At 40.5% G+C, this 61,818-nt stretch overlaps 4 protein-coding genes and 1 long non-coding RNA gene across 6 annotated transcripts; 4 read left to right on the plus strand and 1 right to left on the minus strand.

The window, feature by feature from the left end:
* Nucleotides 1-10,760: 10,760 nt before the first annotated feature.
* On the plus strand, nt 10,761-13,262 carry LOC120725778 (E3 SUMO-protein ligase ZBED1-like). The gene is made up of 4 exons (XM_040018818.1): nt 10,761-11,318; nt 11,386-11,879; nt 12,056-12,308; nt 12,484-13,262. The coding sequence occupies exons 1-4, from the start codon at nt 10,761-10,763 to the stop codon at nt 12,898-12,900; spliced, it is 1,722 nt and encodes a 573-aa protein (XP_039874752.1). The 3' UTR covers nt 12,901-13,262.
* A 6,639-nt stretch (nt 13,263-19,901) lies between these two features.
* Nucleotides 19,902-27,545, plus strand: LOC120725776 (selection and upkeep of intraepithelial T-cells protein 8-like). 2 transcript variants are annotated; one of them, XR_005694208.1, is made up of 2 exons: nt 19,902-20,050; nt 23,234-27,494. XR_005694208.1 is itself a non-coding variant. In XM_040018816.1 (2 exons), the coding sequence occupies exons 1-2, from the start codon at nt 19,987-19,989 to the stop codon at nt 27,498-27,500; spliced, it is 438 nt and encodes a 145-aa protein (XP_039874750.1). In that variant the 5' UTR covers nt 19,910-19,986; the 3' UTR covers nt 27,501-27,545. The 2 variants fall into 2 exon arrangements, 1 of the variants encoding a protein (XP_039874750.1); XM_040018816.1 differs by having other exon boundaries at nt 19,910-20,050; nt 27,127-27,545.
* A 2,245-nt stretch (nt 27,546-29,790) lies between these two features.
* On the plus strand, nt 29,791-33,962 carry LOC120725779 (tripartite motif-containing protein 16-like). Its single transcript, XM_040018819.1, has one exon. It carries the CDS (start codon nt 31,095-31,097, stop codon nt 32,577-32,579), a length of 1,485 nt encoding a protein of 494 aa, XP_039874753.1. The 5' UTR covers nt 29,791-31,094; the 3' UTR covers nt 32,580-33,962.
* A 1,605-nt stretch (nt 33,963-35,567) lies between these two features.
* LOC120725780 lies at nt 35,568-44,275 on the plus strand. Its single transcript, XR_005694209.1, has 2 exons — nt 35,568-35,620; nt 35,696-44,275. It is a non-coding gene; the product is annotated as an uncharacterized LOC120725780 (long non-coding RNA).
* A 22-nt stretch (nt 44,276-44,297) lies between these two features.
* LOC120725777 lies at nt 44,298-59,938 on the minus strand. The gene is made up of 6 exons (XM_040018817.1): nt 57,341-59,938; nt 55,166-55,516; nt 50,843-51,193; nt 48,111-48,218; nt 44,538-44,616; nt 44,298-44,445 (listed from the first exon to the last, which is right to left on the minus strand). Exons 2-6 carry the CDS (start codon nt 55,431-55,433, stop codon nt 44,298-44,300), a joined length of 954 nt encoding a protein of 317 aa, XP_039874751.1. The 5' UTR covers nt 55,434-55,516; nt 57,341-59,938.
* Nucleotides 59,939-61,818: the final 1,880 nt, after the last annotated feature.

Below are 61,818 nucleotides of genomic sequence, written 5' to 3' on the forward strand. Positions count from 1 at the left end.
AAATGAATTTATGCACATCAACACTTTATAATACCCAGGCTGTCTTGTTTTTTTTGGGGGTGTTGTTTGTTGTTTTGTGTTTGTGGTTTTGGGTTTGGGTTTGAGGTATGGGGTTGGTGTGTGGTTGGGTTTTTGTTGTTTTGTTGGAAAAAAAAAAAAAAAAAAAAAATATAAAAAAAAAAAAAAAAACCCCCCCCACCCCCACCCCCCCAACACCCCCCCCCCCCCACCCCCAAACCCACCCCCCCCGCCCCCCCCCACGCCCCGGCCCACCCCCCCACAGTTTTGAAGGACAACCAAAAAGGACGAAACACCCCCCACCCAACCACCGCCCCCCCAAAACAACCCCCCCCCCCCCCACAAACACCCCCCCCACCCACAACCAACCACCACCCCCCCCCACCCAAAAATTGATGGCACCCCCACCCACCACACCCACCAGAACACCAACCCTCACCCAAAACCCCGCCAGGCCGACACCACCACAACAATTCCCCGACCCCCACCTTTGACCTAAACACCCAAAAAACGGAGAAGGGGGAACCGGGTGCCCCCACCCAGGAGGGCCTCCCAGGAGGGAGAGCAACAACACGGGGGCGACCCACCCCCCCACACGCCCCCCCACTATTCCTTTGACCATATAACAGAGGATTACTGGTTCAATTCATTAATGTTAACAAGCGTAGCATCATTGCTAATTAAAGCTATTCTCACAGATTAGCTACGATACATGCTGCTATTTTATATATGTCTGTACAATATTGCTGTTTGTCGTACATGATTAGGGTTGAATAGTCTGTTCTTTATCTTCTTGTTTTTTCCCCATTTTTTGTTTTGTTTTTTTGCTCTTTGAGCTGTCAGTGACTCATGCAATCCACAGTTTCAGTTTCTGCTCCTGTTTGATTTTTTAGTTCTTTTGTAATGTGAGGGTTTAAGTATGAAGCCGATACTGTGATGTTTGAAGTCCGTTGGCATTGTTTTGTTCGTTTGTGGGGGGGGGGGGGGGGGGCCCCCCCGCCACCCCCCCCCCCCCACCCACCACCCCACCCTAAGTTGTGGTGTTAAACAAAAAAAAAGAGAAAAAACAAACAACCCCCAAAAAAGGGGGGGGGGGGAGGGGGGGGGGGGGGGGGAGGGGGGAGGGGGGGGGGGGGGCAAGGGGGGGGGGGGGGGGGGGGGGAGGTGGGGGGGGGTGGGGGGGGGTGGGGGGGGTGGGGGGGGGGGGGGGGGGGGGGGGCTTTTTTTTGGTTGGTGTGTTGTTTTTTTGTTTTTTTTTGGGTTGTTTGTTTTGTTTGTTATTGGGTTGTGTAGGTTTTATTTTTTTGGTGGGTTTTTGTTGGGGGGGGTGGGCATGACATCCAACATCATCTTGTCTTAGACTCTTCATGACTCTTCGTGACTTCTAAACGAAACAAAGTTGTTTTGTGCCAGATCAGATTTCATGCTAATGACTCACACATGCTCTAAATTCTGTTCTCACACATTGAGAGTTTCGATGTGTTTACAAATGTGTGTTCTCATCGATACTTGAGCAGCAGCTTTCTGTAGCCTTGAAGATGACTTACAGACAGGTCATAGAGTGCAGTGCTGATTACCAGGACTGTGTGGTACGTGTCTCTCATAGAGCACTCATACTCATACCCATTATAAGTCTGTGCCCACTGCACATACCCAAATTTCAATCATTAATCAAGTTATATGATCCCAGGAAAGACTGTAAAATGTCCTAATTATTTACAGCAAAATATAAATCTTTTACAGTCTGCAACAAAGCAGTTTTTGCCTTTATGGGTAGTTTTCCTCCTCATTATCAATTGTGTGGTGAGTTGATGAGCAATAACAACGAGTACTAATCAGTAAAGGTGTCTTTGCAACATACTTACAACTAGCAGCGTTAGAATCAAAACGTGAACTTTCCTTCAAAATTTTACTATTACTGCCATCATAAAGCAAACTGCAACTGCACCAAAGTGTTTGATTGGCAATTGTTTGATTTTTCAGCATAAAAATGAAGTAGAGCTCTAAATGTCCTACAGGAAAATATTTCTGATGCTACCTAAAAGAAATTACAGAAATACAGTTCAGGCTGTGTATGAACTTTGTTTTTCCATATACTGTACTTCCATATATGTTTCAATAAATCACTGCACCTATTTCCTCTTCTCAGGGCAACATGTAAAGAAATGAACGGTTGCTCAAGACTTTTGCACATTACTGTACATCATGGTAAACTTACAAACAGAAACTGCAGTGATGTTAAAATGTTGTTATGATTCTTGACATTGTAGACTCAGCTACATGCCTCTTCTTCAGCGTGCCATGTTTTAGTTTGTATTGGAAACTTTTATGTTCAAGGCATCTCACCTCAGAGAACAGAACAAATGAAAAAATATGTCAAATGTACCAGAGCATGAAATTCCACTTCAAATGTTTCACTGAGCTGATGCGGGTTGGTAAAGGTGTCTTTGCAACCTACTTGCAACCAGCAGCATTAGTGAATGAAAAAAAAAAGTAAATGTTCCTTTCTAAGTAACTATTATTATTATTATTCCCATCATAATGCTACTGCAACAGTAACAAATACTGAAAACGTTTAATCATGAAGATAAAAATGAAAAGATTTAAAATTTGTCTTAAACTATTTGTTTCAACAGACATTTTGAACTGTTACAGTGTTTGTGTTCTGATGTGGAAACTTTAGAAATATGTCCACTCTTAGTGGACATACTTAGAGTTAGTGTTGATGAAGCTGTGTGTAAATGGATGAAATGCTGTAGTTTGTCTCTGTGTTGAGGTGGATCAGTGATCCTGCAGAGTCCTGTCCTCCCTGTGATGGAGGGAGATGACGTCACTCTGCTCTGTAAAACAAAGACCACTCCCTCCAACCTCCCAGCTGCTTTCTATAAAGATGGCTCCCTCATCAGGAAGCAGCCTACAGGTCACATGACCATCCAGCATGTTTCCAGGTCTGATGAAGGCCTCTACAAGTGTGACATCAGCGGTCATGGAGAGTCTCCATCCAGCTGGATCACTGTCACAGGTGAGGAGCTTCACTCTGATTTCACCTTCATCTACACATGTACATAAACAGGTGGGATTTTCTCTCCAGGTAAACCTTAATCCACAACCCCACTCTCTTCCTCAGCCACATCCCTTGAATCCTTCTCCCTCCACCTTGTGTTCAAAGTGGTCCTCCACCTGGCAGTGTCCTGCATGTACTCTCCATCCTCCTTATGCTGTCTTTATATTGACACAGAACAACAGGTAACACTCTGTATTATTCACTGATCAGTCAATATGCTGATGATTAACTCCTCTCCATGTCTGAACTCTTCATAATTAACTAAAATATTTTATGTTTTTTTTTCCATTTTAACTGTTTTAAATGAAGCAAATGAACCAGTTGTCTCCAAAGTGATAAAGCCATCTACTCAGTCTGAGCAGGTACAAAGTCAGGCTCATGATGATGTCATTACCGCTGTCACCACACCACGTTTAAGCTGAACTGAATTGGTCTATGATTTGATTCTTTAACTCTGTATTTTTTCTGTTTATTGTCTTTTTGGATCTTTCAGGCTTACATGATAATCATCTAGTTTCTTTTTCCATCTACTTTCTCGTATTTGCTTCTGGTTTTACATTTCTGTATTTAAATATGCTCTCCAATTTGGTTGTTCTTTTTTAGATACCTTGTTATTACTGTAACATGACATGAAAATGAGCCATTCCTTGATTTGGAGCCCATGAACAGATATGTATGTTAGGAAGAGGGGACACATTTTCAGCAAAAATACAAAATATGTGACAATTATTTTCTGCTTTAATGTGTCCAGTTGATATTATCTCACATGATATGGAGATGTGGAATCCACTAATCATAATATGCTGCACTAATAGCACAACATAGACATCACATACACAACACAACCTCACTAAGGACAAGAAGGTTGATGGTTCAATAAGAATCAAGGTTGTGGCTTTAAATACTATTTTTGTAAGTGACAAAATGAGTAAGAAAGCAACATTTTCTATCCAGCTGCTACATTTGGAACATAAAAAAATATCCATGCTTGATGGTAAGTTAATGCTAACTACTATTAGCTAAAACAATACATTTTTATATGAAGCCTGAGTCACATGAGAGTGTAAACAGGACAATGGGAAAATCTTTTTCGGACAGGGAAAAACTGACTGCAAATTATCACACTCATGGTCCCCTGTCTTTAAAGTGACCATTGCATGGGGGCCCAGCCCTGGCGCAGGGTGCCGCCAGTGCATCGAGCCACCTGGGGGGCTCTTCAACTGGTGGGGGAGGTTGTTACATCTTGCAGGAGGTCTCCTCTCTTCAGGAACTCACTCTGCAGGAGGGGGAGATACAGGAGAGGTGGAGGAAGATCTCAGCCTGGGCGTCTATTGTCTTGTGTAGTCTGGAAGATGAGTGGATGATGGGGTGGGTGCAGTTTTCTCTGTGGTGGGGTTGGGTGGACTGTCCCGGGCTCTGTGGGGCCGGGCGGCGCTGCTATGATGGGCCCAGGTCCGGATGGACCGGGGCCCCCTTTCCCTGGCGGGTCGCGGAGTATGGGAGTGCCTACTGGGGTCAGCGGGGGAGCTGGCCCCAGGGAGGGGTCACTTGCCCCTCCCTTCCTTCCCTCCCCATCTCCAGCTGCCTCCCTCTTCCCGCTCCACCACAATCACCCACACATGCAGGGCCTTGGAGTAGGGGTATGTCACCAGGGTGCTGGCGAAGCATCCCCCCCTCTGTCCCCTTCTGGCTGCCTCTGCCTCAATTTTATCCCACAACTTAGACATTCACATTACTCACACTCTCATTACACATACATATAGGATCTTGGGGGTGGGCACGCTACACGGACTCCAAATTACCATCAGGGTGTACACCTCACCCCTGGTGTCATTGCCCACCTCTCAATTTTAAATACACGTAGACACTGAGGGTTATCAGGAGGGGCTATGCGCTTACCTGCTGCTCTCTGGCAGGTAGCTCCATGCCCTCCTGGGTTTTAAACGCACCTTAGAACACACATGCATCAACACTACATATGAGCAGGCGGAGGGAGGTTTGGAGCCTTCACCCCCCCCCCGTTCTCTGTGGCCTGCTGGAGCGGGGGGGGGGGGGGGGCTAGGAGGTGGAGTTGGCCGTCCGACTGGGGTTAGTGGGCCCTCCCTGCTGCTGCAGAGTCGGGGCGGTCTGCTTCTCCACACTGGGTTACTGTGGATAAATTTTGATTAATCAAGATTACATATCCTTCATTTTTATTCTATAATAATCGGATTTCATTTTGCATGAGCAAACAGACTCGGAAAAAGAAAGGGGAAATACATGCACTTAACATGTTTATTGAACAGCTTGAAAATTCATGTTAACAAAAAACTCTGTAAACATTTGATGAGAACCCCATTTCCATCTTCTGATGCTCATGTCAACGGTGTCATCCGTTCATGGCTCAAATTCTTAAAGGAGATACTTTCAAAAAGAGAAGTAATTTCAAGCTCGCTGCAGTCATTTCTTTTAGTTTTTTGTCATTGTAGTAGAAACTTAATAACAGATATAACCTATAACAGACCGAAATATAATGAGTTCAGATCTACTTTACTTTATCCAGCTAACTCGTTTATGCCTACATCTAAAGAATACTTTGCATCACATCACAGTTTTTCTCTATTTATCTTAAGCTTCAAAGATATTCTAGTGCTCAAATTACTTGTGGATGTGAGAGCTCAAAGTTCAGAATCGTTACTTCTCACGGCTAGCCATGGTGCTTCAGAGTAACCCAAGGTTGGTACACCTGTTATATATTTATGCTGCCAAACCCTGTTCAGTCTGAGGGCAACCTGTCAGCACAGCCACCTTAGAGATGTTGCCCGTGCAGCTGGTTTCCTTAAAAGTTTGACCTTTTCCACTAGCCTCCCAAATAGGCCCCTGTGCTCCTAACACAGACTACTCATCCTGAAGTGCATAGAAACAGAAGGTTGCGTAATAAAATTGAAACAGGAATATAAACAACCCTGAACTGTGTAAATGGAAAACAATGGATGGATGAAAACGTAAACAGAACCAGAGGAACCACAGCAAAAAAGAAAAAGAACAAACAGAAGTTGAGAAAAAGTCACTCCATTCATGGCCCCAACCAAATGAATCTGACGCTAAAAGAAACCTTAATAGAAACATGTATTTGTCTCCATGAGGAAATTGGGTTGAAGCAAAAATGAAACAGTCCCTTAAATACTTTCTAGGCTTGGTAAGGAAGTTCCCGACAATTTCCTGGTTATTTCTGATGGATTTTTTCTGTGCCTCAGAGGCATTTCCAAACCAACAAATAACAAGAAAAAGTCAGCACACTTTTAATAAAACCCCACTGGAACATGTGGAGCACTTTGGAGTTCACATTATCACATGAAATATATTCTCTGTTATGCCTTAGTGCTCAGGCAGTCAATCTAATTTCAGTCTGTGTTCAAAGCACAACTCCATTACTGTAAGTGGGCATGGCTGATTGCATTAGCAGTTATAACATCTTTTCCTCCCTATTTTCCAAGCTGTTTTTTAGTGGTGATCATAATGAACATGGAGTATATAAACACTTACTGTGTGTGTGTGTGTGTTTTTTTTAAAATAAAAATTGCCCACAGAGACAGGAACGGGAAAATGATGCTGTAGATGTCGCCAGTTAACAATGAGTTGTGTCGAGCTAGGCTAATTACATGCTAACTGATGTACAACTACTGATTACCTGTTCTGTACTGATTAGCAAGAGGAGGCTTATTCCACTAAACTCTGAATGACAGTAACGGCTAATGTGGAGTTTTGAACTTCAATTCAGAAACAGCTTAAAATGTATTATATTAGGCTAAAAACCTTGAGTTTATCTTTGGAGACACTGCTGGCCTCCATGAATGGAAAAACATACATTTTGTCCCATTTCAGCATTTAACTTTTCATCTCTAAGAATGATTGAGACATGCCGACAATGCAGACTATGACTGCAGTGTGAGCTCAAGTCAATGGGGACACAGTGTGATTAAAGCTGAGCATCGGGTCTGGGATGTGATTAGATGCCTCCAGCTGTATGTAGTGTCTCTCCTCTGATCAGCAAGACACACAAGAGTCACAGTTTATTTGACAGGTTTGAGAGAGGCTTGAAATATGCTGGTGTCATCAGGGGTTTATAGGTCTGACTCTGTAGTCCTTTATGTTTTCTGCAGAGCTTAAAACCAGCCACAACACAACCAAGAACAACAGTAGGACAAATCAAACAGGCTCTGCTTTTTTTTCGCCAGTGTTTCTCTTATTTGCAGCGACAGTGTTGCAGTTTACGATTGCATTTTTTCTGTCCTCTGATAATTCACAGCTCTCATGTGGGTCAAATGGTGTGTGGAAAAACATTGATTCAGACACCTCTTTTTATGTGAGCAGGCACAAGCAGACAGCCCGATTTAACAGATAAAGTTAATAACATGTTTTAATAATACCTGTAATCTCTGCCTGGAGTTTGAATCTTTTGCATAAAGCAGTTAAGCATAAAGTAAGATTCACAAATGTATACCATTTAATTTGAGTGCTTCCAAATGTGCTTTAATCGACACGATTGCAGCGTAATTTACACACACAGAAAACTTTTTTTTTTAAAACTAACTTCTTTTCTGATAAGTGTAAAGAATACTGTGTAGCCAGTACAGTACTATGAGATGTAGCCACACGTGACACAAGTGGTGGCAACTATAGCACAACGCAGGAAAGGGGTGAAGATATAAGGTGCTAGGGTCAGAAACTTTGAGAGCAGGTTGGAGGAAGCAGGAGGGCAGGCAGGTGGAGCAAGTAATCAGAGTGGCGGAGTGACCAACGGTGAAAAGGGAGGCGAGAAACTGCACAAAGTGAGTGAATGTTTCGAGAGGTACTATCACACAAGAAATTAGTATAATGAGAATGAATAACGAGATTTACACAACTTGACAGCCTGTCACTATGTAAGGTTAGCAGATGTTCTGTCGGAGGAGCAGCCGGAGGAAGCTGCTTTCTCAGTGATTTTAGCATAGATAATGATAAAATCTATCTTTTCTTTAGTGTATTAAATAAAGCTAGCACATCTCTTTTAACCAACCTTTCTTGTTATTTCTGTGGTTTTTTTAATGACTTTGAATGATGTACTTGCTTTTTCTTTAAAGTGGAGTAAAATCACCAGGATGCATTTGTGTGTTTTAAATATGACTCCTGACCATATCATCATTTTCTCCTGACAGTTTTATCCTGTATGCAAGTAGGTCAAAATAGTTACAGATCAGATGTGAATGAGTTTAAAACTCAAATCGAAAAGTATTTTTACCTTTGAAAATGCCTTCCATAAGTTTATTGATCTAGTGCTGGGCTCTGTGACTGACCCTTCTTGGTTTTACTGACCAGTAGCTGTTCTTCTGCAGGATGATTACGTCTCTAATGTGCAGTGCAGTTGCTCTAATCTGTACAGGGCTTTCATTAATGCACTCATGTAAGTTTGTTCATTTGTTATTATATAATAGACATGAGTGAATAGTTATAGATATCAGGAGTTGTGTTTGTTGTATATATTGTCTCTTAAGTTATTAATGTCAAGACTGGTTAGTTTATCATGGTAACCACCGTCAGTGCGATCAGTGTGTACATGTTAAAAAAATGCATGTTGTATGTTCATAGTATATTAATACTACATATGTGTTAGTGTTCAGGAAAATGACATAAAGTGTAGATAAAGTTTAGAATGTCTTTGGATTAAGGGTTGAAGTTGAAGAGGGCTTAAGATTCACTTTCTAAGGTGCTTTGATGCCCTCTTGTGATACATACAAAGCACCAAAGTCAAGGGGCATATTAATGTTGTGTAGTACTTCTCTGTTTTCTAATTTGTGCTGTCTTTATTTGCAGACCACACTCAGCCAGAACATAGATAAAGATTTAAAAAAGGACCTTAAATCGTTTTTACATTTGGCCCATGGTGGCTAAAAAAAAGTGTGCAAATGGTTGTTGTATTGAAATAGTGAACATTCATCTGCAGATATTTGATATCTTGGGTTTGTAGTTGAAGAATTATTTTCACTGAAGCTTTATCACAGCATGTATCCGAGGGTGACGCAGGTGGTGAGTAGGGTCTGACTCATATCTATAATTCTCTCTAAACAAGAAACGTGTTACAGTGTCTTCTTTAAACATTACAAGACATAATTAAACAGTTCTTTCTTAAAGGTCTGTCTGTGTAGTTGTAACTGTAATGTTAACTACAATGTATGACTACATAATGGACATCAATGCTTTACAATAGATTAAATGTCAACCCTAACCCCCAACCCTTCTATTTCTCAGTGTGATTTCCAAAGTGGCAGACAGAGTAGTTTGACTTTGCTGCTTTTGTGAACTACTTTGGAGGGTGGATTTTTTAAGTGCTTACAAAATAAATAATTATTATGGTTAAATTACATTAATGTACAGAAATATACTTTTACAGACTTTTTTGTGTCTTTGTTTTTGCTTTACTCTACATTGTTGTAACTAAAATTGTTAACCGTGTGATTGATTCCTACAAAATATGAATTCTCATTGCCCTCTCCAGTAGTATTCAAACCAGATGTTAGCTGAAAGCTGTTAATTCAGTATGAATTCAGATCACAAAATACTTAGTTAGCAGCCGTCCCTTAGTTATGCTGCAATAGCCCAAGGCTGCCGGAGAATGCACTGTTTCTTCTTTAATCATCGTTTTCACTCTCTATGTGTTTATACACCTCTCTGCATTTTTTTATGCTTTTTAGGGAAGACTATATGGTCAGAAAGGAGTCATAACAAAACATATCAGACATATACCTGTCAAAGTAAAAGAGGAAGTAACCAAAAGATGACTAATACAGAAACATGAGAAACGCAGGCAAAACAGAGAAAGCAGGAGGAAATGGGAACACAAAGCAACACAAAGCAACAAAGGATAACCAAAAGAAATAATATTAACACTAACAATTGGAGTATAATCCACTGTTTTCTTAATGTATTCAATAAGTTCTCCCTTTTGCAATCTGTAAGTATGTAGCAAACACAAACACCATTAGACATTACATGATCTATGATCATCTTATGATACTATAATTGATCCAAGAGTAGATGTTTGGTTCAGCTTTCTCTACTATCAAAAGCAAACATATCATTAAACATGTTTTAAACAAACATTAAGAGAAATAGCAAAACAAAATTATACAATGTGTGACTGTTCTTTGTACAAAGCACAGGTTATTTCATTACCTAATTCATAGTTTCTGGGCAAATTATGACAAAATTCTGTCTTCCTTCAGTGCAGTGGGGCAAGCCCCACTGCCTGATAACAACCTATGCTTCTGGTATCCTGCCTTTTGTTGTTGAGACTATCCAGTATGATCCCAGATCAAAGTTTCTGTCAGTATAAATTTCTCTCCCTCTCTGTATACACACACACACACACACACACACATACATATATATATATATATATATATATATATATATATATATATATATATATTAGGGGTGTCAAATTATCGCGTTAATTGCGATTAATTAATTACAATGCTATTTAGCGCGTTATGTTTTTTAATCTCGTTAATCTAATTTTTAATCTCTTGACGTCATTGATTTTGTATGAGAGTTGCTATGTTATAAAATCCGTTTTTATGTGCTGGGCTCCTTGTGCTTGACTTGTTGGGGGTGGAGTCACGTCGTGAGGTCAAGGTGAGAAGTGGTGATTAGTGTGGATATGGAGGCGCATCTGAGAGTTGTTGGCCCAATGAACGGGAAATTTGTATTTCATAAACGCCCCGACGGCACCATTGACAAAGGTAAAGTGGTCTGCCTAGAGTGTAAGAAGGAGTTTGCTTACCACCGAAGCAGCTCAAGTTTGGCCTATCACCTCAACGCAAAGCACCCAGCCGCGAGTGCAGCAACAGCTAGCAGTGAAGACGTTAGCAATATAGCAAGCCAGAGCAAAGCTTTTCACCAAACAAAACTAGAGAATACCCCTCGTATGAGCAAGTCTGCGACCGACAGGCTGACTAATGTTATTGCCAAGTGGATAGCGATGAACTGTAGGCCGATAAATATAGTAGAGGACGAAGGATTGACAGAGGTGTTGCAAATTGCGTCCAATGACCCGTCATACAAGCCGCCGTGCAGGACTACAGTAACGACCAAAATCAGCAAAATGTACGACGGCGAAAAGAAAAACAAACTTGAGATTTTGGCGGAGGATTCTCCCAACTGTGTTGCTATAACCGGAGATCACTGGACCTCAGCTGGCAACCACAGCTATTTTGGGGTGACTGGACACTTTATTGATAGTGAGTGGAACCTCAACTCATTTGCACTGACCGTCATGAGAACAGAGAACCAGGCACTTTGCTGATAAATGCGCCGAACAGTTCCTCAAGGTAGCAAATGACTGGGGTATTGAAAACAAGATATCCACCATTGGCACAGACAGCGCAGCAAACATGCTGGCTGCTATGAGAGCACTTCCATATGAGCACATCGCCTGCAATGCTCACATTCTCCAGAGGACCATCACGGTATGTCTCGATAGCAGTGGTTTTGTCGGTGTACTGGCAAAGTGCCGCAAGATTGTTGGTCATTTTAAACAAAGCCCTGCGAGTACCACAGAACTTAACCAACAACAAGTAGCACTCGGAAAGAAGAGCGATCAACTTATACAGGATGTACCCACCAGGTGGAACTCGACTCTCGCAATGGTCTCACGCCTCCTATGTAACCGAGAGGCTGTCCAGGCTACGTTGGACCAACAGAACCACAGGTTGGTCTTGCCAACCGAAGCTGAGTGGGCGAAACTGCAGAGGCTGGAGCTCCTGCTTGAACCATGCAAGTAAGTTCAAATAAACACCTTCCCATTTTAATTATATAAACTACTGTTACATGTGTAAAATCAAAATTAATGAACATAACAAGGAACTTTTAAGGACAATTAAATTGGGAATCAGTTACACTTTGATTTAAATGAATCCAGCTAGGTTTATTTAGCAAACCTCTCCACCTCTGCAGGTATGTGACAGAGCTGCTGGGTGGTGAGGCCTACGTCTCTTGCTCTGTAGTGCTGCCTGCTTTTCGCCATCTGTACCGTGTCATGGACATTACTGATGATGATCCTGCCTACGTGGTGAAGTTCAAGAATGCCTTCCAGAAGGATCTGGCAGCACGACGAGCTAATGGCAACGAGATATGGTTCGAGGTGGCCACAGCATTGGATCCACGGTTTAAGGATTTGAAATGTCTTCCAAGAGAAAAGAGGGAACAGGTAGGACAATAAGGTTAAGCTGGACTAATGAGTCCAATTCATTATCAAATCAAACTTTTATTTATTATATGGAACACAAAGTTCTTTACAAGATTAAATAAAATAAAAAAAAAAAGCACTTAGTTTTAATCACAATCATTCATTCATTCATTCATTCATTCATTCATTCATTCAGGTGTGGACCATTCTGGAGAATATGCTCCAGGCAGCAGAGCCCAGAAGAGCAGATAGTCTCCAGCCCTCCACAGAGGATGATGGACCAGCTCAGAAGAAGAGGAGGAGCGAACTCCTTCTGGGGTCTGACTCTGACTCAGAAGATGGAATTGAGTCTGGAGAGCTGCAGCGCTACAGAGCAGAACCCAGCATCAGTATTGATGACTGTCCCCTGCAGTGGTGGTATGCTCACTCAGGAGTCTATGAAAAGCTGTCAGTCCTAGCACAAAAGTACCTGGCCTCCCCAGCTACCTCTGTACCCTGTGAGAGACTCTTTAGCCTTGCAGGCCACATAGTGCAAAAGAAAAGGGCAGCCTTGCTTCCAGAAAATGTTACCAGGCTGGTGTGTCTTAGCGACTGGCTGAGGAAGAAGAAATGAGACACATGTGGTCAGCATAGCTGCTGTGTCATTTGTAGCCTACTAGAATAGATTGCTTGATGTTCAGCACTTTTTTTTGTGATGGAAGAATACTTTGATGTGCTAACTTGCAGCACTGCAATGTCAGTTTTATTTTTCATTATCTGAAGCAGAGGAATTTCAGTGCTGTATTGCTCAGAAAAGAGCAACTCTGATGTGCTAACTTGCAGCACTTAATTTATTTGATTTTATTTGTATTTATTTTTCCACTTATTTTACAAAAGAATACAACAGTATGTAAATGGTTGCATCTGTTTAACGTTTGTTAAACAATAAATGACTTTATAAAGTCACTTTCTTTGTTATATATCAGTCTTTTGGTCTGCCACAATAAGTTGAGGGCTTTCCTCAGCTATTTTTAGGTGAGATTAAAAAAGAGATTAATTAGATCAATTAATTAAAAATCATAATTAATTAATCTCTATTTTTTTTTAATCTCTTGACAGCACTAATATATATATATATATATATATATATATATATATATATATATATATATATATATATATATATATATATATATATCCATAGGTCCCTCATCCTAGGGGGGACCTATGGATATATATATATATATATATCCATAGGTCCCTCATCCTAGGGGGGACCTATTGTCTCATCATTCCAGGATGAGACAACAAACATCCAAGAATACATTGGGAAGATGGCCCCAACTGACCGAGTGCTCAGTGAATACCTCAGGCAGCCCTGCACGGTATGTACCACCGGCAGATAGAGGAGGTGGCTGATATCCAGAAATCCTACCAGTGGCTGGACAAAGCTGGACTGAAAGACAGCACAGAGGCACTAATCATGGCAGCACAAGAACAAGCTCTGAGCACAAGATCCATAGAGGCTGGGGTCTATCACACCAGGCAAGACCCCAGGTGCAGGCTGTGTAAAGATGCCCCAGAGACAATCCAGCACATAACAGCAGGGTGCAAGATGCTAGCAGGCAAGGCATACATGGAACGCCATAACCAAGTGGCCGGCATAGTGTACAGGAACATCTGTGCCGAGTATAACCTGGAAGTCCCGAGGTCAAAATGGGAGATGCCCCCAAGGGTGGTGGAGAATGACCGAGCTAAGATCCTGTGGGACTTCCAGATACAGACGGACAAAATGGTGGTGGCTAACCAACCGGACATAGTGGTGGTAGACAAACAGAAGAAGACGGCCGTAGTGATCAATGTAGCGGTTCCGAATGACAGCAACATCAGGAAGAAGGAACACGAGAAGCTGGAGAAATACCAAGGGCTCAGAGAAGAGCTCGAGAGGATGTGGAGGGTGAAGGTAACGGTGGTCCCCGTGGTAATCGGAGCACTAGGTGCGGTGACTCCCAAGCTAGGCGAGTGGCTCCAGCAGATCCCGGGAACAACATCGGAGATCTCTGTCCAGAAGAGCGCAGTCCTGGGAACAGCTAAGATACTGCGCAGGACCCTCAAGCTCCCAGGCCTCTGGTAGAGGACCCGAGCTTGAAGGATAAACCGCCCGCAGGGGTGTGCTGGGTGTTTTTATATATAATGGGAATGGTTGGTGATATCAAAGTCCTGTTTGTGGCACATTAGTATATGTGAGGGCGCAAACTCCCCAAGTTGGGTGGTGACCATGGTGGCCATTCAGAAATCGGCCATCTTGGATTCAACTTTTGTTTTTTCAATAGGAAGAGGGCCATGTTGGTAATGTCACAAGAAAAACAATGGTGTATAGATATAGATAAATATATGTAGAGAGAGAGAGAGAGAGATTTTATGTACTTTTTTTCTACACCATGACTCCACCAAAGATGTTTTATATCAGCACTTTTCACACTACAGATGACTTTGGACACTGTAAACAGCATGTCCTGAAAACACTGCTGTTCTCACTTCTCCTTCCACTTTAAGCAAGACTAGTTTCCAAACTCAGATAATAGTCATTAAATATTCTATTTATTTTCTTATGATTAACTTACACATGGCATTAATGTCTGTTTGATGTCTGTTAACTATATTTATGTCTGTTTTTGAATGCAATTTCAGTCCCCCGATTTAACAAAACAAAACAATTCTTTATTTGTTTGTCATCTTTTTGTTTGTCGAGGTACATAAAGTCCTACTGAAGAATAAAGTTGTTAAATGTATACATTTATTGATAAACATTTGAAGCATTAACAATGGTTAGGTGGTGTTCAAAACGAGTCTGACTGGACAGAAGTACACAAGAATTTGAATGTAGTTCTCATCCAAGTTCTTGTCGTTGACAAAACAATTTAATTGTGTAAGTTACAATTATATTGCAGAGAAAAAAGCGTCATCATTTCAGACTTTGGCAATAAATGGTGTTTAATATATAAAAGAAAGGCATAGCACACATTTTAAAACAATAATGTAAAATCAAAAGAAAATGAATCATAAACAACAACTGAAAAACAAAACTGGAGGATCATTGAAGAAAAATCAACAAGCTAAGCAGAGATCAGTTCAGCTTAGAGGTGATGCTCTCTGGTGGCATAATTATTGTTCAATCCCTGCTCAGTCTGGACACGTGGGGTTCTCACCATTTCATTTCCTGCAGCTACAGCAGGTAACAAAGACAAGATACAAAATGTATCAGCTGTTAACACATAAAGTATTCAGACAGAAAAGGTATTAATCATCAGTGTATTGATTGACCAGTAAATGATTCAGCGTTACCTGCAGCCCTTTGTTGATATAAAGACACTATTAGTAGGGTGCAGACGAAGAACAGACAGAACATCCCTCGGAACACACTGATCACTCTGAACCAAAGCTGGAGGGAGGAGGAGTCAGGGGGTGGAGTGGAGGAAAGGGGCACAGTTGTGATGTCGAGTTTCATTGTAAAAGTGGGTGGGCCTCTGGTAATAGCACCTGGGGCTGTTGTAATGGTGGCTGGGGTTTTGTTGGAGGTTGGTTGGTCTGTGGCATCGGTAGAAGTGATGGACCTAGTGCGGTTGGAGTTGTTGGCTGTGGTGATAGTGTTGGTTGGAGGGGCTCTGGTGGAGGTGGTGGAGGTGGTAGTGGGTGTAACTGTAGAGATATGCAAACCACTGGTGGGGTTGGTGGTAGTAGACAGTGTTGTAGGTTTACCTGCGGAGAGAATCTTACCTGTTCAGGTTATTATAGCTTCTTTTCCACTAGTACCTACTCATCCTCACTCAACTCTTCTCTACTCAGCTGCCATCATTTTCCATTACAACTGAGTATCACCTAATGTGTGTGATATCGATACAGCAACAAGGCTATGATGACATTTGTATGCGACACAGACACAATACTAAAAAATGGGTGATCATATACCTGCTGCTCGGTCAATGGCTTCTTGCAGACTCAGGTGGCATGCAGTCTGTTGATCTCACAGAGTGCATGTGACTCAGGTCACTTGGAAACCCAGCCAAGCAGGTACTAAAAAAACCACAGGGTACCAGAATCTAAAACCCTAAAATTCGAGTTGAGCAAGTCGAGCAGAACTGAATAGGTGCTAGTGGAATAGGGCAATTATTGGTTAAAAAAAGGAGTGATGCTCCTCACCTGTGACAGTGATCCAGCTGGATGGAGACTCTCCATGACCGCTGATGTCACACTTGTAGAGGCCTTCATCAGACCTGGAAACATGCTGGATGGTCATGTGACCTGTAGGCTGCTTCCTGATGAGGGAGCCATCTTTATAGAAAGCAGCTGGGAGGTTGGAGGGAGTGGTCTTTGTTTTACAGAGCAGAGTGACGTCATCTCCCTCCATCACAGGGAGGACAGGACTCTGCAGGATCACTGATCCACCTCAACACAGAGACAAACTATAGCATTTCATCCATTTACACACAGCTTCATCAACACTAACTCCACACACTCAGCTTACCAGTGACTGTCAGGTTAACCATGTTACTGATGGGACCCTCTCTGGACTCACACCAGTAAATGCCAGTGTGCCATGGAAAGATATAGCTGATTTTGCAGGAATTCCCAGTAGATTTCCCCCATTTAACTCCACATTGGGTCCTGGTTTCTTTGCTTGTGTTTCTCCTCAGAGTCCATACAGCAGAGCTGTCACCTTCTTCACAGCTCAGAGACACAAAGTCTCCTTCAAAGATTTGAGAGCTGCTGGGACTCACAGTCAGACGAGCTGTGAGGGCTTAAATAAAATATTTAGTCATATTCTTTTCCTCTACTTGTTAATGAAAACTAGACCAGCAAGATGTCTGTAAGAACTGCATGATCATCTACAAACGAAATGCTTTCTACATCCTCCTTAGTCATCACTCCTTAAGAAAGAAGTTACTCATAATTATTACTTACAGTCTTCAGGATTTCAAAAATATAACATTTGATAAAAGATGCTGACTGACCTTGGTTTGCTGTGCAGCCCAGCAGTGAGAGCAAAACTAAAAGAGAAATGAACTTTAATAACTGTGATCATCTCTCAGAATTCAGACACCAACACAGATCCAGCAGGTCGGACTCACCCAGCAGCATCTGTACAGATGTTCCCTCCATCCTGCAGCTGGCTGAAATGAGATCAGCAGCAGTTTGACAGAAATTAAAATAGTCCTACTTCCTCTTTCTGTATGTGTCAGAGGGTCCGTGTGCTTTTCTCTGTAGTGGCTACCAGGCAACACTTTTTTTCTTAAAAGTGCTCATGCACATAAAGCTTGGTGAATGGACTGGTTCTTATACAGCACTACTTTACCTGAGTCCTCAAAGTACTTTGCACAATTGTCTCATTCACCCAAGCACTTTTTTCTTAGTACTTCTGATCTAATGTTCACACTCCTCTGGATGTATCATTGTAACACAAATATTAAATTACATCATTTAACAGCTTCATTAAACTTTTGTTCTGTCAGTTTTATATCTTTTGTATTCTTTTCTTAAATTAGTTTTTTGATTTTTTTTAAAGTAATTCTGAAACGTGAGCTAAAGTTAAACTGAAACTGGACTTAGGAGAGTGAAGTGAAGCTAAATAACTCTGACTGCACTGTCATTGGGTTTTTGCCTCTGCTGGAAGCGACATCATATCCAGAGAAACAGGACTCCTCTTTATAATTTGACCTGTGTGTGAATTCCTTCAAGATCCCAACAGCAAGAACAAACAATTTTATATATATTCGTATGAGTGGGAATGGTTCCTTGCCCTGGGGTGTCCCAAGCTGGTGGTATAAACTATTCAGGAGTCTCCTGCATCATCCACTAGGACTTTCTACTCATGCTGTTGGAGACTGTTTGCCTCACACCCGTTTCACACCTGCAAGTCCAGGAGAACACACAGAAGTTGGAGAGGTCAACAAAGGGAATGTTTTTGTACTGTTTTATCTTTGGCGTTGTTGCTGCTATTTTTCTTGTCAAACCCCAAACTCAGGGTGCAGGGGACTGAACCACTCTGACAGCTCTGGGGAGAAGTTTACTGAGACAGCTGAACTGTGAGTCTTGTGCTGAATTTCTTTATGCTTTTGTGTTGAATGACAGACAAGCATCAAGCTGCAGAGGCTAAAGACATTTTAAAGTGGTACTCAAGAGAATCAGACAGTCGACAATTTGTGGCAGCATCTGTTCCAGGCTTTCTGGAAGTCTATTAACCAATGTCCAAAGAAGTTTTCTTTGAACATCGGCTACTTTTTCACTCTTTGTAGCTGACTATTTTCAGAGGAACATTTGTTGTTTGTTAAACCACTGACCTATGAATCATTCGAGCAATAAAAGGCACATAACTCCCCAGAAAAAAAGACAAAAAACAGGAGACCTGAACTTCCTTGGCCTTCTGACAATTTTTGTCCATGCACAGGCATGACAGCACACCCAGCATGGGCATATTACTGGTGTCTATTGGGAGCAGGCAGGAGTAAAGCAGGAGAGCTTTACAGAACTGTAGTTATGCAAGTGACCACATGGAGACACTATTGTAGTATGTTTAAATGTAAAACCATGTTTGTAGCATTTAGTGTGAGAAAGAAGACAACAGCTTGCTTCAAAAGATGTTGTTGATTAGACTTTGTAGAAATTCTGTTTTTTACTCGTAACCTACCTGATTACTGATACAGCATAAACAATGCTTTTTAAACTCTTCTTAATTGTGACTAAACTGTTTGTAATGCTCCTTTTCACAGTTAATATGAGTGCAAAACATTTCTCAGCATAAACTGTATCAACTGACCAAAACATTCTTTCGGTAACTTTTGAGTGATGACCCACAAAGTTGACTTCATGTTTAATCTGATGTTGTCATGTGAAGACGACTCTGGGTGGTCGTCAATGCTGACACATGTTAGAAAGAAATCTGGATCTCTTGCATTGAACTAATGTATTAATTGGTAATTTGCAAAATATAAACTGTATTTAGATGGTGGCAAAAATATCAAATTAATATTTAGAAGTTGTGTTGAATTCTAGGAAAAAACAGCTTTGAAAATGAAATGATATTAATGTGCAGATTTAGGTCCACTATATATTGCTTAAATTAAAAAATATATATATACCAAAAATGTAATTAAAAGAAAAATGCTTGATTTGTAAAACTGGTTTTACTTACTTGAATGAATAGACTCTCAGTAAATATGAGATTTATCTGCTAAGAAAGACTTAATGTCACTTAAAAAATATGTTTCTATGTTCTTTGTTTGGTCTTATTAATTTGATATGATAGCATGTGTGGCCATAACTTTCCATTAAAAAAATAAAATAAAAATGTGCATATATTTGAACTTTAAAACTACATTTTGAAACACTTCATTGATAAGCTATTAAAACCAGATTTACACACTAGTGCTGTGCCATACTTCAAATCCCGATATAGATTTGACACCAAGTAAATACGGGGCCAGTATTTCCAATACTGATAAAGATGCTTTTAACATATAGAGGCAGCTTATACAGCGGAAAGCAGTGTGTGATTCATGAGCTGTACTGTTTTGTGAAAGTTGAGAAGCCACAGCAGGTGGACACAGAAGAGTGAAAGGAGGCTAAATTAGAGTACTCTCAAGGACTCGTTTAAATTCTGTGCGTCATCAAAATGAAAGTGAAAGTGTCCAAGAGACATTTTTGTCCCTGATGATAAGTAAAAATGTCTGTAACAGTGGGAGCCCTAATCGTATTATTTTACAGTATTGCAGAGGTATCGCAATCTGGTGAGTGTTTATTCTGTTACTACTTGACTTGGCACATATATTCCACCCATCATTTTCTTAACTGTGTGTCCAGCTCAGTGTCTCAGGAGGACTGATTCACTGTCAGAGGCGAGCTGCAGTCTGTGTTACTGTCAGTGCTGTGATAGAGTCAATGAAAATTGTGTTTGTTTTTCCTTTTAAGGGAATCAGAATATTGATGTGAGTTAAGTGTGTCAGCTATTTCTCTGTCAAACTCCTCTTCGGGTTGTAACACACAGGTTAAAGATGAAAGATGCTTCATTGTCATTTCCACATGTAAAATGTGTTGAGAAGAAAAACAGCCCTGTGTGCTGGTTGTATTTAGATGGTGGAAAGATAATGAAAGAGTGAAAGATAATAGATAAGATAATATCTATCAAGATAATAATACCAGTGAAATAAAACAGTAAGCAGATGAAAGAAATAAGCTAATAAAACTAATCTAAAAAGTGGTAAATTTCACTGATTTTAAATAGCAATGGCATTTGGGGTAGTGTTTGCAATACAGTAATGTCTAGTTTGAAGGAAGGTTTTGTACTGTAGAGCTGAAGAGTCTCACAGCACCCAGAAACAATCCATTATGCAATGCAGCCTGTGCAAGTTTGCTGAGCGTGTACACTTCTCATTATGCTGAATGCTTTTAATCTGAAACCAGCAGCTTCTATGCTGCCTCTGGGGATTCTGTCATCAGGACATCTGTAAGAAATGTCCACTTGGAGCTGGTCTCATTCTCTCTGTGTCCCAGTGTCTTTGTGTGTCTCTGTTTGTAATAGAACTGCAAAGGTCTGTTCCACTGATAACAAATTCAGAAAGTCATTAAACCAGCTCTCTATATTGAAATCCTCTACATTACTTTCTCTCAGCTTGGCCGATGGTAATGCCATCATCCTGGGTTTTGACCCCGTGTTTTGAATTTGTTTGCTCTTGTTCTTAGTTCACTGAGTGTTGGTTCCTTCCATGTCCAGTTTGTCTTAGTCTTGTTTCTGTGTGTCTTCTCCAGTATCTCCTTTGTTAGTTTTCTGTGCCTCACTGTGAAGTCTGTCTCTCAATGTTTATTCGCCTGTTCTCCCAATCGTGTCTCAGTGTGATTTCTCTCACTCTCTCTGTCCCGTGCCCTCTCATCCTTGTCTCTGTCTTCTCCCTCTGTTCCCTGTATTTAGTCAGTCTGCGTCTCGATGTGAGTTTCTCTTGTTTCCTGTTTTATTCTGACAGTCTCTTGTCCTGTGTGCATCTTGTTCAGTTTTGCTTTCCCTGGCTCGTCAGTTAGATTATGTGCAGCCGTGTTTCCCAGGTGTTTCCTCTCCGCCCTGATTCCCTGTGGTGTATATATTGTCTGTGTCTCCTGTCCATTGTCATGGTCTCCCTTCCTGCCTGGCTGGTGTTCTACTGGTTAGTCTAGACTTGTAGTTTATATCCAGTTTTAGCTTTATAACCTGTAATTCCAGATAAAACTGTGGTTTTTTGGTTCAGTTCTGTCTGTGAGAGTCCTGCATGTTTGGTCCTGCCTGCCTCACACAGTGTTATGACCCTGTGCACAGGTTTTGGTTGGAATATGGTCATTTGGGTAATCTGATGATCATTTCTAGGGTTTCCACAATGAAACACAACCATAACATTATAATAATTACAATAAAAACTTATTTTTTTTAGAAATTTTTCACAGTTAGAAAGTGTTTCACAGTTTGAAGTTACAGATGTTCTAACATAAAAACATCCATACATGCATTAGATGTAGATTATGTCGATTATGGCCAAAATAATTGGAGAAAGATCAAGGAAAACTTAACCTATATATAGGAGTTGTCAGGAGTCAATTAAAACAAACCACAGATTAAATTAACCTTACAGGGTTAGGTGGTCAGAGAGGCTAACTGCTGTTATAAGGTCTTAGCAGCCTTCCTATATAAGCAATGTACAGCTCTACAGTTAATAATAGAAATTCAGTGTGAACTCTGAATTTCAATGGAAGTCATTAAAGGAAAGCTACAATAAGAGCGATGTGTTTGTGCCCTCTGTCACGATCCTGGGTCTTATGACCCAGTGTTTTGAGTTTTAGTTCATTTTGATGTTTATAGTATGTTTAAGCTCATTAGGTCTCCTATGTTCATTTGCTTATTAGTTCCCCCTTGTGTTTCCAGCCCATGTTAAGTCTCCCCTGCTCTTCATGTGTTTCATGTCTGTGTCTTACGTTGTCAAGTTCTGGTTGTCATGTCTGCGTCTCATTATGTTTCCTATTTTATTTTGAAGAGATCTCGTGTTTTTATATTATGGATTATGTTTTGAGTCCTTTGTTGTACTGTTTCTTGTTTCCCTAGATTTCAGTTATGGTTATCATAGGTTTAGTGCTTTGGCTCTGTAATATGGCTTCCCTGTGTTCCATGTTGTGTCCACTGTGACGTTTTTGTACCATGTTTCAGGTCCCTATGTTCTGTCTCCCCAGTTGCTGTTAAGTTTACATGTCTAGAGTTCAGTCAGTGTGTTTCCTGTTTTACTTTGAAGGTCCGTGTCTCATGTCAGTGTTTCTAGTTTTGCTTCTCTTGTCTCGTCCAGCCTGATTACTCCCAGCTGTGCTCTCCTTCTGTGTCTTGTTCCCTCGTTATCCCTCTGTGTATTTGAGCCCTGTGTTTCTCTTTGTCAGTGTCGTAGTCTCCCTCATGCTGTGTTTCCCCTGTGTGTTAGTTATCCATGTCCCAGTTTAGTTTTCCATGCCATTCTGCAATAAAGCAGATTTTTGAGTTTAATTTTGTTGTCGTGAGTTTTGCGTTTGGGTCCTTCTCCTGCCTGTACACAGCCGAAACATGACACCTCTAGTTGTTGCTGTTGACTAGTTGCAGCATTCTGGCATATTTGAAGACAGGCTAGGGAGGACTTACTGCAACTGTCATTGAAATGACTGAATAATAGTAAAGCTTGGATTTTTGTGATGTTTCATAGGAGAAGGAAACAAGTTTGGATGGGCTTATTAACCGATAACTGATCCATATTTGAATGTGTGATCAAGCAGCATTGTAACTCATTCACTTTTTAAAAAGAAATCGTACACTTGTCTCTCCCTTCCTGTATCTTTCTGACTCGTTTTGAGTTTTTGATTCAGGACACACTTGATTCTGTTTCCTTTGGTATCAATGAATTGAATTGCTTAGTGTTGTTTTAAATCTCCTTCAGTCCACGTGATCCTCACAGCCACTGTCGGACAGAACGTCACTCTGCCATGTTGAGCTCCAAACAACAAGGTGATCGGAGTTGAAGAGTGGAACAGAGCAGACCTGGAGGATCAGTATGTGTTTTTGTTCCTAGACGATCATACTGATGCAGCCAATCAGCATCCATCTTTTAAGGGCCGGGTGGATCTGCAGGACAGGCAGATGAAGCATGGAGACATGTCTTAACTGTGATGGCAGAAAGATGACCAAGGATTTAACATGAATGCTTTTTAAGATGAATTATCCAAACAGAACTGGGATGCGGTTTGTGAGGAGTTGGATATTAATAAAGTAAAGTAATGCAGTTGTGGTCAAACAGAAACAGAAAGAAAAAGATTCCTTGCAGATGTAGCAGGATGATTTAAGCCTGCTCTCAATTTCCATGAAGAAAAGCATTTTGTGTGTGTCCGAGTTCAAGATAGTTACAAAGATTTCGTTGTTATGAATGAGCAATACATATTTTTATTAAACATTTGAACATAGCACAACGCAAAGTCACTGACTAGGTTTGCTAGCAAACCGTGTGTAGATGACAGAGAGAGAGAGGATCCAAGTGCAGACAAAATGGAGGTTTAAACTGAAAGTTAGTCCTTTGTTTTGGTGGCTGTACAAAACACAAAGTAATGAAAGAAGGGATGAACTGGAAACCATAACAAAAGCCTAAACTGGGAAAAGCTAACCAAAAGCCCACAAGAAACATAAAAACAATTAAAAAAACCTGAAAACCAGGAACCTGAGACATGGAAATACCAAGGAAACAGAAGAAAAGCAGGTGATGATGAACTGGGAGTGATACCCAGGAGAAACACTGAGGATGACAAGCAGAGGTGACACAGAGGGTGAGGTGCAGACGAACTGACAAGGAACAAAGGCAAGAACACAAAATAAAAGCACAAAGAAGGAAATGAGGAAATGGCACACAGGATGGAGACACAGCTGAAGCTAATTAGACATAATGAGACAAAGAAGAAGCAAAACACAGATACTGAACATGGGACTTGAGACTCTCCAAAGTAAAACAGGAAGCAACACGAACATCGAGCCAGGAACACTAGAAATCCTAAATATAACAAGAAACTAATTAAACTGAGGAAAATTAATATTCACAAAACATAAACATGGAGTCACTAGACCCTGGACCATGACACTCTCGTAGAGCATATAAAGTCAGAAAGACGCATGTGTTGAAGCAACAAGGACCAGGCGAATCTAGTACACGTAGAGCTGCTGCCAAAAACGACATACAAGCAGAGCTCAGCAGCCAGAGCAACACAAATTTTGGATCCTTTGCTCTTAGTGGGCGGTGAGCACAGTGTATGCTGCGTCCGTTGTGAAAATGCCTTTATACTTCGCAGTGTGACTCACAGGTCCCAAGTCAGCCTTGACTTTGTGTTACAACTAAAGTAATAATGGTATTTCTGACCACTGGTATACGGCAACTTTATCCTTTTAACAGCTACCCAAAGTTAAGGGACCGAGCTTGGATTATGGGATATTTAGGTAGAGCGCTGTCACCGTTCTCCAGCTTCAAAATGTATTACCCTTTCACGACCTGAAGCTCAGTACTGCGCCACTACGACAGCCATATCTATCTGTTCTCTGATTGGATTGTAAAATTTGTGATTGACATGGCATTGATCAATTAGCTGAAAGGAAGAAAAATTGGATCAAAATTTGTACTTGGAAGCTGAAACTCACACAGCAGGTAAACATCTGGGTCTAAAGGTGGATTGTCCCTCTGGGGGCAAGGGTACCTGGTCCTGGGGTATAGAGGATGTTTGGGGAGTGTGTGTGTAGTGTCTATTTCTGTTTGTCTCCATGTTGGACGAGTGTGTGAGTATTTGTATATGTGTGCATGAGGGTGGGAATGCATCTTTGTGTCTGTGTGTGCCTGTTTGTCTGTGTTTATATGTCAGGTTGGGTCAGAGACTCCACCTCTCTGGGAACATCTCCCCTCACCTCACTCCCTGCAGGTGGCTGAGTGTTCCTCAGTGACGGCCCAACCGTCAGTGAGTTGGTGGTTCTTGGTGTCCGGGGCTGGGCGCTCAGGTATGTACCGGCACACTCCAAGTGGCTGTTTGGAGGGGCCTGGCGCCCGTGGCTGACTTGGGCCCATTCCGGGAGGTGGGGGACCCCTCAGACCTCGGGCCTCTGGGTCCTGGTCTGCTCTGATGCGGCTGGCTGCCGGCGGAGCCCACGGGCACATCATTGCAGTCCCCTGTGACTTCTGCACCATGGCTGCTGGGTTACCCTACTCCTGGGGCTGTCCTCAGGTCTTTCTGGGAGGAAAGGTTACCCCTCCAATTGTCCTCTTTGGGTTCTGATGCACTGGGGGCCTCTGGATGTCTGGGACCTGGAACTCCCCCATGACTATGGGCTATGGCTCCCTATACCCTCTATCAGATCGTTACATGGAGAAACCTTTTGAATAGAAGTGCGCTCACACACAAGGGTGTACACAACGGTGTACACACGGGTGATCACAGATACAAACTATATATTCCTTGGCTGCTACCTCAAAGCACATTGTGCGCTGTCGGTCTTGCATGCTGCAAAACAACCGTCAATATTTAGTATTTACTGTTACTTATCTAGGTTGTTGCTGTGGTCCCCATATTGTGTTGCTCTTTGATGCTTGTTTTCATTTTCATTTTTTTCTTTCAACAGGTGATCCAGCGTTTTTATAGTATTACTTCTCATACTGTCCCTTGTCCCCTCTGTTTTTCTCTTCCTCCCTCCCTTTCTTTATTTCTTTTTCTCTTTCCTATCCTCCAGTCCCGTCTGTCTTGTCTGTAATTACTATACGGCAAAGCTGTATTGGCCTTCAGACAATAATTCTGATCACTAAAGTACCAAACGGGCCAAAAAAGGACCAAAAAAAAAACAACTCACACACATCCAGGAAACTTGAGCACAGTTTTGCACACAGTGTTTTGCTTTGTATCTGTAACCAGACCTAAACAAAAACTATTTATAACTTGTATAAATATTTTTTTTTGCAAACACACAAATTCTCATTTATAGATGCACAAAGATAAAAGTTTTCAGATATTTTGGTTTACAAGGTTACAAAACTCAGTTCACAACTACACATTCTGATTTACAAATACAAAATATTTATGACCAGAATTTGAGCCCATAGTGGAACGGTCTTCCGAGTGGTGATTCCTCTGTGTTGTGTGTGTGTGCATGTTTGCAATGATCACATCATTGCAACATAAGAAAAAGTCCAGCAAGCTCATCGAGTTCCTGCTGCAGAGCTCTCGACCTTGTAGAACTGCAGCGGCTTGTTCCAGTGATCAGTCCTTAATCCATCTGCATATCTTTGCATTACCTTTGATAATAAAACTAGGGTTATAATCATATGTGTATATTATTGCACAGGATTGTGTAAAAAACTATAAAATTTGGAACAAAAGACAGTAACATGTCTCTATTATTTACTTTCACAAGTCACTTCAAAATAGTAAAACTTTTCAAAAGATTCCCTTTTTTTAAGGCAACAACAACAAACAACAACAATAACAACAAAAACACAGGCGACCAAGAGAGAAATCGCTCACCTCAGGGATTACGTGTGATTGAATGTACTGGAAAAATCTCACTTTTGATCTATGCTAACGCAACAGTACATCAAACGTAATGCTTGAACAAAGTTGTAAGGAACATTGACTTATAAGTGACCTATGTTTGAATGTCTAATGAAGCAGTAATGTAACTCGCCCCCTTCCTGAAAAGAAAATGCACATTTGTCTTCCCCTTCATGTGTCTTTGACTCATTTTTACTTCTCCTTTCATATCATCAAAGCTGTGAATCCATCCTCTCATTTCTCTGTAACTTTCTCGCTCCTTCAGTCCACGTGAACCTCAAAGCCACCACAGCAACCGTCGGGCAGAACATCACTCTGCAGTGTCAAGCTCTACACAAGAAGCTCATCACAGTAGTAGAATGGAGCAGAGCTGACCTGCAGGATGAGTATGTGTTTTTGTTCCTGGATGGTCATTCCGATAGAGGCAAGCAGCATCCATACTTTATAGACAGGGTGGATCTGCAGGACAAACAGATGAAGGATGGAGACGTGTCTTTGATTCTGACCAATGTGAACATTAATGACACTGGAACATATGAGTGTCGCGTTGCGACAGGAACAAATCGCAAGAGGAGAGCTCATCTGGAGACCGATCCCATCAGCATCATCTACCTTCATGTTGTTCCTCCAGGTGAGTGAGTAGAGTTGAGTGTGTGTGTGTGTGATCAGAGGTGAAGCTGCTTCCTGGTTGTTGATGTTTGTTTCTAAAGATGTTGTTGATGAGACTTTGTAGAAAGCAGCTGGTCTGAGTGATGTGATCAGAGTGCAGTAGATAATGTCTGACAGCAGTTTGAAGAGGAAATGGATTCTGTTCTGTTCTTCACTCATCACCTACCTGACAGCTGACACCTCACACCTGTTTCTCACCTGCAGGTCAACAAGGAGGAGGCACAGAGGATGGATGGATTGTCATTGTCAGTTTTGTTATAGTTTTTGGTGTTGCTGCTGTTATTACACTTGGGGTTGGGTTTTTTTTTTTTTCAAAACAAAATGCGAAAAGTAGAGGCAGGGGGCTTGGAGAAACCTCACTGTGATAGCCCTGAGATGATTATTTAAGAGATACCTAAAATCTCTTCACAGCTGAACTGTAAGTGTGTTGTTATAATCCTTCATGTTACTGTGTCGAATAACAGACCAAGCTGCAAATGTTAAAGAACATTCTCCAAGTGGCACTCTCAATAATCAGAAGCTGATGGTTTTTATTTTATTTTTTAAAATCTGTTAAACTCGAAGGCCAATGGTACAGCTAAATACATCTGATGTCTTTATAAATTTAATTTCAGAGAAAATGTTACAGATGTGATAAGAGGTGGTATAACGTTTGATTATCACAGGGAGGTTTCACAGGTAGTAGTTGAATGGGACTTTTGTTTTGATTGGCTTCAAATAATTTCCCCTAGGAGTCAATAAAGTATTCTGATTCTGATTTTAGTGTGAATCCTGGCTTTTCACTTAAAAATATATCTTTCAACAGCTACTGAAAACGGTTGAGTAACTTTCCTGTAATTGTTAAGACACAGACAATGCTGTTCAGGTAACAACATCATTTTTCACGGCTAACATTAACTGATCTTTAACAAGAACAACTTGCAAAGCAAATTCACCTTGCTTTGCAGATAACTCCTGTACTCGGAGGGGAATATCACTGGCATACAACAAAACACTGGAGTGAGTCATACAACGTATTACCTAAATTATTTAAACATATTGCAAACAGCATAAGAGAAAGAGCATCACCTTGATTGACAACAAAAGAAGTCTCAAAAAGTTTATTTTCTTCATCTCGACGTAGCGTTTTCAGTGAGAGAAACACAAAGTGAACCTGTTTGTGTGTAAATTTATTTCAGATTGCTATAACACTGCACACATCTTCAGTCTTGGAGACTGAATACGTCACTTGGATGAGTGACAAAACGTCTCTGCCACCTAAAACGCTACATCCAGATGAACAGAATTAACTTTTTGGGATTTCCCTACCTGGATGATTCCGCATGCAGACAAAGAAAGTATTAAATGAGCCAGCTTGTATATTACTGATATGCAAACCAGCAACATGATGACAGTTAAAAGAATTTAGTGCTTCAGGCTGTAATAATGTTCTGTGTTCATATAATCTTACAATACAAGACATACTCAACTGTACAACCTATCGTTTGCATGCAACACTCTGACTGTATTCTGTGACCTTGGCAGAAAGATAACTATGCCTGTTATCCTTCTTTGTCAAATGCCATGCATACTGCTGCCATACTCTGTACTGCTGGTTGCTCCTTTTTTCAATGGCAAATTAAAACCTCACAAAGAGAACGTTTTGTGTGTAATTCAATTTATTTAGATAACACTGCATGTAAGAGAAATTAAATGGGTATTTTTGCATTGTATTGTACAGCAGGAGGTTTTCTGTAGGTCACTGCTAAAACATGACTATATTGTTGATATAGTAATGAAGAAAAAGTCAACATCATTAGGGCAAAAGCACTGAATCACAGACAATTTTTTAATTCTTGTATCAAAGACACTGCCAGTAAACATTTCCATGTCTGTGATTGGTCAGATGCTGCCAGCACCACCTCTTTCATGTGACCACGCTCATTCAGTAAGCTGCAGGAATGTCTTAACCTCCTAAGACCCAAACTCTTCCACTGCATTTTTAATTTCTCTTTGATATTTGGGCTGATTGGGACCTGATGAATGTAAAAACAAAGAATTACCAGATTTTTTTTAACCTAATCTTTGTTTCTAAGAAACATGAGAGGTACATATGAGGATATTCGTTTAACATTTCGATAGAACAGTAGCAGTATAATGTCCTTGTAAGTGGATATTAGGCCCTTGCAGAGCAAAATTGAGTATTTTGGTCTAAATAACCCAAAATGTGATGTCCACATATGTGGACGGCAGGTCCTAGGAGGTTAAAGACATAAAGACCTGGATGGCCTCTAATTTTCTGCTTCTAATCTCAGATAAACTGAAATTATTGCCCCAGATTGAAAATCTATGTAATCAGATTTTCAATCTGGATTGCATTACTTTGGCCTCCAGTTACACTGTGAGGAACCTTGGTGTCATTTTTGACCAGGATATGTCCTTCAATGCACATATTAGGACTGTTTTCTTCCATTTGCGCAATATAATTAGAACCATCCTGAAAAAATACTTGGTTTTTTTATTACTTTTAAGATCAACTAGTGTAAATCACTATTATTTGGCTATCCTGGCATGTACTTCATCCCTTACATGCTCACTAGCAACTTCTTGTCTTTAAATATATTATCTCCCCCTGCTGGTACTGAAATTTCTGTATGCAGTACTGAAACATGTCTATTATACACTTTGCTATGATATTGGGTTCCTAGGATAATTAACAATCGAAAGGGAAACAGTCTGGATTTGGGAGACAGGCATCCACTGGTAAGATTAAGCTTAAAACTTTCCTTTTTGATAACGTGTGTAGTTAGGATTCCTCCCTTAGTTACACTGCACTAGGCCCAGGGTGCTGGGGGATTCCCATAATGCACTGAGCATTTCTTCATCACTCAGCCCCTTTCATTCACTATGTGTTTTCACATCACTTTTGCAAGTGCTTGCTGATAGGGGCTTCATCTAATTGTTGGGGTTTTCTCTTTAATTTTGTCAGGTCACATGCAAAATTGAAATTCCAATTAAATAACATATCACTGGAATGCATTTCTTAAATAAAAATTGTATTTGCAGCCTTCTGAATTAAATTTTAGCAGTAAACTTTTTCCCCAGGCTAATAATAAATGTAAAAATAAAATAACAATAATAAACCACTTAACTAATAAAAATATCATTAAACGTGAAACCATTCAAGCCCATGTCTGGGAGTAGCAAGACAAATTGCACAAAGAAAATGGTAATTATAGCTCAGTTTGCTACACACTGATCTACTCTGATGCGTCCAAACCAGATACCTGGCATCTCTTCTTGGATGCTAGTTCCTCAATGTCTGGGCTCAGGCTCTGAGCTGAGGAAATCCTCAGGATCGAGTGAAGGTGTTCATCGGTCAGACGTCTCCTGTGAGATGTTTTAGCCATCTTCATTGAGGAGAATAGTTGCTCACATAGGTAAGTGCTGCCGAACATGGAGAGCATCTGAGCAGCGTGGGTGCGGAGCCCAGGCATTGTGTCAGAAGAGGACAGGAAGGGAATCCACAGCTGCTCTCAGTGCAGGAAGACTTTCAAACCGAGGCCTGTCCTGGAGAAAAACGTCATGTTTGCAACTTTAGTGGAGCAGCTGAAGCACACTGGACTCCAAGCTGCTGCAGGTGAGCAATGCTTTGCTGGACCTGAAGATGTGGCCTGTGATGTCTGCACTGGGAGGAAGCTGAAAGCTGTCAAATCCTGTTTGGTCTGCCAGGACTCCTATTGTGAGAAACACGTCCAGCGTCACTACAATACAAATCGATTACAGAAACACAGGTTGGTTTCGCCTTCCAGGAAGCTCCAAGAAGTGTCATCATCTAATTGTGAGATCTGCTCTCGTCATGATGAGGGGATGAAGATTTTCTGTCGTACTGATCAGCAGAGTATCTGTTATCTCTGCACAATGGATGAACATAAAGGCCATGAAACAGTCCCAGCTGCAGCAGAAAGGACTGAGAAGCAGAAGGAGCTCGAGGTGAGACGACTAAACATCCAGCAGAGAATCCAGGAGCGAGAGAAAGATGTGAAGCTGCTTCAACAGCAGGTGGAGGCCATCAATGGCTCTGCTGATAAAGCAGTGGAGGACAGTGAGAAGATATTCACTGAGCTGATCCGTCTCATCCAGAAAAGAAGCTCTGATGTGAAGCAGCAGGTCAGATCCCAGCAGGAAACTGAAGTGAGTCGAGTCAAAGAGCTTCAGGAGAAGCTGGAGCAGGAGATCGCTGAGCTGAAGAGGAAAGACGGCGAGCTGGAGCAGCTCTCACACACAGAGGATCACAACCAGTTTCTACCCAACTACCCCTCACTGTCAGCACTCAGTGAGTCTACACACTCATCCAGCATCAATATTCGTCCTCTGAGCTACTTTGAGGATGTGACAGCAGCTGTGTCAGAGACCAGAGATAAACTACAGGACATTCTGAGAGAGGAATGGACAAACATCTCACTGACAGTCACTGAAGTGGATGTTTTACTGTCACCAGCAGAGCCAAAGACCAGAGCTGGATTCTTAAAATATTCATATGAAATGACTATGGATCCAAACACAGCTTACACTCACCTGCTCTTATCAGAGGGGAACAGGAAAGCAATGCTAATAAAACGATACAGGCCTTACCCTCATCATCCAGACAGATTCACTTCATGCAGGCAGGTCCTGAGCAGGGAGACCCTGACTGGACGTTGTTACTGGGAGGTGGAGTGGAGAGGAAGGGGAGTTTGTGTGGCAGTCGCATACAAGACTATCGGAAGAGCTGTGTGCCCCACTGAATGTGGTTTTGGATACAATGACAAATCTTGGGCTTTATTCTGTGACACAACCGGCTACACTTACTTGAACAACAAAATCCAAACTGTCCTCTCAGGTCCTCGGTCCTCCAGAGTAGGAGTGTACCTGGATCACAGAGCAGGTATTCTGTCTTTCTACAGCGTCTCTGAAACCATGACTCTCCTCCACAGAGTCCAGATCACATTCACTCAGCCGCTCCACGCTGGACTGTGCCTTTTGGGTTTTGGAGTCAGTGCTGAGTTCAGTAAAGTCAAACACACATAGAGGGCATGTTCTTGAGTATCAGTGTACTTTTGTTATGATCTAAAGCAGTTCTTCATTTAAATTTTTTATTTCATACATGGTACAGCATTAATTCATTTCCTACACTAAAAACCTTGCATTCAGTTAATGTGGCACTACATCCATGCATGAAAAGGAGCAGGGAGAGAAGCTCATGAATTCATTGTAGGAATGCAAACACAAATACAAACTGTAGCTGGGTCGCTCTTTAGCTGTGACTCTGCAACATTTCTAATGCCATATTCCCACATTTTTAGTACCTAGAATATTTAAAGGCAGTAGATCAGAACCAGTGAGTGATGCATATTTTAAAGGAAAAAGATAATTACACTGTAAGTAATTTTTTTAAGTACTGGGTACCCTGAGGGTAGGATAAACATGTTGTCTAGTATGTTAGGATAATCTGCGATGAAGCCCACACTTCTAATACATCTGTGCAACTTAATAACTGCCTTTGCAACATTGTCTCAACTTCTAAATACCACAAAGTTACTTATTACTTTACAATAAATCTTGAATTATATAATATTTGCTACCCAGTTCTAAGTATTTTAGGTACTGAAACTTGTGTTCTGAAGATTACCTGATATGTGTTGGTAAATTACTCCATAAATCAAAGGCTGTTTTATAAAGAGATATTGAAAACTACATGTGTGAAAATAAAAAAAAAACAAAAAAACATAAAAAGTAGAACAAAATGATTTGATATGACAGAGAAAGGAGAAAAGTGCTTTAATAATAGTGCAGTAATGTTAAAGTGATAAAACTGGTACTTTACAATTGACAGATCTTGTATATACTCTACTGTTCATGTTCAACACATATTACACAGTTAGATAGTTTGATAAGCGATACTATTATATACTTGTGGTTACTGTTGCATTGGGTTTGCATGTGATTAGTCGGTTTAATGAGTAGAGGACAATTTTTTTTGTGATTGTCTCAGTAATTTGTTAAGAAACGTCAACATTTCATAAGTTTCTTCTCTTTGATATATGATGATAAAGTGATGTTTTTGAACTGCTAACATTATTCAATTACTATTTTCTCTAATAGTTAAATAAGTTTGTTTTTGATTCTTGTCATTTGATAGTATTACATGCTACTCATTGATGATTGATCTCACATATACACTGATGTTTAATGTAATAGCATTTTCTTTATATTGTAGAAGAATATGTAGAGAGAAGTTTATTTAAAGTGGGTTTGGGAAGCTTAGAATCACCACACTCCAATAATCTAAAGTTCAGTTTCAGTTCACCTGCTTGATGTTTATGAAAGTTTAATGTCCTTTAACATTTTTGATCAGTTTGTGTTCAGTCTGTTCACTCGCCTGCTGGAAATGTCTGCTAAACTACAATTAAACAAAAAAAAAAAAAACCCATGTGATTCTCTGGTTGCACTCTCTGTCACAAATTACTCTAATGTTCATTAAAGCAGTATGAAACCAGCTGAACAGATTAAATGCTGTGCATGGAGACAGATTCACTTTACTATTAGCCTTACAGATTGTAATCAACAAAGCCGCGGAGCCTCAAAGGAGATACAAAACCTGTTAGCGTAGTTTGCTGTTTCCTCTGTCCATCTGCAGATCAGCATGCTCCGTTTTGTTGGCTTCCTTTTTTGCTATTTCGAGATGGATGTTGTGCAAGCTGCTGGGTGAGTATGAAGGAATTCACCCTGCATCTTATAAGGGGGAAGTTTGGTTTCAACACTTCATGTTAGCATAATTTCCCCTCTGCTGTGGTTTTTAAGACCTTTAATGAGATCATAGTTTTCACTTCCTCCATCTGTGTTAGTTTGTGTGAAAACCTCATTTCAAGCTCATTTCACTCCTTGAGGTTATAATAGTGTTTGTTGCTGTTCGCTCCCAGACTGTTGCCAGAACCTTTGAATCCATCCTGATATTTCTGTAGATAATAACCCCATTCGCTGCTCTATTGGTGTAGAGACACCAGACCATTACAGTGGAAAGAGAAGGAGGAGGGTTAAACCTGACGCCAAACACAGAATGAAGCAAACTTGTCTGCAGCAGCTTTTCTGTAAGTAAAATTTGTAAATTATCAACTTGATTATTGAACGTAAGCAGTTAGTGCTTTTTCTTTGCTTTCAAGCAGGTGTAAACCACCTTGTACCCAGCAGAGGTGTTCTAGTTTTCTCATTTAAAATCTAAAAAGATTCTCATGTTTGAATTATGTGTGAATGTTTTCTCTGGTTGTGAAAGTTTTTTTTAAATTTCCCCTCAGGGCTGAACTCAGTACTGTGCTGCAGACTGACTCATGGTGCGTACATCTCGTAAGCCAAATGTGTCTTAGTTTCAATAGTCAACTTACCAAAAAATACCCTGTTTCAATTTATTTGGAGTGAACAACCTAAAGCATGTCAGCGTTTATTCTACACTAAACTAAACTGCAGCATCATGAATATTTCCTTCCAGCTCGTCTGACTGTGAGTCCCAGCAGCTCTCAGTTCTTTGAAGGAGACTTTGTTTCTCTGAGATGTGAGGAGGACGACAGCTCTGCTGGATGGACTCTGAAGAGAAACACAAACAGAGAAACCAGGACTGAGTGCAATGAATGGGGAAGATGGTCTGGTTCATCCTGTAGCTTCAGCTACATCTTAACATTGGACAGTGGAGTTTACTGGTGTGAGTCCAGAGAGGGTCCCATCAGTAACATGGTTAACCTGACAGTCACTGGTAAGCTGAGTGTGTGGAGTTAGTGTTGATGAAGCTGTGTGTAAATGGATGAAATGCTGTAGTTTGTCTCTGTGTTGAGGTGGATCAGTGATCCTGCAGAGTCCTGTCCTCCCTGTGATGGAGGGAGATGACGTCACTCTGCTCTGTAAAACAAAGACCACTCCCTCCAACCTCCCAGCTGCTTTCTATAAAGATGGCTCCCTCATCAGGAAGCAGCCTACAGGTCACATGACCATCCAGCATGTTTCCAGGTCTGATGAAGGCCTCTACAAGTGTGACATCAGCGGTCATGGAGAGTCTCCATCCAGCTGGATCACTGTCACAGGTGAGGAGCTTCACTCTGATTTCACCTCTTATTTCATCCACATATTCACCTGAACAGGTGCGATTCTCTCTGCAGGAAAACATACAACCACACCTCCACCCACCATGTCTACAACCTGGCTCCCTGCCTTAACTCCCACCCCTGCTGCATCGCCTGACTCCTCTACCCTGCAACTAGTGATCAGACTGGCCCTCCATCTGCTGGTGTTCTTTCCATATTTCATCTCCACCCTCCTCCTGGTGTCTTTATATCGATGCAGAGCCACAGGTCTTGACTCAGCCCAACCTGCTGAGCAGGGACTGGAGGATAAGTAAGATGACATTATGGTTACTGAATAAACTAGTGACTCGTTCATCCTTGTGTTTTAACCTATTTACTGTCCTACAGTCTGTCTGTATCCACCTAGTTTCATTTGAACATCCACTCTCAACAAATTAACAATAAAACAATAATCCGAGTACAGCATCAAACCAGTTAAACTTAAACTGGTTCTGATATGTTAAGCAGCAGAGAAGGTTCTTAATCCTTTTTGGCAACACCAAATGGTTTTTAGCTTTCAGTGGAGGCTACTGATACTTTTGGTTTGACTGTTTGTTTCTTTCACTAGTTTTGCATTTGATTAGGCTCATTGTCACTACTGGTGATATGAGTTGATACTTGGACCCTGCAGAGGTTGCACAGGTAGTCCTACTCCTCCAGGATGCCACATCGATGTGTGCCATTGATTTATTTTCTAGCATAGTCTCAAGGGCTAATTCTTATAGCTCTTTTTTGTAACTTGAAAATAGGAAGAGTATTTGTTTTATGTGCATTACCTCATATCTCTAGACAATAAGTCATATATGCATATATGACTGTTGCTTCCATGGAAGCAACAAAGAACAATAAAGGGTGTATAATGATTTCTTGTTCAGGACATGCTTTGTTTTGTAGAGAATAGCAATGTTTTTGACATTTTTGTTTTCACATGGTTTATATGAGACTTCCAGCTCAGCTTATCATCAATTATCACTTATTTTAAGGATTTACTAGTGAGAACATGTAACAGGTTTTCAGGCCTGAACAAGTTTGAAACTTTGGTTCCTCAACAATGGAAAATGGCTGAAAATAAAAAAAGGTAACACTCTAGTCAGCTCATAGTTTTATAGATTCTGCACTCGGCCTTGCAGCCTCCAATATCATTGAAATGCAGCCTGATGCATCTCATTTTGCGTTTTCTTCACTTTTTCCTGACATGCACATTCTGTGTATCTGGCTTGTAACACCACACTTGCTGTCTTCCATCTGCCTCCTTCCTTCTTTCACATAATGGTATGATCCCAGTTTGTCTTTGCATGTGATTGGCTGCATTGTGTGCCCATGAATAAAGTCCCACCCCTGCCTGCATGGATTCAGCTCCACATCCAGCAGTTAGGCCGTTCATTGCATGCACACGTACACAAGCACACACACACACACACACACACATATATATATATATATATATATATATGACATAAGAGAGAAAATATTAATCTCACCTTTGACATTTATTGAGGTTATTTTAATACTGATAAAAGTGAAGTGAGTGGTTGAGGTGTCAAATGGCTTGATGGTAAAAGCTGTTTTTAAGTCTTGTAGTCCAAGCAGACAGACTCCTGTAATGTCTGCCAGATGATAGCAAGGAAAACAGCTGATGTGCTGGGTGGCTGTGGTCCTTTCTGATGCTGTGTGCTTTACAGAGGCACGACAGGAAGCCTCATGCTTGTGATGAGCTCTGCTGCCTTCCCCACCCTCTGTAGTGATCTCAGGCTGCTGGCAGACCAGCTTCCATACCAAACTGTAATGCAGCTTGTCAGTAAGCTCCTGTAGACATTTGAGGTGATGCTGGCATTCATGCCAAACCTCTTCAGAAAGTAGAGTCCCTGGTGAGCTTTCCTGATTTCAGTGCCTGTGTGAAGGGTCCTCGTTGATGTTGACTCCAAGGAATTTGAAGTTGCTGACCCTTTCGACCTTGACACCATTGACGTAGGTAGGCTGGTGTTCCCCGACTGGTTGTTTCCGGTAGTCCACTATCATTTCTCTTGTTTTGCTGATGTTGAGAGTCAGGTTATTTTCCAGGCACCACTTGTACAGCGCCATCACCTCCTCTCTATAGGCCGTCTCGTTGTTGTCTGTGATGAGGCCTATGATGGTTGTGTCATTCACAAACTTGATGATGGAGTTGGACTTATGTTTAGCAACGCAGTCGTGCGTGAACAGGGAATATAGGAGGGGGCTAAGCACAGATGCCTGTGGCATTCTTGTGTTTAGGATGAGTGATGAGGAGGTGTGCTTACCAACTCTCACCACCTGAGGCCCGTTTGTGAGGAAGTTCAGAATCCATCAGCAGCTTGGTGTTCCCAACCCAAGGTCGACAAACTTCGGGGCAAGTTTTGAGGGGATGATTGTGTTAAATGCCGAGCTGTAGATCACACTGTGCACTGTCACATTTTAATCTCACTTTATGCTAACTCATAGTTAGTTGGTAGTTCTGATAGCTGCATTTTTATGACACAGACCCACGTTTTGCTTAATTAACATGTTTCACAAGTAAGAAAACTGTAGATTGTGCGAAATATACAGTCATTGTTAAATGTTAATGCTTTGAAAAAAATGTATCATTTAATTTTTAAAACCAAATAAAACAATAGCAGAGATGCAGACAGCTGGTTTAACACAGTTGTAGCAGTTTTGTATCCACAGCCTGGAAGAGATTAGCTTTCACAGAGTTAGAGCTGTTACACAGTATAAGCATATCTACCATTATATTGACTGACTTTCATTTCATATCAAAGACTAAATCATATAGAAATAAGGAGCATGATACTGTGCATGTAACAAGTAGCATTATAAGGAGCACGAAAAAGTAGTGGACCTTGCAATTGTATACTTCCGATGATTCACAAATGTCACTCTTATTTAAAACAGTTGTCATTTGAACCACTAGATGTCAGTGAAGAGTTTCTCCATGGCCAGCAAGCGCTTTCTATCATTTATCCAAGTTTTTTTTTTTCCAATCTAACATTTTAAGCTGATTTTACTTCACTTTCATTATGTCCAGGGACCCTGCTCTTATGATGTTTCTTGATCTTCTCAAGCTGAAAGATTAGAAATAAGGACAGTGAATCATGAATTAAGCCTAATTAACCACATTTGTTGGAAAGTTGATTTCATTTTCACTACTCTCAGGCATGATTACATCCAGACCTGTTGAACAGATCAGGAATTAAAACAATTAAACTTGGGAGCACTGTGAAATAAGACAGGGCCAAATGACTAAACAATATAAAACTAAAACTTAACACATAGGAAATCCAGAAATAAAAACAAACACAAAACACTGGATCAAGGACACAAGACCATGACATCCAGGAGCGGCGGGCCTACCAAAGCTATTCAAAGAGTGCAAGAGAAGAGTCATCCAGGAGGTCACAAAACAAAACAACTTCTAAAGAACTGCAGGCCTCAAGTACGACTTGCCGTAGCTTTTGGATCCATGAATTCTGCTCTGTACCAATAAAATCCTGGTGGAGAATTTTCAGCTATCAGTTCATCCCCGTAACTCATAAAACACAAAGCAAATCTACTTCTGAAAGGCTAAAAGAAAAATAAATAAAGACTAGTTTTTGCAAAGGCTAGTTTCAGTAACTGATTAATGTCTTCTGGTTTATTGATAGATATAGCCATATAATATGGCTATATCATAATAATACAGCAAAACTGATATCATTTACAGACATGTAAATGATATCGGTCCAAAGTTTCTTATTTGTCCATCCATACATCCTCTTCTCCTTATCAGAGTAGGAGGAGGAGCTGGAGCCTATTTCAGCTACCATAATGCAAGAGGCCGGGTACACTCAGGAGCCACCAGTCTGTCACAGGGGTAACAAAAAGAGACACAACACCATTCACTCTCAAATTCACACCTGTGGGCAATTTAGAATCACTACTACTAGAATCACTTAGTGCTAATCACTGCACTGCCAGCACGGTGACACGGTCGTTAGGACTTTCTTACTTGCTTGGTGTTTCCTGTACTTAATGCTCATGTCCCAGTGTTCTATATGCAGCATCAGCTATGATAAATTTTCTCACTTTCTTACTCATATTTTTGGCATTCTCCATCCAGGAATTTGCTGGTGTATGTGAACACTTATGCTGAAGCTACATTATTCTGTCCAAAAAAGAAGGGAGAAATGCATAGAAGGTACTGTCACTACTTAACAGGCCTATTAAGAGAGATATATGCTACACGTCAACAAAACGTAGCTACATTACCAGAGTGGTACATATCAGGTCATGGTGTAAGTTATGGTGCAGGGGCTATAGGTATGACATATCTACATTGTAGTTTTCACACAGAGCTATAAATCCTGTGTGAGACTTTTTGTTGGCTTCCCTTCTATTTTCTTAATTTTCATTCAACACTTTCCAAACAGACTGACTACACCAACAGTTTCATTTTATTAATTTTTACATTCTGGTATTTCATCTTAATTCTATCCCTAGAGGTTAAAAACACATTTTCAGTGACTCGTCTGGGTAAATAAATGTTTCACTGAGTCATCTGGTGGTCCAAAGGGGTATTACACATAGATGCAGCCCAGTGCCTGTTCAGCCTCTGACTTATAGTCACCATCATATCATTTATATTTCAGATCTGATTGCTGGCTATATCCTTTCATACTAATGCTATTCAAAATAGGAGTAACTGTCAAAACACACAATTAGTAAATTAAATAGAAACTTCACAACATACAGGCTTTAACAGATTCAAACACTAATGGTTTGCTCTAAAATTACACTAGCTACTTCTCCTTTGATTGGAGTAGATGATGGACATTGATTAAACTTCTGTCTCAACTTGTGAACACTATTTTCAGTTGTCTTCGCAATGCATGATGATGCAGAAATAACATAGAATGAAACGGAATTAGAGGCCTGGATGTTTTTAGTAGCACATATCATCAGCATCAGTTTGTCAGGTCCCAGGGTCAATGCTTGTAAGTGCCCTGTGTTGTAAAGCAAGTTGGGCTGGTGGTGACTAAATAAATAAACAGTTTTTCAAAATTGGAGACAAGCTTTGTTTAAAAGAAAAATGAGAAAGTGAAGAAACAGAGCAAGGCGAGAAAAGGAGAGATAAGAAGGGATAAGGAGGAGTTGTGTCCTGTTGTTGCTGCTGCAGAAGAGACTGGACATGAGACACAACTTTAAATCAAACTCATTGTTTAGATGACGCTGTTCAGAGAGTGCAGGATAATTGATCATGATACCCAGGTATGCTCGGGGCTAAAGTACGGCGTTGTCTTTTTCTTTTCTGCTCTCAAAGCTTACTCAGACCCTTGTACTGGAGTGAGTAACCATGGTTACAGAAAGCCTCTCTGTGGCTGTCTCTCTGAAACACTCATGATTCATAATAAACAACCTCAGGTCATTATGTCCATGGAAAATGAAGAATGTAACATTACTGCCATTTTTATTTATAACATTAATTACTCCATTAAACAGAAAAAAATATGCACTCTACATCATGAATCTGTTTTAGAAGGTAATAGTGAAGCCTTCACTTGAGTGGCCTACAGCTAGCAAGATAGTGTTGGCATCCATTTCAATCGCAATCTGAATCAGAGTATTGTATTAATCCCTAAGGAAATTGATGACTATTGAGCTCAAAGTGCTCATGAGCTACTTCATTAATATTGAATTCTGCAATCTATTCTAAATTCGGAAATTTCATATTTTTAACGTGTTCAAATATGTAATTAGTTGAGTAGATGTATAAAATAAGTTGGTAAATAATGTGTTAAATCATCTCATCAGAAATTACAGATTTGGACAGAGTTTGATTGATGCATGCTGAGAGAGGGCAAAAAGAGAGAGCATAGGAGATTAAGAGTGCAGGAGATTGATGAGGAGAGGTGAAAGAGAGGTGAGCATCTAAAAGGCCAGAGAGAGATGACAGTTTAAAAAGGACCATCATGACACAATAAGGAAATAGCAAGCAGCTTAGGAAAACTTTAAAATTGGATTAAATACTGACAAATACAAATAAATAAATTCTAGCAAAGTTGAAAAACTCAAATTGTTCTGTTTGTTCATTTCAGCATCATTCAGTAGAATTGAGGGAGTAACCATGGTTACAGAAAGGCTCTCTGTTTCTGTCTCTCTGAAACGCTCACAATTCATCAGAAACAACCACAGGTCATTGTGTCCATGGGGAATGAAGAGTGTGCTGGGGAGCAGCACCCATGCAGAAGAGGCCAGCCGCCCAGCCCGGGCAGAGCAACTGCCTCTGCAAGCACCCTGGGCAATAGAGGGATATTTAGCATAAATATTTTAAAAGCAAATGCCTGTAAATGGTAATAAAACATAAGATTTTTCCATTTTACTATTGATGGCAGTGTCTGTTAATGTTAAAGAAAATGTACATAACTTTGTTTTTTGGAGTTAAACAAAATGCAAATGGTACAATGGATCTACTGTAAATCTATCGAAGTTTTGGTTTCACTGTTTATGGAAAAGTCTGTGAACTTCCTTAAAAACGTGGATAATGTACAGGCAGAGAATTTTTTTTAAAGTTCAGGCTTAAGACACTTTACCATGGGGTTTGTCGATAACTTATGGACAGTCTGCAGGGTATGCGTTGTTGTACACAATGGATAATTTCATGCCAGTGGTTTTTAGTCATTTAAAATCAAACTCTGGTTTGTTCGCTGTTCGCCTTGGTGTGGTTTGTTTCTGCAGGTGTGAACAAAGTAATGACTTGGGTGCAAAAACCAAAACAGACCCATCAAGAAGCCTTACATGCTATTGATTCTGAATGTCTGTACAGGTTTGCAAATAGCTGTGGAATGAATGCAAATTGTCCTCATTATCAAGTAGTCCAGAACACAGCAGCTTCTTCCTGTATTTACTTTTGTTGCTTCCACCTCTGACACATCTGGCAAATAAGGGGACTGAACATTCTCACGTGGTTTGCGGTAACACATTTTAGGTCATTTGGATTCTTCTTAGTGTGAAAAAAATCAAAACACTTCGAAAAGCTGCAAGTTTTCCAATTCAACAACTGAGTAAATGAACTAGGTGTGAAAATGCCTGCCTGAGTCTGCTATCTCGCTTTTAATGAAACAGTTACTGGCAAACAGCTGCTGCAGCCTCTGGAAGACATGTCAGTCCTCATGTTCGAGGTTTGAGTTGCAGAAAAGAATTTGGTGTCACACACAAACAGGTACACTGGTAGTAAACGTTTTAATACATAACTACAATCACATGTTACCCAACAGTAAGTTAAACACATTGACAAGGTCAATAACAATTTACAGTCACAACAAAACATTTGCAGCATGAAACTAACATCTGAGCCAGGACTTCTGCATAATGAGTTTTTAACTCTATAATCTATAACGGCTTTCTTACCAGGAGAGCTGGTGAGAAAGCCGAGAAAGACAAAGCTGATTCTGCGTGAGAGGTAAGTGACGGACGTGACGGACAAGGTAAGCGACTCATGTTGTAACTGACGTCAGACGCCGGAGATTTTGGTGGAAAATTAAAGCGAATGGTAGTTTAGAATTGAACAAATTCCTTTAAGCTTCAGTATTACCAAATACACTTATCAATTGTCTTATAACTAACAACATTTGTCTAAATCATCTCCAACACCCTGGAGAACAACGGGGAGAGTTTAGAGGCTCTCCAAGATTACATCAATCAGTGCTTCCAGGATCTTGTAATGAAGAAGGCCCAGAGTGCTTCCCCAGCCAAATCTGAGACACCGTCGTCGAAAAGACTTTGCCCGGCAGATTCCCTCGGCACAACATCGCCAGCCGGCAAAGATATTGCCGACATACTGGAGTCAATCGACAAACGATTGTTCATTTTCGATGCAAGGCTGTCCTTGTCAGGCTCAGGAGAGACTCGGAGGCAGACCCTCTCTAAAGTTTCACAATTTATTTTACACAGACACCAGGTGCAGATATATACAGGTGAGGGGGTACGGGAAGAGGGTCTTCGGAGAACACAGGCACGGGAAGGGGACACACGGGGCTATATACACAATCCTTCGCTGAAGCTCAGGTTAGCTCGGACTCCGGCTTTAGCTCACCAAACAGCGGTCCTCAGGCTGACGAGAAATCTGGCACAGGGAGGAAGAACAGGTAAGTTGCGGCACAAAAGAAACTCGTGGAAAAGCTCAGACTTGCAATGACACTGACGAGTGTTACACAATAATCCAGTGAAGAAGCATTCTCGGCAGCCGCCTTAAGAAGTGAGCGTGGTGATGAGACGATTGCTTGCAGGTGTCTGAGCCAGGGGCTGGAGTCGTCATGACTACGCCCCGGTAGAGCGCAGGAGGAGAGAGAGAGACGCAACACAACAGAAACACCTGTAGCCATACAGAGTCAGCCGAGAAGGCACAGGGTCATGACAGTCCTTGGTGGAGATTCTTCACCGAGAATTTAAATCCTTGCGAGAACCCCTGGAGTTCAGCCAGCAGCAGGTGGAAACGCTCGCTGCTGAAAATGCCACGCTAAGGGAGTCGGTGAAATGTCTCACAGAAAATGTTACCCAGCTAAATAGAGAAAATAAAAAAATGAAAGAGACAGTTATTGATCTACAAACTCGTGGCATACGTGATAATCTGGTATTTTCTGGTACTTCAGAAGCCGCTGGAGAGGACGCGGAGACTACAGTAAAAAGCTTCATCAAAACCCACCTGAAGCTGCCGGAGGACACGGTGGAGAACATCGCCTTTGATAGAGTGCATCGCATCGGCCCCATGCGGGCTGCGACCGGGAGACCACGTCCTATTGTGGCCAAATTCAGCCACGTCAAACAAAAGGAACAGGTGAAAAGTCGCGGCAGGGAATTAAAAGGAACGGACTTCAGCGTAAACGACCAGTTCCCAAAAGAGATCCTGGAGCGACACAGGGTCCTCTTCCCAATCCGACGCGGCTTCATCCAGAAGGGCTCCCGCGCTGTGGACGTGGATGGACAGCTTTACCACGACCCCACCATCTTTCCGTGGCTGTATTAACTTCAGACCAGATAAGAATCCGCTACACCCTTTCCCTATCCACTCACACTAACTTGCATTAACATCTGTTTAACTTATGAGTATCAAATCACATCTTAAGTGTGATTTCATAGTAGAATTAACACCGTCACTCTCCGTCAGTGATTTAATTGGAATGTTTCCGGGGGGGTTTTTTTCTTCTTTTTTCTTCATGCAAACGTACACCTATCTGGAACAACCCTGACATATTACAAAACAATAATATGGTAAACTTTCCAGATTGGAGTGGTAAAGGAATCAAATATTTAGAACATATACTAGAAGGAACAGAATTTATTTCATTTGACAGACTAGTTACACAATATGGGATCAACAAGAAAAGATTTTTAGAATATGAACAAATTAAATCCATAGTAAAAAAGAAATTTAAACCGGGTCAAGTTGAACTACAAACACCACCAAGTGTAGTTCAATTTCTTACTCTTAAAACCCCCAAATTACTTTCCAAAATATACAGAATGCTTTCTGAAACAGATGAATCAATATCACTTCCTATTGCAAAATGGGAAGCGGATTTATCAGTTAACTTAGACCTAAACTTCTGGACTCAGATTTGCTTAAAAACCTTTCATCTAATTAGAAATCCCAGTCGTCAATTAATTCAATACAAAATACTACATAGAGTGCACTATACAGGTCATTGGATGTTCAAGATGGGCTTTACGTCTACCAACAACTGCTCACACTGCCAAACCAACTCACCGGACAATTATATCCACGCTCTTTGGTTCTGTCCACCAGTTCAGAAGTTTTGGCACGAGATGGCCTATCTCCCACCACCACCACTTCCCCTGCCACTGGCGGACTCCCTCAGACATCAGTGCGTTGGTGGTTCTTTGTGTCCGGGGATGGGCGTCCAGGTACACACCGGCTCACTCCTTGGTGACTGCCTGTCGGGGCCTGGAGCCTGGGGCTCACTCGGGCCACTTCGGAGGTGGGGTGCCCTCAGCCTCTCAGCCTGGGGCTCGGTCACTCAGGCACAGCTGGCTCCCGGCGGAGCTCACGGGCGCGTCAATGCAACCCCCCTGGCTTCTGCTCCGCGGCTGCTGAGTGAGCCCTCATCTGGGACTCTCCTCAGCTCTTACTGGGACAGTGGCACGGCTGCCCCTCTGTTGGTCTTCCTTGGTCTCTTGTGTTCTGGGGGCCTCTGGATGTCTGGAGTTATGATCTCCTCCATACCTGCTTCATGCCCTGGAGGACGGGGCTGTGGCCCCCCCACACCCTCTAGCAGATCATTACATGAAGGAACCTTTTAAAAACAAGCACGTCCATGCTCACAGGTGTACACACGGGTGCTCACACCCACAAACTACACCCTTTTTGGCTCCTACCTCAAAGCACACTGTGCGCTGTCGATCTTACGTGCTGCACAATAATGTTTAATATTTAGTATTTACTGTTAAATTCCCATATATCATCGTGATATTGTTAATTATATTGCTCTCTCTCTTAGGAGAGAGAGAGAGCGAGAAAGAGCAGAAAAAGAGAGAGAGCGAGTTTTGAGATGTGAGAGATTTGTGACCTTTAGCGTGTTTGGAGTGTGTGGTTAATGTGTTGTCTTGTGTAGTTAGTGTGTAGTGTTGTGGATAGTTTTGTGTTGTGTGTCAGAACAATGAGGTGACTGCTTTCTCCAAGTATAAAAGAGGAGTGATACACCTGCTGCTGTCAGACCTGCAGGTATCAGGCTGTGATGTTCTCCTTTATAGTGGACAGAAATTATTTTTTTATTGAATGCAGAACATCTGATTGTTCTGTAAATAGTTTGAAATGGTTATTTAAAAAATCAAGGTAAAAGTTAAATGGATGCAAATAACTTTGTTGTTTGCAAAACTTGTGCATAGGATTTTAAAATTGACAATTTATATTTGCATTTAAAGTTATGAAATATGATTCAATAAACATGTTTGTGGTTGTTACAGTAAAAAGTATAACTTTTTCTACTTTGATTTTATGTTTTTTGTCTGATTTTAGATCAATTGTGTTAATACAGTATGTCAAAATAAACTTTCTAAAACATAAAATTCATGAAAGAATCAGTGTAAATATGATGACGTTAGAAAAAAATGTAACAGTTTTCAGTTCTAGGAAGGATGATTAAGGCTGATTCACTCAAAGCTGAGTGCTTCGACGGATAGTCATAAATAGATTCACCATGGCAACAGGTAAATACTCTACTTGAGTGCAGTGGGTTGAAGACTGTGCTTCATTGTAGATCATTATTTATATTTATCTTTCATAAAAAAGGGAAAAAACTATTTTTTCCTGTTCAGGGTTGTTTACTCCTCATTTTACCCAACTTCATTTTTACTTCATGCTGACAAACCTAGACTCCGGCCAAATGATGCATTTAATGTTTACATCTAATTAATCAAATAAAGATACAAATATCAATCAAACAGAAAAGACACATTATATATCCAGCGAAACCAGTTTTTGTGATTTCCAACACTTATACATACACTGGACATTTAAACATTTAATGACTACATTTGAACATTTACACATATTTCAACATGAAAAACAATAAGAGTGCACTTGGATTGTCTGCAGCCTGGATTTAAAAACTACTCTAAGCTACATTTATTTTTAGGTTTTTTTGGATGTTGGAGAACCAGAAAATTCATCCACCATTGCTACGATTGCTGTCTGCATTAGTCACACTGCTATCATGTGTAGTATTAAAACCACATAAAGTTTTCCTTTTTTTTTAAAAGAAACATGTTTTTTTTTTCTCAGAAAGCTCAGAAGCTGCACATGAAACAATAAAACTAATGCTAACGTAGACAGGAAACACTACATGTGGCAAGGCAAAGTTTACTTTGGGATCATCTACCTGCTTCTCATCCTATCCCTTGCCTCCTCCTCATTACACTAGCACTCTTGCTATCCTTCTTCACTCAATCCACAAATCTTCTTTGTGGTCTTCCTCCATCTTCAAAAGCATTTGTCCAGTATAAACATTGTATCTCCACTGTTTCCACTTTGCTCTTTTTTTTTGTCTCTGAACTGCTCAGCCTTGCCTGTTCCTCTGATGTACTAATTTCTATTTTTTTTTTCCATTCTGGTCTCTCATAGTCAAAATCTTAACATCTCCAACTCTCTGACCTTCAGCTCAGCCTGCTGTCTTTCTTTCCCACCATCCTAAATCCTACATCACAGCCAACCCTCAATGTTTGACCAAAAAAACCCTCACAAAACATATAACATACCACCTGGGCTCTTTACAGTTAATTTTAACAAACTCTTAAACAATATTACATGAACAGAAATACATTAATAACTAAACCTAACACTGAAGAAGTTCAAAATATTTAAAGAAAAAAAATTATTCTTTAATAAGCAGTTTGGCTATGCATGGAGCTGCCTTATGCCAGCAAACACAATATTTCAAAATACCTATGATGACAACAGTAGCTCCCATAGCAAAAACAAGTGGCTGAAAAAATGTAGCTGGATCACATGCTTCCAATCTCTGGTCAATCTCAAACCCTTCTGGTACTGGTACTGTTGGTGAGAATTAGAAGAGAGGTGTCAGACATGATCTACAGGGTGGGCCGTTTATATGGATGCACCATAATAACATGGGAATGGTTGGTGATATTAAAGTCCTGTTTGTGGCACATCAGTATATGTGAGGGGGCAAACTCCTCACACCACACCATTGTTTTTCTTGTGACATTACCAATAAGTTTGATGTGCCACATGGCCCTCTTCCTATTGAAAAAACAAAAGTTGTATCCAAGATGGCCGACTTCTAAATGGCCACCATGGTCACCACCCAACTTGAGGAGTTTGCCCCTCACATATACTAATGTGCCCCAAACAGGACTTTAATATCACCAACCATTCCCATGTTATTACGGTGTATCCATATAAATGGCCCACCCTGTAGTATTATTGCTTTATGCAGTCTCATCAACAACATGTTTACAGAAAAATACATAAAATTAAATTAAAAGATAAATAAATGCATGTTCCTTTCTCACAACAACAATCTGACACCTGTACTACAAAGCAAGCTTTGGATCTCAAAGAGTCAGCTCTGGGTTTTCAGCGTTGAGCTACATTCACAGTGGATTTTGGTTCAATGAAAAGTTAATGGCATTGGATGACTTCAGATGAGTATAGGCAAAGTAACCTTCAACACAGGTGAGGGTGAGCGGTGAGTGCTTGAAGCTACTACCAATGAGAATGCAGTATGCAGTGTACCACCGAGTGACGTTCGACCTGGAAGTAAATACATTTGAGGTTACCTAGGCAATGGAATTATGGGATGTGTGCATGTGACCGGTCGTCTTCAAAGCAATGTGCAATGACTTAATCAATTCCAGTTTGGATGCAGCTTTAGGAAAGCGGTTCACTTCTTATTGGGCTACAACACCACGTGAAACTCAATTGCAGACCTAAGGCTGATCAGTCAGTTATCTGGAAAACAGCATCAGTAAGAAATTCACATTCACTTTATTACTGACTTCATTAGGTACAGGATGTTCAGCTGCTCATCAGTTCAGACATCTAGTCCCCCATTTTCATAGTTTTAACTGAATGAAACTAGGCACGGGGGAGAAAGGTGATATGAGTGACTGTTAATGTGGCACCAACAGCAATTGGGTTATTTCAGTTTTTCAGAAACTGCTGATCTGCTGGAATATTTCAACACAACCACATCTAAGATTTACCGAGGATATCCACCCTCAAGTGACACCTAGAGGAACAGCAGTTTTTACATGTTGGCTTCTTTTGAGCATCAGTACACTTTGGACAGGTAGGCAGCCTATCACAGGGCGGCACACAGAACCACAAAAAACATTCATTCTCACATTCACACCTACAGCCAATTTAGAATCAATAGTCAACAAAGCAAGCAAGTCTTTAGACTCAGGACAGAAGCCAACAATTCGGGGTGGGTTTAAAAATCAATTTCCAGATTCAAATCATTTTTAGTTTGAATAATGCGATATTGATTAGTTTTTGATTGATTGATTTTTGTTCCACACAAAGTTGTAAACACAAAGATGTAAACACTTTATGTTTACATCTTTGTGTTTACAACTTTACTTCCTGCACAGTGCTCTCTCTCAGTGTACTCAGAGACCAGTTTACCATCAGAAATCTCTGTTTATTACACGATTCGCTTACGACTCTGCTGTTCAGTGCTGTCCACCACTATTTTTTTGTTTGTTTCTTCTTTTAATGACAAAAAAGCCTAATACAGTGGAACCCCAACTTACGAAATTAATTTGTTCCCGAGGGTCTTTCGTAAGTCGAAACTTTTCGTAAGTCGAAGCACCCAGTGAGTGAGGTGATGCTGAATGATAGGCTATAGGCTAATTGCTAACAACAATAGGTCGTTCAAGGGGTTGTCACATGATCCGGTAGGCATTCTAGGCTCAGCCAATCAGAGCCAGTGGATTTCGTTACACGGTCATTTTGCCGTAACATGGGCAGAAATATTGCCATTCAGTGCCTTCGTAACTTGAATTTTTCGTTAAATGGGGTATTCGTAAGTCGGGGTTCGACAGTATCTTTTACAAATTACGCCCTCTGCTTCACTTCAGCAGCATCAGGTAATGTTCATATGTTGATTCTGGGTTTTCTTCCGTTTTTGTTCTACTGCAGAATATTTTTAAGGAGGTAATTTGCTATTCTGTGTTTTATCCTCAGTAACATTGATACAAAGGTATGCTGCTGTGATGGTTACACCTCTGATGAAGTCTCACAAGCGTCAGCTTTGTTTTTCTACACAGATATAAAAATATGGGTATGCACTGAGAAATGACCAGAAGCATAATAGTTCTGACAGAGTCTAAATTGAATTGAGTCGAATCAAATCGATTCAGGACTTTTGAATCAGAATTTAATCAGTTATTACAATCGGTGACGATACCCAGCCCTTTTAACAGCTAATGTTACAGTTTTCACTGTGTTTGTAAGTCACTCTGCTGACAGTGGACAGAAACTGAACTTCTGATTGTTTAAAGCAGCTAGATTAATAAACCCAGTGTTGACTTACTGATCTAATAAACACCCTCATGTGAAACCAAATGAAGAAAAGATAATCTGGATATGTTGAACTTGTTTTGTAGTACAGGCTCCAGGAAGAAGATTCATTTCTTCTACAAACTCACCTATTGTCAGCTTGATGATTTTGATGGGCGTAGTCTTTAAAATGGCTGCCTTAGAGTTGTTTGTTCCTACCTGGGTGACATGACACTCGTACGTTCCATCATCATCAAATGTCGTGCCATACAGAAACAATGTCAATTTCCCTTTTTGCATGTCTGTATACATGAGACGTACACGGTTCGCATAATGTGGCGGCTGAGTGCTTGGATCAGATGCATTGCTCTGGTAAAAAAGTTCTTTTTCTAGATTCAAGACAGATCTGGTCCACATCACAGCTCCAATGGACTCCTTATTTGGAACCTCGCATGGCAGAATGGCAATTTCTCCAGGTGCAACGAAGACTTTCATTGGTTCTGAAATGGAGAGGAAACAACACAAAACAGTTTAGAGCTAATATGATACCAAACAAACCAGAATACACTGTATGCTAAATATTTAAAAATTACTGAGAATCACATGAGGAGAATAATTTAGATTCCCCACAACACAAATAGAAATCAACTATAAATTTAAACCTGTCACAATCTAAGGATCGTCTATTAGATCAAGTAACACTGGAAAAAATGTCGCTCTCCCTCAAACAGAAACTTACATTACAGAATTACACTAACATGCTCCAGAGTGGTCAAATGTCACTCAGGTTCCTATTTTTTGGATTATGGTTCATTGTTGCTTAACATTTCTCTTTTGTTATATTAATTTCTACATTCATCATGTCCTTTTATCTTAAAAATGACTAAAAGAGTAGTTGTAAAATAACAAACTGATCATCTGAAGAGATTTCAGAGCTCACAGTACAGAAACAGCTTTAGTGAAGGTTTAAAAAGGTTTAAGGTTCTTATGGCCTCTGACAGTGGATTCATCTCTGTGCTTGACCTACTGGAACTAAATGCAGTGTTCAGTAGGGATGGGTACTGGTATCCGGTGCCATTATGACAGACCGAAAAGCAGCGCACATTTCGGTGCTTCATTTTGGTGCTTTCTTTTTTTACTGAGATGTCGTACACTTTAGATTCTAGCCAATCATTTTACATTTGCAAGCGTAGTAGGCGGGCCCAGGTACGTACGTTCTTTTAGAGCAGAGCTACAGATTAAAAATGCCCAAGGCGAAGCGGTCAAAAGTCTGTATGTCCTTCACAGCAAAAGATGCAAACTCAGCAGCCTGCAACAAGTGCTATTATGCTCATACTGTGATACAGTGCAAAGGAGGTAACACCTCGAATCTGATGAAACACCTGGCGACATAGCGTTTTTTAAAACCCGAGAAATGCACCGTATTTGATAGCTTGCTGCGAGACCTCACACCGAGCACATCTACTGTGTGGTGCCTGTTATCGACCCGGAGTTAGCAACATGAACCACGAAGAAGAGAGTCCTGGCCCCTAGCCCTGCCAGTGTAGCAGAAATGATGACGGATGATGATGGCAGCAGCAGCCATTCTTCTCTGCATGAGTAGCTTCATGTTGTTCGTGTGTAATTTACGTTGAGTAGGCTAACCACGTTATTAAATTAATGCATGTAAGGTGAACTAGCAAACACCGTCGTAGTTATATGCGGCTGTCTTCTTGTTTGATGGCAGATACTCCCTTCACCCTGGCCAAAAAGACTAAAATGACCAAAGAAAAAGTGGGAAACAGTTAAACATGAGAGGTTTTTGGACAAAGTTGGTGTTTTTTTTCCCATTGATTAAGCACTGCTTCCAGCCAAGAGTGATACCATAAATCCCCTATAGCTGCAGAAAAGGCTAACATTGTTATCTTCTTACAAAAAACAGCTAAACATAAGAGGTTTTTGGACAAAGTTTGTGTTCTTCATTCTTTAAGCACTGGTTCGAGCACCGTTTAAGCACTGGCACCGTTTCCAAAGTACCGGTTTGGTACTGGTATGGGATAAAACCTAAAAGATACCCATCCCTAGTGTTCAGTACTGTTGACTGTAATATTCTATTAGGGTGATTAGAGGATAATGTAGGTATTGCAGGTAGTGCGCTCCAGTGGTTTTCACAAAGGACTACATAAAGTGCAATACAGTGGTCCCTTGCTATAACGTGGTTCACCTTTCGTGGCCTCGCTGTTTCGCAGATTTTTTTGGGGTGTCATTTTGCATGCTTTTTTTTTTTTTTTTAACAGTGCAATTTGTTCTGTGTCCTGATTGGCTGTAGACCACTGTCAATCAATCTCCTCCATGCCGTGTCTCCAGTACAGTACAGAATGCGTTCAGCTTGTCAATAATCTGGTAGTGTCGCCCTCAAGTGCTGTACAGTATGTTTGTAAGTTTTCTCCCCAACAAACACAACAATGTAGACGAAACATTTTGCACCGTCAAAGGCACCTGCGCTAGCACCCAAAAGGCAGAGGAAGATGCTAACCATCGCACAAAAAGTTGGACTTCTGGACATGCTAAAGGAAGGTAGAAGTTACCGTATTTTCCGTATTGTGAGGCGCATTATGCAAAACAAAACAGTCAGATAAGTCAAACTTTACTCAACTCATTCTTCTTGCTTCCTCTACTTCCATACCATTGATTCATTAATGTTGAGTTCTCTGGCAGCTGCTCTATTCTCATGTTCTGGACCTGAAAACAGAGTTTGATCTTTGGTTTCATTCTTTAATAGTGGACTTATTTTTCTACCAAGGTTTGAACTTTGAGAGAGTTTAAACAAGACAGAAAAGTGTAAAAATGTTCAAGGTTGTCTGAGAAAAGTGTATGAAGTGTGTAGTGAGGGGTTTTACAGCCTTAAAACATCTATAAAATTGTTTTAAAAAAAAAATAAAGCTGACTATGCAGATTTCACCTATCGCGGGTTATTTTTAGAACGTAACTCCTTTGATGAACGAGCGACCACTGTATGCAAAAATCGCAAAAAAACAAAACAAAGACAGCGCAACAGGCACAACAGACTGATACAGTCACAAGACAGTGCAGACACTGCAACAATGACAGTGGGTTGTGCAAAAGACTGAGCACTGTGTGTGTATGAGACTGGGCAGATAAGTGCTTGAAGTAGTGACCTGTATGAACGTGTGTGTGTTTGTGTGTGTGTGTCAGTCCACTCATTGAGTGTTCAGGAGTCTGACATGGGGAAGAAACTGTTTTGCAGTCTGGCAATGAGGGCCCGGTACCTCTGGTACCTCTTACCAGAAGGCAGCAGGGTAAAGAGTGTGTAGGAGGGGTGTGTAGGGTCTTCCACAACTGTGGTTGCTTTGCAGATGCAGCAGGTGTGATCAATGTCTGTGATGGAGGGAAGTGAGGCTCTGTGGTAAAGGCTGTGTAAATTCCAGTAAAACTGAGGTTAATTTACTTGGCCCTAAAGATGTTAGAAATATGATATCTAAACAGATTCTTACTCTGGATGGCATTACCTTGACCTCCAGTAACACTGTGAGGAACCTTGGAGTCATTTTTGACCAAGACATGTCCTTCAGTGCACATAATAAACAAATATGTAAGACTGCTTTCTTCCATTTGCGCAACATCTCTAAAATTAGAAATATCCTGTCTCAGAGTGACGCTGAAAAACTAGTTCATGCATTTATTACTTCCAGGCTGGACTACTGTAATTCATTATTATCAGGATGTCCTAAAAAGTACATCCTGAGTACTGCTGCTCACCTACAAGGTCTTAAATAATCAGGCCCCATCTTATCTTAATGACCTTGTAGTACCATATCACCCTATTAGAGCACTTCGCTCTCGCACTGCAGGCCTACTTGTTGTTCCTAGAGTATTTAAAAGTAGAATGGGAGCCAGCCTTTATGCCCCTCTTCTGTGGAATCAGCTCCCAGTTTGGATCAGTTAACCCTGAATCCTCTCTTATTTATGCTGGATGTTTTTAAACACCTTTCTCCATTTAATTATTAGTTATTATTAATCTCTGGCTCTCTTTCGCAGCATCTTACCCCCCTCACCCAGAACTAGTCATGGCATGGGGCCGCCCCTCCCTGAGTTTGTTTCTGCTGGAGGTTTCTTCCTGTTAATATTTTTTTCTTCCCACTGTCACCAAAGTGCTCACTCATAGGGGGTCATATATCATATTTTCTCTCTTGTCTTTGTATTATTGTAGGGTCTTTACCTTGCAGTATAAAGTGCCTCAATGCAACTGTTGTTGTGACTATATAAATAAAGTTGATTTGAATTGAATTACTGGTGACATCAATTTGGTCATGTCAATATTTCTGATTGTTTAAAGCAGCTAGTTTAATAAATACAGTGTAGACTTACTGATTTAATAACCACCTTCATGTGAAGCCAAATAAAGGAAAAGATCATCTGGATATGTTGAACTTGTTTTCCAGGAAGAAGATTAATTTCTTCTACAAACTCACCCATTGTCAGATTGAGAGTGTTGATTGGCTTGGTCTTCAAAATGGCCGCCTTAGAGTTGTTTGTTCCTGTCTGGGCGACACGACACTCATACGTTCCAATCTCAGCAAATGTCGCCTCCACTATATACAAAGACAATTGACCATTCCACATGTCTGTATGCAGCAGATATATGCGACTCAGAGAAGCTGACTTCTGAGTGTCTGGATCAGACGCATTGCTTTGGTAAAAAAATACATATTTTGAATCCAAGTAAGACCTGGTCCACATCACAGCCCCAATTGATATATCATTTGGAACGTGACATGGCAGAATGACATTATCTCCAGGAAAAATCTTGAGGGTTGTGGAGTCTGAAAGAGAAAAAAAATACAACACAGACCAGTAAGCTGGAGTTACAGCTGATACCAAACAGACCAGAATACACTGCATGCTGAATATTAATACAATTACTGAGAATCACATGAGGAGAAACATTTAGAGAGAATCGGTTGCCCACGACACAGATAGAAATGAAATATAAATTTAAACCTTTTACATGTAAGAATCCATTAGATCAAGTAACACTGGAAAATATGTCTCCCTCCCTCAAACAGAAACTTCCTGCTCAGTTGTTTTTGTACACATGTTACATTGCAGCAAAAAAAAAAAACCCTGAAATGTCTGGTTCCAGCAGCCTCCTGTCAAAAGCTTTTAGACCCAACATGATGTGTCTCAGATAGGATGAGTCACCCACTTCACCCCAAATCTACAGGTACCATTAGAGTTACCTGTACCTGAGCTGGACTGCAGTAAACATAGTTTAACTGAAAATCACATGTGAGCTTTAGACATAATCAGGTAAAGACTAGTAGTTGAAAGTATGGAGATAATTCAAAGACAGAGGCATCAATTTAATTAAAAAAAAGAAAAAGCCTCTCCTCTCCCATCATCAATTTGCCTGAAAAAAAATTACACAGAAAAAAACACTCTTACAACACTAATAGAAAATGTATAAGTAAATGCCAAAATGTTAAAAATCAATTTTCAGACACTATATTATATTAACAGAAACTAGAATGATTTCAGTTTCTGTGAACACCTGGGGAATATCACACTGAAGCTGGACCTTTGTACTTTTAAGCTTTAATATCTGTAAAACCATTAACAATGATTTGCACAGTTTAACTAGAAGTTTATGCCTTAAATATGGAAATTTGTGCATAAAATATCAATCCCCTACCCGCTACACTGTGATTTCAATTGTCTTTGAAATCTGCTGTCAAAGTTGGGACAGCCAATAATTTCAAGAATCCATCTTTCTGTGTGAGCTTCACCTCTGAGAGTTCACATTCATACAGCCATGCGATGTCCCTTAAAGTGTTTTTTTTGATAAAAGAATTTTAAAATATCTTCTACACAGAGTCATATCAGCAAAATTTCTAACAACACCCTGATACCTGCTCATATGTAATCGAACATTTAATTTTCTCAAACAAAAAATTATTACAACAGGGACCTAAAAGTTTGCATAATGTACATTTAGAAGTTTATATTTGCCTTAATTTTTCCCCAGCAAATCTGGGATGATCGGGTGAGAGGTATTTAATGAACTGATATGGAAAGATCCCAAAAATGAAACATTTCAATCTGAAAAATCACTTGAATTAAAAGCCTTCCGAGCTGAGAGTATCTTCACAGATCCAACAGAAACATGTGTCTCATCGCTTTTGATATTTTTTTTTCACGATAAAAAATAAAAAAATATTTCATGATTCCCCCTTTAATACCTATTAAGGAAAACTGATCTTGAATCAATGAGTTTTGATGAAAAAGATCAACATTGTGCTCCACATTGAAAAGCATTCTGATTTTTCTTCTGCATTTGATTCAAATTGAGGCTCTGCTGATTAGATATTTTTGTCGTGGTGATTCCTGATAGATCCTTCAGATGGTTTTCATTACTCACACGTGTGAACTTAACACCTGTCTGTCCTCCACCTGTTGATATTTACCACTAAGACAAACACGCTCTGTCAATATCCAAACACTAAGTGCAGCACACGAAGTATCTAACATAGTACAAAGTAGGAGAAATACGCATCTCTGTATATACATGTGCCGCTGCTGGCTGCAAGTCTGACATCAGACATTCAGCCAAAAGAGCTGATTTACATCATTCTAATGAAAAACCTCACCTCCAGAAGATGATGGTGACAGACAAAGGAGAATCAAACCCAGCACGGCTCTTCTGGACGTTCATCTTCGTCGGAAGTAGCAGTAACGTTGAAGAGCTGCTTCTTCTTGGTGCGTTAGGGTGCTGTGAGCACTTGTACTCTTGTCTAACTGGCCACAGTCTCCACTGTTCAATAGCAGGTTTTCTGCTTCAGCCCATCTGCCTCATCCTTCAGACTGGACGCAGAGTTGGAGGTTTGCTGCTCTCTACTGTTCATGTGTGAACTGCCTTAAATCCACATTCAGTTATTATTAAATCAACACTGAAAGTGCACAAAATGGGGGAGGAGACTACACATAAGATATTAACATTTGTTTGAGACACTTGCATGTTTGAAATCCTCAATCAAATTGACAAGTATAATCCAAGTAAATAGAAAATGCAGCTTTCAAATGATGATTTCATTTGCTAAGGGGGAAAAAATTATCCTACCTTCCTGGGGCCACGTGAAGAAGTAATCCTCCCCCAAACCTGCTATATGGTTATGTTACTACTGGCAGGGGCAATCAACCATTTGTAATAACTGTAAATGAGTCTTTCACATCACTGTGGAGGAATTTTACCCACTCTGCTTTGCAGAATATGCAGCAAACTGAGAAACCAGGAGGAGGCTAAATACTTTTTACAGCACTGTGAATTGGTTTACCGCCCTTTAATGTAAGCAAGATAGACTTTATATGCTAGAAAATGAGATTCATATGTATAATAACGATTTTTAAAAATAGTTGAGTGTTGAACTGCACACACAGACAGCAGGGGGCATCTGTTTCTGCTGTGGTGAACACCATACAAGCAAAAAGAGATCATGCTAAAGGATGTTGACTGACTCTTAGTCAGTGTGTTGCAACTCTGTTAAATGTGGACTCACAGACAGATTCACTCATTTCAGAGCAGAGGATATCACTGCCTTGCATGAACTTCATAACAAACATTTATAAAGCTGCTCGGAAATCAGGGAAAGACTTCAGTTCCCACAGTTTTATTCTCCTCTGGTTTAGTTTTAGTCTGAATTTGTCTTCAGTCTGACTTTGATGATAATCAGACTTCTCTGGTGAAATGACCCCCATGGCTCTGAGTTGTGTATTTACACAACTAACAGAAGAAGACGGCCGTAGTGATAGACGGAGCGGTTCCGAACGACAGCAACATCAGGAAGAAGGAACACAAGAAGCTGGAGAAATAAAAAGGCCTCAGTGAAGAGCTGGAGAAGATGTGGAGGATGAAGGTAACAGGAACAGCTAAGCGACTGCGCAGGACCCTCAAGCTCCCAGGCCTCTGGTAGATATTATCATATAATTATAAATTATTATTGTAAAATAAGTGGATTTTATAAATATCCTGAAAAGAAATGTTAAGTTATTTAATTGCAAAGATGGTGACTAAAGTTTTAATTTCAGGTGGAAAAAAATTGATTTTATAATTAAGGCATAAAAACTGTACTGGACCAAAATCAGAAATGTGCAGAGTGCAGCAAACAGGGGCGGTCCTAGCATGTTTGGTGCCCTAGGCTCTGCAGTCGTTCACTTTCCTGTTTCTCCGTATGAATAAAAGATACATAAGCTGAGAGTGTTTCTCAAAACTGGGTTGTTCATTTTAATCTCTTTGTCTTGTTTTCAGAAAACATCAAATTTTAATGAATTTAAAATAATAATATTCTGCATGTACACCCATCAAATACATAATATTTTAGGTTGTTCATTTGATGTAAAACTGCTTCCAGGTTTGTTACACCAACTGTTTCACTTCATAGATGCTTTTCTGATCTAGTTATTTTTTTTCTGAAAATCTAAAATTTTACAATCCTACTATTTATCCTAATATGATTTATCCTAAGGTCCCAAAGAAGGATTTACTTACTTGGACTAACATGAACAAAGAAAAAAGTCAAAAAAAAATGCTTGCAGCGTCTAGTGCTTTCAACTAGGACGTATTGAATTATTGCAGTCAACACTGAGAGGACATTTATTCTGTCGGCATCTGTAGCTCTAGTACCTCCAGTAGCCAGAGCTGGAGATTTTTATGAATGGGAGTCACTGGTAGGATCAAGAACAAGGGTGACGGTGGTGTTGGCATTTGGAAAAAAAAAGTGAAAGAAAACATATGGCATTAATTCTATTTTAATTAAATGCTTATTTTGTATTATTTTATTATAATTTAACATGTACTTTACAACGGACAAAACACATGACATGCTGCGCAAAGTATTCCCTTGAGTGGGTAGTAGGTACATTTGTTGTTAGTATAACTCCAAAAATGGTGCTCCTGTGTGGTAACTCGCAAAAACAAAGAGAATTTTGTTTTTTCAAAGCAGTTTTATTTATTTAACTTCACTTCTGGACATAATTGGCAAGCTAGTGAAACAATAATAGGCATCTATCTGTATATTATGAAAATGATGTTAAAAAAAACAAATAATCAACTCTGAACAACCTCTCCAAATAATTCATACACCACATAGTCACATGACATTTTCCCTTTCCACCTTTCAGACACAAATTAGCAAGCACAATGCAAGAAGAAAGGAAAAACTACTTCACACTCAAGTCAAGTCTCAACAAATCATGTCTGAGATACTTCAGTTTATTTAGAAAAACATAATTTTGTTTAGTAATCACCAGTCCACTCCAGCTAAGTTCAGTGAATAGGAAAAAAAAACAAACAAACTTTGGTTTCCAAACAGACTGCAATGTGGAAACAAAAGAAGAAAGTGTGTGAGGCATTCTCAGACACAGAATTACAAAATTTTGCAAAATCAAGAAACAAATTCAGGGCTGGCAGTCAACCATAATAACCAGCTGGATGGACGTAAGCTGTGACACAGATTTGGAGGATAACTTTGGTCTGCTTCCTTACCGGCCTCTCTCCACACTGACAACTAGGCCTATTATAAAAAGAACATAATGGGTTGAACCTTCAGTGAAGCATCAAATCCAAGTGATGTAATTGGTTTACCAGCACAATGGAAACACATAATTATATAAAATCACATTTAGAGAACAGCCATCACTCGGTTGTCTGAAAGGAAAGCTGGTCCATATGTATGGAGACTCCACAATGAGGCAGTGGTTTGAGTACCTTAATGCAGCACTACCAGGTAGCTGCTCTGCAAACCTGGGCAAACAACAATTTTTATTTACACTATTTATTTATGTAGTTTTAACTTATTCCCTTTGGAATTCTTTTAGATCTAAAGGAGTTTAACCTTCATAGCCACAAATCAGTCGGACCTTTAATGGCCCTGGACTATGCAAATAACATCTTTGTGATGTTCCGCGCCCATGGTCCTCCTCTACGTACTGTCAGTGTCCCATCCGGAGCTGCATTATATTGCCAATGAGCTGGACAATGTGCTTGGAGGGCAGTAACATGCTGTAGTTTTTGGCATCGGGCACCTTGACACTTTCCCTATTGGGTCTACATCCGTCGACTGATGTCCATCCGCAGTGCAGTGGTACGGTACTGTCCAGGGCTCCAGGCACAGTGGTTGTCATTCGGACTGGAACCCCAAACCTTATACACTTCTTGGTGCATTTGTCCACAGCGACTGGTACACTTTTCAGCGGCTAAAGGCACTCACGTATATTCAAAGGATTGAATGTCCATCTGGTGGATGCCTGGGAGATGTTCTGGCCCACCACCTGCCACAACAGCATGCACCCACAACCTCCAATTATCAAGAACATGATTAATGTTTCTTGTCATACATATGTCCGCCAAAGGGCGGATTCACTAGTTGGGCCGACTTCCTCATTTTTAGGTTTGAAAGCGTTTAGTGGGTAAAGGTGAATGCTAGGACATGAATTGAGCTGCGGTTTGGGGAAGGCCTCGAAGTGGTTTGGCGATGGCTCCCGGGCCTGGCAGATCCCCATGCACTAAATAAGTGTGAAGAAGTTAATAATTGAGAACAAGGAGGGAGGGAGGGAGGGAGGGAGGGTGAGGCACATAAACAGAATGAACACCTTGCAAAACTGGGGGAACCTATATAGATGACAACCGGAAGGAGCGTGTTTGGAGGCGTGGTCCCCTGAAATTCCGACACATAATCTCCCATAGATGTGTTTCAGTACTCCATTTATAAACATATTCGATTCTCATCTATCTATCTACTTCATCTTCCCAGTGCAGTTTATGAAGACATACTCCCAGTTTTCACATTTCCAATGTGATGTCAACTCTTGCATTCTCTTAGACTTCAATTGGGGCTTTTTTTCTATTAGTGCTTTTTATTTACATTCAAAAATTCTGCTATCCCTTTTATATTTCCGTTTCTTTCATATTCATAATATTAAATCAAAACCCATTTAAAAAAGCCAGTTTTACTTTTTAGTTATTATACCAAACATAAAATAGTAACATGAGGGGTTAAAAATGAAAAACAACCAGCAAGCTGACATGTTCCAGTGTGTTCCTAAGATGGGAAGAACCTGGAAATATTATGAT

This window comes from Simochromis diagramma, unplaced genomic scaffold, assembly GCF_900408965.1.
Source record: "Simochromis diagramma unplaced genomic scaffold, fSimDia1.1 OVJJ01000720.1, whole genome shotgun sequence".
Classification (NCBI taxonomy): domain Eukaryota; kingdom Metazoa; phylum Chordata; class Actinopteri; order Cichliformes; family Cichlidae; genus Simochromis; species Simochromis diagramma.

Bases quoted from the DNA above. Each gene is read 5' to 3' on its own strand.
- LOC120725777 (XM_040018817.1), bottom strand. From the start codon at position 55,433: ATGTGGACCAGGTCTTACTTGGATTCAAAATATGTATTTTTTTACCAA. The intron at 51,194-55,165 runs GTGAGTTTGTAG...TCTCCATTTCAG, and splicing joins CACTCTCAATCTGACAATGG to AACCAATGAAAGTCTTCGTT. The intron at 48,219-50,842 runs GTGAGTTTGTAG...TCTCACCAACAG, and splicing joins AATCATCAAGCTGACAATAG to TACCAGTACCAGAAGGGTTT.
- LOC120725778 (XM_040018818.1), top strand. From the start codon at position 10,761: ATGGAGGCGCATCTGAGAGTTGTTGGCCCAATGAACGGGAAATTTGTA. The intron at 11,319-11,385 runs GTGACTGGACAC...TCATGAGAACAG, and splicing joins GCAACCACAGCTATTTTGGG to AGAACCAGGCACTTTGCTGA. The intron at 12,309-12,483 runs GTAGGACAATAA...TCATTCATTCAG, and splicing joins CAAGAGAAAAGAGGGAACAG to GTGTGGACCATTCTGGAGAA.
- LOC120725779 (XM_040018819.1), top strand. From the start codon at position 31,095: ATGTTTGCAACTTTAGTGGAGCAGCTGAAGCACACTGGACTCCAAGCT.
- LOC120725776 (XM_040018816.1), top strand. From the start codon at position 19,987: ATGTCTGTAACAGTGGGAGCCCTAATCGTATTATTTTACAGTATTGCA. The intron at 20,051-27,126 runs GTGAGTGTTTAT...TCGCTCCTTCAG, and splicing joins TGCAGAGGTATCGCAATCTG to TCCACGTGAACCTCAAAGCC.